The sequence below is a fragment of the Thamnophis sirtalis genome, unplaced genomic scaffold, assembly GCF_051295495.1.
Source record: "Thamnophis sirtalis isolate CommonGarterSnake01/CBP01778 unplaced genomic scaffold, rThaSir2_p1.2 scaffold_10, whole genome shotgun sequence".
Classification (NCBI taxonomy): domain Eukaryota; kingdom Metazoa; phylum Chordata; class Lepidosauria; order Squamata; family Natricidae; genus Thamnophis; species Thamnophis sirtalis.
The window spans coordinates 30,802,897-30,874,985 of NW_028261390.1; the positions used below are offsets into that span (position 1 = coordinate 30,802,897).

General features: G+C 40.7%; 1 long non-coding RNA gene across 2 annotated transcripts; it reads left to right on the forward strand.

Annotated features, from left to right (window-relative positions):
• Positions 1-25,890: 25,890 nt before the first annotated feature.
• Positions 25,891-58,472, forward strand: LOC148043831 (uncharacterized). Of its 2 annotated transcripts, none has more exons than XR_015697885.1 (3): positions 25,891-26,052; positions 26,794-26,908; positions 57,412-58,472. It is a non-coding gene; the product is annotated as an uncharacterized LOC148043831 (long non-coding RNA). The 2 variants fall into 2 exon arrangements; XR_015697886.1 differs by lacking the exon at positions 57,412-58,472 and adding an exon at positions 56,846-56,965.
• Positions 58,473-72,089: the final 13,617 nt, after the last annotated feature.

Consider the following 72,089-nt stretch of genomic DNA (forward strand, 5'->3'; position numbering starts at 1 on the left):
TTTCTAAAAATCAATTGTACATAGTCTGAAGGAAAATATTACACACATATACGTAGAGATAGATGCTGGTTACACGAATCACTGAAATAAATGAATATGGGATTATTTGATTTTTTAATATTGAAGGGCTAAATTATATATTAAATATATAATATGCAGTTGGTTTTTTTCCTTTTTTAACTCTGTCTTTATTATTTTTATGAACAATTGAAAAAGGGGATCATGCTGCTACCTCATCGTATTTTCATACCAACAACCCTGTGAGGTGAATTGAGCTGAGAGAGAATTACAAGCTCAAAGTAACCCAGCTGACTTTCATGCCTAAAACAGAACTAGAATTCATAGTCTCCTGGTTTCTAATCTGGTGATTTCATATTGGATTTTGCACTCATCTCTTTTTCAAAAATCTATACAGGGGAAAGACATTTTGTGAAACAACTGGCAGAGACAGTTTAAATTAATGCCACTCTACCATTTGTGATAGTTCTGATTAAGTTTCCCCCCTCATATGCTAAAATTATTACAATGCATTACTTTGTGTATCATTAATGAAGTTTCAGGATAATGAATGCATTGAGAAATCAGATCTATGACCTGTTAAAATGGAATATTTATATTGGAGCTAAATTTCTCCAAGCTACGAACTGGATGACCTATTGATTTAATTGGAATACTCTTGCAAGTCAGATTTCCTTGCAATATATGGATGGAGATTAGTCAGGGAGGATGGAGAAAGAATAAAAATCAATATAAAACAAAATTGCAAGGGCCTGGGGCCCTTGTTCTCAGCAGCAAAGCAAACTGCCCATCATGAACATCACTTTCCGTTCTACCTAAAGGCACTTTTCAAATTGTCAGTGTGGAATGAGTGCATGGCAGAGAATGTAATTCATTTGATCATTTTCCAAAACACATGAAACTTTTCACTCTAATGACCTGTTTTATATAGCCTCCTCTGATGTAAGCTGTTAAACCTTCACTTCCAACTATAGTATATTAAGCCACATGAAATACAGCTTGGATATAAAAGACCTCAATATTCTGTGTAAAATGCTTGCTTCTCAATTGCTGCCTTGGAGACACCTGATCAGTTTTTTTTTAAAGAAATGGTTATCAGTTTCAAGATAAAAACATGATTGTAGCAATAAATCTAATCAAGTGAAGTGAAACTAGAATAATTTAAAGTAGCTATAGAGTAATATGCTTGTGTGCAAGCATTTCACATTCAATTTTTAGCATTTCCTGAGGGGTTGGAAAAGAAATCCACTTAAAATCATGGAGGGCTATTCTAGGTCAATGATGTTAATTGGTGCCTTCATACAATGCATTAAGCCATATCTCATTTTACACGTAGTTTCCTGAACAAGCATTGCAACTTGCTGCACACATAATGTCAATGTCAAGGTTCCGACGAATGAACCCAAGCAAATCAGAACTCTGAGACTAGAATCCTCCTCAAAAGATCTTCTTTATTGAGTATCGGCATAGTTCTGAAGGAAAACCAACTCTAAATCTTTCCCATGGTTTCAATATACCATAATTAAAATAGGAAATAACCCCATCCCTAAGTGTCACAGGTCACGTTGGCCATTTGGGTTAATTGGCAGCCTCTCCAGGCACTCCTTTCCCTGACCTTATATGTTGTCAATAGCGATGACCTTGGTTCTCATGAGAAAACTTTGTTGTGTCTAGCAAGACATTCCAACCTCCTTCCTCACTTCCCCCTCTGTGTGGCAACTGAGGAACAGAACAATGGCTTCTTCCAGGTTCAGTTTGAAGTTGACAGTCAAGCTGTAAACTATGGTTGAATTAATATAGCATGTCAAACAAAAACAACAACACCAAAACAAAAATCATATTATCTGGGAATCTCAGATGGCAAGATTCATGCAGTTGATCCATTTGCAAGGATTCATTTTGTTACATCTTTTACATTTACGGGCAAAGCAGGATCTACATTGGAAACTATTTTATTATTGAGGGACTTCAGTGTCAATATTTCTTTCCTAACACTGTTCCTCAAAGTGCATATGGTATTTAATATAGCTGAGTAGCCTGTTAGGTTTGTAGCGCAATGAAATGTCATGTTTACAAGACTTGAGATGAAATGTTTGGCAAAGTAGCTAACTTTGAAAGGTTATGTTTGCTGTGTCGTCTGTTTATAATGTGAGCATAAACCACAAACAGGGCTTCATTTGCATCAGTGTTTTCTAACTTTGCTGTGCATATGCACATGTGCAGATTCACAGGAGTGCATTTCATTAGTGCTCACCAGGCTGTCTCCAAGGTTTTTGGATTGACAATCAGAAAGAACAGCCTGCTCTACCCATGTATCCCACAAAGGGCAGGCCAAAATATACCCCTATCGACCGTTCAGTTTTAGAACTAAAATAAAAGCTTGCTTAATTCAGTATTACATATTCAAACATTATGTAAGAATATAAGGCATATGTACCATGTACCTGAGGGGGAAAAGGTGCACAACATTATCCGAATCTTCTTCACCACCATCTAGCAAAACCACCAACACAACACCTGTCTGCAATGCCTTAAAGCACTTGGATGGTTTCTCAGGGAAAAACACAGCTGCTTTGAGGGTTTGTAGAAAGATACTATGTTTTAATTCCCATTCCCTCCAAAGCACTTTGTGGAAATGAAATCCAAGGCACTGTATAACTCTCTTTCATATAACTGCTATGCTCAAGATGCTGCATTATATACTACTGAGCCAAGGTGGCGCAGTGGTTAAATGCAGCACTGCAGCACTGCAGGCTACTGCTAGATCAGCAGGTCAGCGGTTCAAATCTCACCGGCTCAGGGTTGACTCAGCCTTCCATCCTTCCGAGGTGGGTAAAATGAGGACCCAGATTGTTGGGGGCAATATGCTGACTCTCTGTAAACCGCTTAGAGAGGCCTGAAAGGCCTATGAAGCGGTATATAAGTCTACTGCTATTGCTATTGCTACCTACATTTTAAGGGTCATATTATACAGTTAGTCCTCGGCTTACAACCATTTGCTTAGGGACCATTCAAAGTTACAATGACACTGAGAAAAGCGACTTACAGTATGACCGTTTTTCACATGACCATTGCAGCATCCCCATGATCACATGATCAAAATCTGGATGCTTGACAACTTGCATATATTCATGACAGTTGTAGAGTCCTAGGGCAAGTGATCACCTTTTGTGACCTTCTGATAAGAAAAGTCAATAGGGAAGTCAGATTAACTTAAAAACCATAGCAAGGCAGGTTGTAAAAGGGGCCAAAACTCAGTTAACAACTATCTTGCTTAGCAACAGAAATTTGGGTCTCAATTGTGGTTGTGAATGGAGGGCTATTTGTATATTACCTTTGCATTTTTGAAAAGCACAGTTTTGGGTACCAAACAATGATTGCAGTTCCACTTTGGTGTAGGAGAAAATAAATCTTAACGAAGATATAGTTTCTCTTGTTTTTATTCTACTGCCAACTTGGAAGTGGTTGTTTAGGAGAATGGTGGTTTCCACACTTGTTCCATCATTTGTGAATTTAACTATTAAACATAGTCAACTGTTGTTTATTTAACATCATATGTGAGCCTTATTGCCTTACTATAGTCAGTGTGATTGGTGATTTAATTGCTGAATTTTTAAACTGTTAATCTTTAATGATTTTTTAAATTGTACATCATACTGAGTCATGATATTTCAGTTGGGAAGCCATATAAATATGATAAACAATTGCTTATTCTATCAACCATAGTTAAAAGAAATAATTGCTTACAAAAGATATGGAAATATACAATACAATACAATACAATACAATATAATACAATAGCAGAGTTGGAAGGGACCTTGGAGGTCTTCTGGTCCAACCCCCTGCCTAGGCAGGAAACCCTATACCGTTCCAGACAAATGGCTATCCAACATCTTCTTAAAGACTTCCAGTGTTGGGCCATTCACAACTTCTGGAGGCAAGCTGTTCCACTGATTAATTGTTCTAACTGTCAGGAAATTTCTCTTCAGTTCTAAGTTGCTTCTCTCCTTGATTAGTTTCTACCCATTGCTTCTTGTTCTACCCTCAGGTGCCTTGGAGAATAGTTTGACTCCCTCTTCTTTGTGGCAACCCCTGAGATATTGGAACCCTGCTATCATGTCTCCCTTAGTCCTTCTTTTCATTAAACTAGACATACCCAGTTCCTGCAACCATTCTTCATATATTTTAAATATAATCATTGCAAAGTCTACAGACATCATAATCATTGCAAAGTCTGTGGACATCATAACAAATATTTAAAAGTTGTATATGTAGTCTGTGGAAAAGCTTAATACAGAGCAGTGTAATCTGGGGAATGTTTCACATTCATGTGAATGTCAGATGCTTTAAAACTGAGATAAAACATTAACAGGTTTAGCCTAGGATTTATCTCTGAGATTCTTCCAAGTAGATTAATTAGCTATGATCCATGCAATTTATGGTGTATAATCTCTCTAAGAAAGAAAATATTTTTTAAAAAAATTATTTGTATTTGACCTTCAGGAAAAATGCAAATGAATAATTATAAAATATAAATTATAAGACAGATAACCACAAACAAATGGCTTATAGTTACAACATTCATTTTCATTGCTGCATATCAAAATAAGCAAGTGATGTATTCTAAAAATGATTCTCCATAGGAAGAAGCTTAAAATTTGAGGCAGAACTTTGCTGTGGATCTTTGTAGCTAAGAAAAATATAATTCATCAGCTTTAATATCATTCCAAATGAGAATTATAAGAGAAAATATTGGCTCTAACTTTTCGTGAAATTTGTTTGGAAATTTGAGATATGGTCCTTCTTCTCTTCCCAGTCTATCTACTCTTCTCTAATGGTCATGGCCTTCCTTGAGAAGAATGGGAAAGGGAATAAGATGAAACAAGCCACCAAGTAATTAAAGTCATGATGAGAGAATAAGGATAGTGATAGTTAGGATGTTCTCATTCCTTTAACTCTCCAGATATCATTTCCAGCATTACTTACCATTGGCTGTTTAATGGGAGCTGCACTCAAGCAAAATTCAAACAGTGAGAAATTTCTTCTTCCAGTATGTGCGAAAGGCATAGATATGACAAGTGAATATAATCTTCAAGGTGCCTACCAAAACGTTTGGTTAATTCTTTCTAAAGAGTTTGATTTTTTTTATAGATTGGCAGTTTGAAACTTGATTGTTCTAAATTCAACAAAATCTAGGACACTGCTTCAAAAGCATAGATTTTTCTGCATGCAAAAGCAATAATGAAAAATGACACTTTCAAAATGATTGTGATACAGAAATGCATTTATATAGTCAAAAGAGAAAATTTGTTGATTTGTAGACTATAACATCTGCAGAATTTAAAGCATCAGTATTAAAAGAAATTATTAAAGTTTTGAATTTCAGTTCCCAAGGAATTATAAAACAAATCCTATAGAAATCAGGCTGGAACTTTGTCTTAAATTTTCTGGATGTTGTGAATGATATAATTAAGTAAATTAAATATAATAATATAAGGTCAGCCTGGTAGAAAAGCAAAGTAAGTTCTATGGATCCTATTTTAGTTAGGAACTGCATGAAAACTGTCACCAGAAGCTAATTCTAAGACTAGTTCTCACACCCTTAAGGATGTTTGCCAAATCCTGGTACAAAATGGATTTTTGAAAACATACATAAATGTATGTATGTATGTAACATACAATTTTGATTGGGAAGGGATACATCTGTCCTGCATTTTTGAAAGTGAAAAACATCCAGCACATAAACATGTATTCATACTGGAGTAGTGGAGTTTATTTATGAAATGACCATTAGTTATGTCCACTAGCTGTATGGTTAACTAACACTTTTGGGGGGAGGGGAGCTTAAAGTCAGTCTTGAATTCTACTGACTATCTGGACAGGTTCCTACAGTTTACTTGGCAAGATTTCCAAAGTATTTGCCATTGGGTACTTCCTAGGGCTGAAAGTGAATGACAGGCCCAAGGTCATCCAGTTGATTTCATGCCTAAAGCGAGGCTAGAACTCAGATTTCTAGTCTAATGCTATATCAAACTTGCTGTAAATAACACAGGACAACAAAAACTCCTCATGGTACAGGTCTCTAATTACTTGGATAAAGATGGCTGTTTCTATGAAAATTAAAAGAAAAATAGCTAAGTTCTTCTCTGTGACACTTTGCTTTGCCAAGAGAGGATTTGTTAATGGCCAAGCTGTATTTTGAGCAGAGATTTATTATCACCTTCCCAGTCAATTAAAATTCCTGATATTACTAAGGCAGAATTCAATCAAGGTTAATTGGGGCTTCTGAAAACAGCTTTTCCAAAGGGAAATAACTCTGGGATGTACATCCTTGGGGTAGGAGTGATTTGTCAGCTTTAAATAACTTTCAGAACAGCATATTGCTGGCATAAATAGAATCCTTCAGACTTTAAATGCCTGTTGTTTTTGTGTTGAATTTATTTCTATTATAATTTATCACAATTACTTTGTTGTTCTTTTTCTATCTTTTCTATTCTCCTAAAAGGAAGCAAAAACAAAAACAATGACAAAAGACAGAAAAGAAGACACTGAAAAATACTAGGAATTCAGAACATCTGGAGAACATAAATTCCTTCACCCACCTTAGTCAGGCTGTTATAGTGTAGTCACCCACTATATCACCTGGAGCATGTTGACAGGGTTCATGGAAATTATGGTATACTTAAATATCTTTATTATGGTCTTTGATCAGCCTTTATGATAAAAAAGAGAAAAAGTTTGTACAAAAATTCATTATTGGGAAGGTGAAAAAATAGGAAAATAAACAATATTTATAGTTAAAAGTTTTGCAGAGTTGTATGACTAGGTGAAGATATTTAGAGACCTGACATGTGAGTGTGGGGGTTAGCATTCCTCAAAAAGTAATAAATTAAAAATGATCAGTGTGACCCTCATATTTGGAGATGATCAGGGAGATTAGAACAAGTCTTGGGACATCATGAAATGGGAACCATATAAGAACGACAGCAAGAATTTCTACCACTCTGAATCGACAAGGGCAAAATCTGGATATGTAGGGAAGGGACATAGTTAAAGAAGGCAGAGTGCTAACAAGAAAAAAGAAAGAAGGAAAAATGCAAATGGTACGTTATTAAAATGTCACCTAGGTTTGCCACTAATTTTTTTTTCTCGGTGTTAAGGTCCATTGTGACATACTTGAAGGAGCTGTGAAAACATCAGGGACCATATCACAAATTGCAGGCCATGTAAGCCATCCACTCGCAAAGCTGTCTTAAGGAGGGATAAATAATCATCTCAACAGCTTGTTTTGTCAGGATCTGCAAGCCTCTGTTTACTGTGTAGGGACTAATAACCTATTGCCAACAAAGAATTTAAAAAAGAAGAAGATGAAAAACAATAAGGGGAAAACCTGAATTGCTTGAGGGTTCAATTTACTTCTCACAATAGTGGCTATACACACATTGCCAGCTGACAGGACCCCCCCCCCCCCGCCCCATTGCTGCTTTCTGTACTTTTTCAAGGATGAATTTTCTCTTTGCTTTATGTTTGAACTGTGTGCACGTATTTTAAAATTAAAAAAGCACCAAAATCAATATGTATATACGTAGTCTTTGGATGCAAATGCTACAATGCAGGGCAGAAAGGGAGCATGTGAGAGAAAAAAAGAGTGAGAGTGAGTGAGAGACAGAGAAAGATGTTGTTTCCAAAAAGATAGAAGTGAATGTTTAATGCTTAGAACTGACTATGTAATTAAATAATGAAAGTAGAAAGAGTCTTCAGTAGATAATTTCTAATTAATTCTCTGTATCCCTCATGGAAAAGAATCACAGTTGCGAGACAAAAGAAGCTGGCAAGTCTTGAAGGAGAGACTAACTAAGCAGCGATGTCCTATATGAAAGGTGGTGCATGCTGAAAGACAAGCAATTCAATCTGTGGTTTCATTGGGGATACACACATGAATGGGGGCAGGAGAAAGACTGTAGCATTTGAAATCCATTGTGGAAATATGGTTTCAAGAAGCAAGGTTTAGTACTCAGAAAAATGAAAGCAAAGAGAACAGAAAAAGCAAATGCAAATACCAACATTTATTCTTATATTGAACTGGATTCAAGAGGCTTCAGAACTGTGATCCTGTACAACTTTACATGTAAAGCTTTCCTGAGATTCCACATGAATCCTGCTGATTATGTGGAGATATCCAGATAGTTTTCTTGACAATTATACATTATCTCCTGTAATTAAAAAAAAAATTCCTGGGATTTCCAAACAGCCTCATCTGCAAATTAACTATTTTAATTTTATTTTATTAAATATTTTATTGAGTTTTATAAAATAAAGTTAAAATAGGTGCTGCCACTTAGCTGAACTATAGACCCTTACGAAGGATAGGGTAGTTCTGATTGAACATAGTAGAATTTATGTATAGATGAAGATAGTACTGGGGGAAAAACCAGAATGGGCCTTACCTTATTTGTACAACTATGAGAAAGTAAGCACAGTAAGGGTTATTCTAGCTCAGGGGTGTCAAACACAAGGCTCAGGGGCCGGATTTGCCCTGCGGGCTGCTTAGATCTGGCCCACAGGGCCATCCTGGAAAAAGGAAAGGACTGGCCTACGGTGCCTCTGCCACTGAAAACAGAGCTTGGGAGGGCTACATACGCCCCTCCCAAACTCCATTTTCTCTGGCAGAGGGTTGTAAGAGACCATCGCAGCTGAAAATGGAGTTCGGGACAATTTCAATTTTATCAAGGATAGCTAAATGTTGCAGCCCGTTTAGCCAGCAGAGTGCTTGGGCCACCACAGGTGCCGCTGACATGAGTGACGTTGAACTGGCCACACCCAACCCGGCCACAACCACCCTGATTCCCCCGAGGTCAAACACAACCCTGATGCAGCCCTCAATGAAATCGAGTTTGACACCCTTTTCTAGCTGATCAGGAAAGGACTCATGTTCTTATGTACACTGTAAAATTAATGAAAATGATTCCAGATTTCATGTTCACCCGACAACTTGAAAATGCTTTTCTATTTATTTTTTCTCCTTTGAACAGCACCACTCTGAAAGCTTCCATGTGAAAATGATTTTATGGGGCAAAGGCAGTTACATTTGACTTGGTGAATCTATCTAACTATAAAACACAAAATAGGCTTTGTGAATGCTGCACCGCACAGGCACAGCTAGAAAAGAGTAGATAATGTGATAATGGAACCCAAAGTGCAATTCAGAAACCCCAAGATACCCTGCCTTTCTCTTCTCATAGGAACAGGAAGTGCAATAGTAAGTGCTGTCACTGCCATAGCATGTGTTGAAACCCATATGGGGAATATAAGGGAACAAGTAATCTAGAACAAGCTAGGCCTGAAGCAAATTCCCCACCCACCTCTGTCTTATTCTGGAGTTCTGTGCACAGAATTTGCAGTCTGATTTGTTTAGTCCTCAGTAAGAGCAAGTATAGTATTAACTACCTTGTCCCCCCCCCCCCTCCCGATCCTTCCAGTTTCTGATTATTGAAAAACCCAAGACAGAATTCCAGGGAATGTCAAGTTTGGAAAAATAAAAAAACAGGCATATGTTTATAACAAAATATCAATCAACCTTATGTACCACATAGCACAAGGCATACTGGAAAGATTTACATGACCTCTGAAGAGAAACCGGATATACCATAGACTCACATGCGGGACCTTGCTGTTAATGTATTGGATTTCCCAACTGAAATGAGAAAAAAACTGTATCACAGGCTTCTATTTACATATGTTACCATAGGCTTTGGTACCATGCTCAGCTGAGGTCTATACACAATCTACAAGTGTAGATTTCCCCCTCACTTAGTGATTGGATATCAGGTGAGGCTCGATAATTATTCATGGTTTGGGCCTGAGATTGATAATGTGGCTACACTGTTGCTTTAATGCATGGAACTATAATTACCTGATAATACATGAAGGAATTACGGAAGTCTATTATAAATTTTAGAAGAAGAGAAATTTATTCCACAATCAGGCAAACCATTCAGTGGTAGTTTAGGAACAAGCACAGAGAAGTGTAATTACAGATTTCATCACTTCCTCTGCTGTTTGAATGACCAATATCACCACATAAAATAAAACAACGTATTTTAAAAAGAAAAATAAACTATCCCATTTAACTTTAACATACATTGAGCACTGAAGAAAAGATGATACAGAATTGCCCTGAACAAGAGTCATACAAAAGATCATGGAAAAATTGCTTCAGGTAGACCACAAGATAATGTTGGTTTGCTACACATTAAAACACTCTGTGTAAAGAAATAGGAACAGGAATTAGTGTTTATAAATGTGATTCAAAGTTGATGTAAAACCCAATTTCTACATCAAAATAAGACCATAAATCTGGATTTAGCTGAGGTACAACTAAAACATAAATTAAGGATCTACATAACTTATGACTAGAATGACTGCCATTTCTTTTCCCCTAAAATATCAAGCTTCTGAGACAAATTAATTTTCTGCTTCATTTTCTGGATTTCCCTTCTTCTAAACTTTAATTTTGAACTACTGGGATATGCGGTTCCTATGCCTTTCATCCTTAATTCTCAGATTCTTCCTTGGATCCCTCTGGAAGTTTTGCTTTTATCTTTTCAAGGACTCAGACGGAGTATCTCTGAATGTCTAATGATAAATGCTTTGTGGAAATGTTTACTATGTGTCTTAGCCTGTGAAAATGTGTGCTACATCTCTGAAGTGGCAATTTTGCAGATACAGTCACAACAGTTTTCTTTAATTTCAATTAACATTTAATAAGCACAGATAATAGAAACATCTTGTGTATTTAAGACCCCTGGCATGAAAACAAAGAATTCAGCAACAACTTTGAAAAAAAAAAGGATTCAAAGTTTTGTCTGTGAGACTAAGGCTCTACATTGTGCTGTACTGGAACTTACCCTATGTGGAAGTATACATTGAAATGTGGGGATGCATATTAAAAAGTGGTAAACAGCCACACGACTCTTACCTGCTGGCAGTGTAATTATGATTTTGCACACTTAGAAGCTAAAAAAGAGAGTAACTTGCTGGGATTTGCCTTCTTTAAAACAGTAAACAGAAACTCCTCTGAACCTCCATAGAAAAGCAAACTGCCCAATTCCCAAACCATCATTACCATGCAGACACTTGTAAAATTTCCCCTCTGGCGTACTTGCAGTGAATGTGACTAGCAATGATCCTGTCACATCAAAGACAATACCTGTAATTCTTTATAAAGTTATTTTTGAAGTGTTGCAAAGAATTGTCACTAGATGGCACAAAAGGTTTTTGCAAAAATCCTTCCGAACTGATCTGAAATCTGAAGATGTTATTTTCTTGAAGACCTTTGCCGAAGAGAAAGACCTTGATCAATCCCACATGTCCAAATGATTTCATAATGCATTCTGTAGGCAAGGATGTTGCAGTTTCTCCCATTCACCTCCTTCAGGAAGAAAAGCTGACATTTGATAATTAACTTGTGTTGAATATACTGCCTATAAAAAAAATCTATATAAAGTTAAACAGTTGAATTGCAAGGGATTAAAAATACACAAACAGAAGCCTTGGAGTTATGTTTACAAGGCACTGCTTTTTTCCCAACAGAGAAATGTGGAATTGTTGTGATTTCACATTAAGGTCAGAGAAAATGTTCATCAAAGGCTGGTCTCCTTTTGTGAGTTCTTTAATGAGGACATAAACACTATTTTCCTTCTAATGACTGCAGTGTATAAAACAATCTTACAGCTAAACTATTAGAGTGGATGTGCTTTCATTGCTGGCATTTCAATTAAAAAACAACAGGAATGACTCCTAAAAGCATGATTCTCCTATGCAGCAACTATGAATCTGCTTCTTTCTGCTCCTTTTTCTTTGACCTGCCTCTTGATCTTAGTGAAGACAGTAGAGAGTCTCATTTTTTGAAGCATCTATACAGGAGCATCAATGAAATTCAAGATTAATGTGATGTTCTCCAAAATGTTCCATGTTATGTGGGGAATAGTTCAAAAGGGGTAATTCTGCAGCAGATTATTTGCTACAGCAAAAAAACAACCACATTTTCTGGAGTGAGAATCCTTTAGAGGTAGAACATTTTAAAATGAAATACAGAAATACTTGCAGTCTTTCTCATAAGGTCTGTATTTCATTGATAGTAATGTAATTTTCAATGTCTTCTAGATATGGATAGGTTGGATATGTCAATTTATTTTAATGATATTTGCATAATCCTATCTCTGGTGTTAAATAAATGACAGGTATTACTGAGTATCTAAGACTAGTCTATAACTTCTAACTCCATTCTAGATTTGATTTTGCTTCCAGAAGTGGTAACCAGATAATTATGTTCAGCGAGAGGATTCAAAATATCCATTTTTAATAGGGTATATCTGTAACAGACACTGGGACCCTGAATGCAACATGATCTCATATTGTTGTTTGACTTATTATAGTTTATTTCATATATAAAGTCTTTTCCAGTAATGAAACTATTTTTGTCCAATCCAGAAAATGTACAGCAAGTGAATGGCAGCTCAAATCACCGGAGAAACAGCAGATACCTTAATATGCCGTGTAACCCCGTAACAAAGAAGGAACTGTTAAGTGCAAAACTGATTGTAGGGAGATCTGATGCCATGAAGGTTGTTCAAAGCTGAGGAGCTCAAGAAACTTGAAAATTAAAAAGCTGCCGGTGTGTAAAGGCACTGAAGCAAACTCAGCTCTGAAATCAGAAGCTGCATTGAATCACAAAAATCACAAACTTCAAAACATATTTTATTTCTTTATCCATCTAAGTTAATTAGCTGTCCATCTCACAAAGGAAGATGATTCTGAATGGTCTGCAATTAAACTAAAATTCAGGGAATCTTTGATTTGGTACCACAATCCGGCCCAACATTTTTGTTGCTAAGTGAGATGATTGTTAAGTGTGTGTTGCCCCATTTTATGACCTTTCATGCCACCTTTATTAAGTGAATCCCTAGAGTGGAATTAAGAAGAAATTTCCTAACAGTGAGGACAATTAACCACTGGAATAGCTTACCTTCAGAAATCGTGGGTGCTCCACCACTGGAGGTTTTTAAGAAGAAACTAGATAGCCACTTATCTGAAATAGTATAGGTTCTCCTAGACCAGGGATGGCAAACCTATTGCACGCATGCCATAGGTGGCACGGAGAAGCATATTTGGTGACACTCCAGCCGTCAGCTCCAGTGCACATGCTGGCCAGCTGATTTTTCACCCTTCCAGAGGGCCAGGAAAGTACCGTTTTTGGCCTCCCCAGGTTTCAGGAAAGCCTCTGGAGGCTGGGGAGGGTGAAAAATGGTCCCACTGGCCCAACCAGAAATTTGGGAATGAACTTCCTGTTGGCCCGTTGGGGCCTTTTTTCACCCTCCCCAGCCTCCAGAGGCTTTCCTGAAGCCTGGGAGGGGTCGCATGCACAGGGTATCATGTGTGCATGCTCAGGTGGGCGGGGAGATTGAGTGGGCACGTGTAATTTTGGCACGCTGTAAGAAAAAGGTCTGTCATCACTGTCCTATACTATACTGGGATAGAAGGCCTCCAAGGTACCTTCCAGCTCTATTCCGTTCCGTTCCATTCCATTCTGTAAGTTAGTCACATGGTTGTGAAATGAATCCAAAATTCCCCATTGATTTTGCAGGTTAGAAGGTTGTAAAAGGGATCACGTGATCCCGGAAAATTGCAACCGTCATAAGTACATGCCAGTTGCCAAGCCTCTGAAACTTGGGCTCAGTTGTGGTTGCAAGTCCAGGCAGCCGGTGGGTAGGGGTGGGTTGGTGGGCCGAAGGAGCTTCCTCGGCCTTTCAACTGTGCAATTGTTCCTTTTAACCTTTTTTTAAAAAAATCTGTTTGGCTTTTTTCAAAAAAACTTTGTTTTCAACTGTAGCTTTTATATCATTGCAGTGTTTTACCAAAACTACGCGGGACTCCAGCGATGATGGGCAGTGTAGGAATTTGACAAAAAAAATCATATATACAGGTAGTCCTCGAATTATGACTGCAACTGAGCCCAACATTTTTGTTGCTAACTAAGACATTTGTTAAGTGGGTTTTGCATCATTTTATGACCTTGGTTGCCACAGTTGCTCAGTGAATCACTGTAGTTGCTAAATTAGTAACATGGTTGTTAAGTGAATGGGGTTTCTCCTTTGACTTTGCTTGATAGAAGGTTGCAAAATGGGATCATGTGACTCTTGGGACAGCGCAACCATCATAAATGTAAGTTGCCAAACATCTGAATTTTGATCATATGACCATGGAGATGCCGCAATGGTCATAAGGGTGAAAAACAGTCATAAGTCACTTTGTTTAGTGCCATTGTACATTTGAACTGTCACTAAACAAACTGTGGTAAGCCAAGGACTACATGATGTAAAGTAATGTAATGTAATGTCATGTCATGTCACGTCACATATCACATATCACATATCACATATCACATATCACATATCACATAACCCATATCACATATCACATATCTTATGTATTGCATATCACATATCATATAATAAAAAAACCCAAGCTCAGTGGCAGACTTAGCCAGTCAAAGAATAAAGTTGATCAGCCATAATCTTGGTTGGTTCTTTTGAGATCTAGCAGGTGGAGAGTTCACCATCCCATTGGGTCATTCCATAGGAGATCCCTGGCTTTTCTCCACATGATTTGGCGGATGTTATCAAGAGGTTTATCAAGGGGACCCTCCATATCCCGTTCCTATTACCTTGGGAAGTAAGAGGCCCCTTGGGTAATGACATCAGCTGTCCCCCATGAGAACATAAACAATGCTGTGATGTCATGGCGCCCGAGGGTGGACATATAAAGGCAAAATGGAGGAGAGGAGAGCTGCAGAAAGTTGAATTGTGTTGAGTTGAGTGGAGAGGAAATTTTTGCAGAGTGGAGGAGATAAAAGCAGGGTGGAGGAGCTAAGAGTGTAGCTGAGCGGAGCCGGGCTGAGCAGAGCAGAGTGGAGTGGAGGAGATAAGAGCAAAGCTGAGTGGAGGAGATAAGATCGGCACATAGAGGAGTTGAGGAGAGAGAAGAGTGAAGGAGAGGAGAGGAGGATCTTTTTTTAGGAATGTGGAAATCCAACGAGTGAAGGGTAGATGCTTGCAAAGTTTGGAATATCAGAATATCAGGTAAGACTGCACATTGATTCTGCAGGATAGGATGGGAAGGAATGGAATGGATAAGATAGGACAGGACAGGACAAGATAGGATAGAATTCTTTATTGGCCAAGTGTGATTTGTCTACGGTGCATAAGCTTACAGTATATAGGCAAACAACAAAGTGATAGGTCATAGTTCATAAATAATAGTTACAATCATTAATCATAAGATACAACAATTGATAAATCATAAGATACCTAGGGTGCTGGCTATTCCTTTCAGCTTAGTATATCCTCAAATAAGATAAGTTCTCCTTCTATTCCCCTTCTATTCTCTCATCTAAGTCATTTATGAAGAGTACTTGGCCTAAGACGGAACCTTTTGGTGTGCCACTGCTTACTTCCCCTCCATGTAGTCGTTGACTGGTTAAGGACTACTCGGTGAGTACAGTTTGTCAGCCAGTTGCGAATCCATCTGGTTGTGATGCTATCTATCCCACTTGTTTCTAGCTTACCAAGAAGTATGTTGTGGTCTATTTTATTGAATGTCTTGCTGAAGTCTAAGTATATTATGTCCTCAGTATTTCACTGGTCTACTAATTTAGTCACTTGGTCAAAGAGTGAAATAAGATTGGTGTGGCCTGATCTGTTTTTAACAAACCTATGCTATCTTCTAGCTATAACTTTATTTATTTCTAGATGTTGGCAGATTTGTTTTTTTAATGATCTCTTCCAGTATCTTCCCAGGTATTGATGTTAGGCTGATTGATCTGTAGTTTCCTGGGTCCGATCACTCCCCCTTTTTGGGAGATGGGAACCTCATTAGCTCTTTTTCAATCCTATGGTAGTTTTCCAGTATGCCAAGATTTTTTAAAGATGTGGTACAAATGGTTGGTTCTGAGATAACATCTGCCAGCTCCTTCAAAACTCTGGGATGTAATCCATCAGGTCCCGGTGATTTGTATTCATCAAGATCAGACAGGTGTTCTCTTACCATTTTTTTTTTGCTTATTTTAACTTTTATTCCTAGTCTGTCTTTTAGTTATGTTTTTGGTAGTTTGGGCTATAGTTTCTTTTTGCATGATTCAAAGAACGAGTTAAGCAGCTCTGATTTCTCTCTGATGCCTGTTACTTCCTTGCCGTCTTCTCTCTTTAGTGGAGTTTTAGTTTGGTTGTGGTGCCAAACCAGACAGTTGTAGAGGTATAAATGACAATAATTCCTCTGTAGAACTGGATCAGCAGCTCCTTGAGCAGTCTGAGCTTTCTGAGTTGACACAGGAAGAACATGTGATAAATAGATAGATAGGAGATAGATATAGATAGATATAGGTAGATAGAGATAGATATAGCTATAGAGAGATATAGATAAAAGATAGATGGTAGACAGGCAGACAGGCAGACAGACAGAACCACCAAGGACCCCCTTTTTCAACCTGGAGTTACAAACCTTCTCTTTTATTGATAGGATCTGCTTCTAGTTCTAACAGTCACTCCTCACAACAGGATGTCTCATATGCTGAAAAAGTTACCCGTCCTGAAGAAGAAGGACAGCCAGGAGTCCTATCCACAGATCAGTAATAATGACCCACAGTGGTGGGATAACCAGGAAGCCCACCTCTCTGACTCCAACCTGTCCAGTTCCTCAGCCACTCAGTGAGCCTCACAGGTCTTTCCTCTGCTTGTGAAGTCTTCTCTAGCTCCAATGGAGGTCAGGGAGAAGGTTCTGTTTGCAGCGCTGGTGCTGCCCAACTTGACACAGAGAGCAGCTGTGAGGACAACTCCTTAGATGGAAATCAACCATGGCCTGAAAGAGCCCCCTCCCTTGCCAAGGGTGCCCAAGAGGGAAAAGGCTCAGAGGAGCAACCTAGCCCAGGGGAGAAAATGCTCTCTAGACACTGTCCTGTCTTTATATCCAGGTATATAAGCTACAGGGCTGGGCTACCTATGGAACCAGCCTTCTCCTATCACATCAGCCCATCCCACACAATCAATCAATAATCAATCAATCAATCAATCAGAACAGAGCTGGAAGGGATCTTGAAGGTCTTCTAGTCCAATCTCCTGTTCAAGCGGGAGTCCCTTATCAGACAAGTGACTATCCAGTCTCTTCTTAAAAGCCTCCAGTGATGGAGCACCCACAACGTCTGGTGGCAAGCCATTCCACTGGTTGATTGTCCTCACTGTTAGGAACTTTCTCCTTATTTCCAGGTTGCTTCCCTCCTTGATTAGTTCTCATCCATTGTTTCTCTTCCTGCCTTCTGGTGCTTTGGAAAATATGTTGACCCTTTCCTTTTTGTGGCAGCCCCTCAAATACTGGTAGACTGCTCTCATATCTCTCTCTCTCTCTCTCTCTCTCTCTCTCTCTCTCTCTCTCTCTCTCTCTCTCTCTCTCTCTCTCTCTCTCTCTCACACACACACACACACACACACACACACACACACACACACACACTCCTTCTTTTCTCTAGATGCGTGAAAACCAAATCCTACAACCATCCTTCATCAGACAGAGAAGTTATGATGAAGATTCCACCAGACCTTGTGATTTTTTCTACTGCTTTGAAATTTCACAATGTTTTAATATTATTATTTTTTAAAAATTGTCATCCTAAATTAACCTTCATATTTCATGGCTAATTTTATATGCTGCTTTATATGGCGATTGCCCTAGAGTTCAGAGTTCCTCCTCAAGAGGGTTGTCTAAGGACATGAAGATCAGGGACTTGAGGCTTGTGACACATTTGACCCCTCCTTCAGGCTCAGCCTGGCCATCCCCTACACACATCTTTTCTCTCTTCACTTTGAGAAGGCTTGTCCTGTCAAATTGCCCATCAATCTCTGTCTCTTCTTCCCAGAACTCTCTGATGAATGCTTCCAAAATTTGTGGGAGAGCAAGAAGCCGTTAAAAGATAGATCTGTCAAAGAAGTCTTGGACTTGATGGACGAGAGAGAAATATTAGAGACCATCTTGGTCCAACTTCATTCTCTCCAGCTAAGCTGCTTGGTTTGAGTCACATTGGGCCTGGAGGTCCTTTGTGGAGAGTTTGTAGAAGCCAGGGCTGCCTCGGTAGAGATAATTTATTCCCAGAGTAGACAAATGTGGTTTTCAAGAAGTTGCTGAACTATGGGGTCCTTGGTGGGATGATCATGGAATGACCATGGAATGATCGCCTCAACCATTTCAGACTCAACATCAACACAACTGGGTACCTAAAGACTGTTACCAGCCCTGGTGGTTTTGCTGGGCCTGCACATTGGCGACACCAACAAAGAAGTTGGCCAGACATCCACAGAGGCTGCCTACCACCTCCACCACCTCCTCATGAGCAAAATGGGTGCGAAATTTGGACTCCAAGGGCTGACTTGCTGCAAGAAGACCAGAGATGCACAATACCCAGGAGAGCACTTGGTGGCACAGCCTGTGGCATGACCAAGACCCTGGTCATTGGGCTTGTCAAAGATGCCTGGAATTTGCAATTGATATTGGCATCTCTCGGGGCCAGAGGTCCTTTTAAGACTGAGTTTCTCATGTTAAGTGAGTCAGTTAGGGAGGAGGAGAGAGAGAAGGAGCGATGAAGAGAGAGACAGGGAGCAAGGAGGAGGAGAGAGGGAGACAAGGAGGGGGGGAGGAGGAGGGGAGGAGGAGGAAGAGGGCTGGGGAGTCCTTGGTACTTTCTGAACTTGGTGGTTTTCTTGTGGACATTTCATTACCCAACTAGGTAACATCATCAGTACTAGAAGGGAGGAAGCTTTTCTCTGTGTTTCTATAGAAGTGTTTTGCCCTGTCAGTATTGATGGTCATCATCACTGATGATGTTTCCTAGTTGGACAATGAAATGTCTGCAAGGAAACCACCAAGCTCAGGGACCCCTCATGTCAACCCTGAGCTATAGATCTTCTCTTCTACTGTAAGGTGACCAGATTTTCAGTTTGGTAAAGAGGGACACCTTTGACCGGGGGGGGGGGGCAGACCTTGATTAAAAATTTTATACGGAGCAACAAAAATTTTCATACATTGCAAAAATAGTATTGTAATATTTTTTTTTATTTCAACATAACTACAATTTACAAATATAAATTGTAACTGTTGCCAAACATCAAAATTTTGATCACGTGACCATGAGGATGCTGCAACGGTCGCTAAGTGTGAAAATGGTCACTAAGTGTGAAAATGGTCATCAGTCACTTTTTTCAATGCCATTGTAGCTTTGGTCACTAAGCCCATTATACCACCTTTCTAGCCACAGTTCTTAAGTGAATAACTGCAGCTGATAAGTTACTAACATAAGTGAATCTGGTTTCCCCATTTGACTTTGTCAAAAGGCAATTAAAATGACCCCAGGACACTGAAACCATCATAAATACGAATCAGTTGCCAAACATCAAAATTTTGATCGCGTGACCATGAGGATGCTGCAACGGTCGCTAAGTGTGAAAATGGTCGCTAAGTGTGAAAAATGGTCATCAGTCACTTTTTTCAATGCCATTGTAACTTTGGTCACTATATCACCTTTCTTGCCACAGTTCTTAAGTGAATAACTGCAGCTGGTATTTTGTATTTTGGATAGAATCTTTTTTTAAATAGTCTAAGACAATTTAAAAAAAGAATTCACACAGAATAAATTGAAGTAAAACATTTCAAAGTATTGTGCATAGAATTTATTTTGGATAGAATCTTTTTTTAAATAGTCTAAGACAATTTAAAAAAAGAATCCACACAGAATAAATTGAAGTAAAACATTTCAAAGTATTGTGCATAGAATTTATTTTGGATAGAATCTTTTTTTAAATAGTCTAAGACAATTTAAAAAAAGAATCCACACAGAATAAAAATATTTTAAAAAATCCTATGCACAATAAATAAAATATTATTTTAAAATACATTAAAAAAATAAAAGAAAAAAACCCCAGTTCACTTACCAGTAGGCACAAGTGAGTATTCCAAGTCAATCCAGAATGATGTAGATGTTAATATAAAGAACTGAGCAAATTGAAATGGTGAAATTAGTCAGGGAAATATTTTTCAAAGCCACCATTTTGGAGCAGACCTCCAACCTCCGTGCCCCTCCCCTCCGGAAAATCCAGGAAGTAACAGTCACTTCCCTTTCTAGCCACGTGTTTCCTGCAGCTCTATGGTACTGTTTTTATATCTTTGTAAGCCACCTTAAGTCACCATGTGTGAATAGGCGGCAATATAAATCTCCAAAAGCAAATCAATAAATAAAATATCATACGCAGCTGGACAAATTAGGTGTTTTTTTCAAAAATGTAGGGCAAATTTTGACATTGTGGGGGGCCAATTTCCCCACCCCCCCCAATGGGTGGAAGTTACCATCTCTACTGCATCTCCAATGGAGACCAATGCTGGATCTCATCCCTCCGATCTCTGTTTTGCCATAGCTAGCCATGATCTTGAAGGAAATATATCCAGGTCATGGTTGTCCTAAAGGTGCTTTTCCAAAAGGCAACTGGACTTAGAAACAATGTAGAAACTCTGGAAAGAGTGCAGAGAAGAGCAATGCAGATGATTAGGGGACTGGAGACTTAAAACATATGAAGAACGGTTGCAGGAATTGAAGATGTTTAGTTTAATGAAAGGAAGGATTGAGGGGCAGCAGTGTTCTGATATCTGAGGGAATGCCACAAAGAGGAGGGAGCGAAGCTATTCTCCAAAGCACCTGAGGGTAGGACAAGAAGCAATGGGTGGAAACTAATCAAGGAAAGAAGCAACTAAGCAAAACTTTCCTAACAGGAAGTACAATTAACCAGTGGAACAATTTACCTCCTGAAGTTCTGGGTGCTCCATCATTGGAGGTTTTTAAGAAGAGATTAAGAAGAGATTGGACAACCATTTGTTTGAAATGGTATAGGATTTCCTGCCTGAGAAGTGGGTTGGACTAGAAGACCTCCAAGGTCCCTTCCAACTCAGTTCTTCTGTGAAAAGCACCTTTGGGTTAATTTTGTAGACATCTGCTCCTAGAAACATCCGCTCCCATGATCAGTTCTGGGTTACCTGGCACTTCTGGCGGCATAGAGGCCCTCCGTGAGGGATGAACAACTGAACTCTCAGCCACGGAGAGTGTGGTATGGCTTGCTAATTTCTCAGTAGATGTGGCAGAGAAATGGTCAACATTTTCCCTGCCTGAGTTTCCTGTGCTTTGAAAAGCAAATTCGGGAGTGGACCAGGGTTTCCAGCTTCAGAAGGCTTTCATTGCTGCAGATAAAAAACTGCAAGGCCCAGGAGCAAATTAGGCTACATGCCATCAGATCAGTTGGCCACCCTTGTTCCTTCACAGGGAGATAGCAATCTAGAGAAATATATGGGCATCCTCGACTTATGACACAACTGAGTTTTTGAAGCAAGACAGCTGTTAAGTGAATTTTTACCCATTTTACGAGCTTTCTTGCCATGGTTGTTAAGTGAACCACTGCAACTGTTGAGTTAGAAACAGTTTTTGAATTTGGAAGGGACGGAGGGAGGGAGGGAAGAAGGGAGGAATGGAGGAATGAGATAGGGAAGGAGGGAGGGAGGAGGGAGGAGATGGGAATGTACTTTTAAAGATATTTTACGACTTTTTTTGTCACATTTGTTAAGTGAATCACTGCAGTTGTCAAGTTAGAAACATAGTTGTTAACTGAGTCTGGCTTCCCCATTGAATGTGCTTCTTAGAAGTTAGCAAATCTGAACCAGTTGTCCGGGTGTCTTAATTTTGGTCACATGATCATGAGGATACTGGAAAGTGTGAAAACAGCATGTAGCTTTTTTCAATGCCATTGTTCCTTTGACTGGCTACTGGACAAATGGTTGTGAATCGATAACTACCTGTATACATACATACATACATACATACATACATACATACATACATACATACATACATACATACATACATTCTCGCATTAAAGCAGTTCATTTGGCCATCGGTTTTCCAATCCTTTCTTCCATTTGGGGGTTAATCTCTCTGGACTGGCTGTCTCTTCCAAAATGAGGAAAGGATCTGATTTTAATCCCAATCTATTTCCCCCCCTCTGCAGAAGTGCCAGAGAGCTTTGAAGGGTGCTGCCTGCAGACCCTTATGCCAACATCAAGATCATGAAACCCCTCGTGAAAAGGCTGCAGGACCAAGACCCCAGCACCGAAGCTATTGCAAGGAAAAACAGGGTCCATCATGCCCATTGCAGTAAGCCCTCCACCCGCAGATCTCTTTTTGTTTGATCTAGAGGTGGGGCATACCTGAGGGAAAGAGGAAGGGGCTGAGCAGAAGAGTTACCCTTTGGGGGTCTCCCCATCAAGAGCAGCATGCCCTGGTTGGAGAGAGCAGTGGGCAAACTGGCGGCTAAAATTGGAGCAACATTTGGTGTAAGGCCCCCAAGGAATGCCTCAGTGAAGGTAGAGTCTCTGTGGGCTTCCTCACCAGAACAGCTTTGATATCCATCCATCCATCCATCCATCCATCCATCCATCCATCCATCCATCCATCCAATCATATCTATCTATCTATCTATCTATCTATCTATCTATCTATCTATCTATCTATCTATCTATCTATCTATCTATCTATCTATCTATCTATCTATCCACCCATTCATCCGTCCACCCACCCACCCATCCAATCATCCATCCATTCAACCATCCATCCACTCATTCATCCATACATTGTATTGCGCCTCGTATCTTATTTTAAATATTTTTAATCTGTGTTGTTAGTATGTGTTATATTGCTTTATTACGTTGTTGTAACCTTTCCAGTGTCAGTTAGCTTAGATGGCCGGTGTAGAAATTAATTAATTAAGACCAAGAAAAGAGAAGCTTTGTAGTCCAGGGTTGAACTGTAGGGTTCTTGGTGCTCTCTGAGATTGGTGGTTTTCTTGCAGATGTTTCATGACCCAACTAGGTAATATTATCAAGGCTAGAAAGGAGTGAGGTTTGTGGATTGGAGGAGAAGAAGAGGAAGAGGGAGGAGGAGGAGAAGGACTATGAGGTCCTTGGTGCTCTATGAGCTTGACTGCTTTTTTGCAGACATTTCATTACCCAACCAAGTAGTATCAGGAGGAGGAGGAGGACTATGGAGTCCTTGGTGCTTACTGAGTTGGGTGGTTTTCTTGCAGATGTTTTATGACCCAACCAGTTAACATCATCAGTACTAGAAGGGAGAGGTGTCTAAGCCTAAGCCTAAGCCTAACTCTTCTAGCACTGATGATGTTACCTAGTTGGGTCATGAAACATCTGCAGTAAAAAACACACACTCAGACAGCACCAAAGACCCCACAAATAAATAAATAACCTATTAGGTGGAGAGTCAAGAGCCCACTTAGGAATGAAGACAAAAGAGGGATTCAGATTACTGATCTCTTTGTCCCCAATTCTGTCCAACTTGTGCTACTCATTGTCTCTCTTTTGTTCTGTATCTACACCCCACTGTCATCACAAAATCTGGAGGGGGTGTAGAATCGGTGTTTCGGATGTCACACTTTTGCATTGTGTCTCAGACATGGGGCATTCCTGGGTCAGTTTTTATGGACATGAGGATCTTTTTTTTCTCCTGGTTGGCCCACATCAAAGGAGTTCCACTTTGGACTTTGTAAGCTAAGCAATCAAGATGCTGTGAGTTTGATCCTAGGTGGAGACAGATATTTCTCTTTCTGGGCACAATGAGAATGTATTTGCCAAACAAAACTCTGCATTGGCGACAGGAAGGGCATCTGGCCAGTAAATACTCAGCTCCACTCAGTTGCCCAGACTCCCTCCCACAAGGGATTATGGGAACATTAAAAGAAGAAGAAGATGAATCTAAGTAACCTGATGAGCCCAAGGTGACTCTCCTTTCATCCCGTTTCTAGGCCACCAATGCTCTGTGTTTCCTTCTGCCCCTCCCTAACGCTGTTGAGCTTCTCCAAAACAAATTCCTCAACCTGCTCTTTGCACTGGTCACACAGCTGTATTTCCTCCTTGGAGCAAGAAAGAGTAGGTCCAGAAGATCCAGTAGAGTCATTGAGATTTCAGAATAAATCAACCTCTTGGGGGTAAGGAATCTCCTAGGCCCAATCTGGATCCTTTCTCAATTTCTGCAAAGCTCGGTAGATGCTTACAGGTTTTTCCCAAGTCTACTTACGACCGCAATGGAGTCCTAAGTTTCTCTTGCTAAGTAAAAGAGATGTTAAATGAACTTTGTCCCATTTTGCAACCTTTCTTGTCATAGTGGTTAAGTGAATCATTGCGTTGGTTAAGATAGTCCCATGGTTGTTAAGTGAATCTGGCTTCCCTGTTGACTTTGCTTGTCAGAAGGTGGCGAAAATGGATCGCTTGACTCTGAGACGCTGCGACCGTCATAAATATGAGCCAGTTTCTGAGCATCCTAATTCGGATCACGTGACCATAGGGATGCTGCGACAGTTGTAAGTGTGAAAAACAGTCAAATGCCACTTTTTCCCATGGTATTGTAACTTTGAACGGTCACTAAATGAACTGTTATAAGTCATAGTAATCAAGCACAGCCACAATCAAGCTTTGATTGGCCCATAGACATTGCCAACCATCATGGCTTGGTTTAATCATGGTTTTAATAGAATGCTTTTGATCAGAGTAAATGTAAGCCAAAATCACCATCATACTATATGCTGCAATTATGGCTAACCATACGAATCAATGGGTGATATTGGGGCCAATGTGCAGTCCAAGCCCACTTTTATCCCAAGTTCATGTTAGCCTGTGCAAGCCTCTCAGTTACAGGCTGCTTTGCAAACTGATTGATCACTGCCTGCATCTCACCAGCTAGGAAATCCTTGTTGTGTAATCACACACTCTTCAGAATGTGCAACTTTTCCCCCAACATCTTTATTTTGTGGCTGCATTACCTCTTCCTTGGCCAGATGTTTGTGACTGTTGTTGTTGTTGTTGTTGTTATTGTTTATTTCTCCTGGAGTTAAGAAGAAGAAAAAATTGTGGGAAGAAAAATCCAGTCCAGTTCCAAGCTGAGAGAAAGACACTGGAAATAAAATGGAGGCAGGCCGCATAGAAAGATGGTCTCTGCTTATTTGGTTTCCAGAAACTGCAGTGACAGCAGCAATGTTTCTGGAGTGGCTGGCAAAATGGCTGATTAAGTGGGTGCATTTTCATAGGATTCTGGGGTTTTGTGTTTGAGATGCTCTAGGTGGGTTGTACAATGTAGTGAGCCTTGTGTCTTTTGCTATTCTAATGGTGGTGTGTAAATCCTCTTAGGTCCTAAAGGTCATGTCCTGTCCTTAGTGTTTGGATGAGGGTGATGTAAATTCTTAATCCCATCAAGTCCCATCCTGGGGGAGCTGTGGCTGAAGGCCAGTCTTTCTGTAGAGGGATACTGAATGAAATGCTCGTTTTCTCCATAGATGCAAAAATATCTCATTCATAAAATTTAACTGTTGGAGGGATCATCTGGAATGTTTTCATGGAGAGAAGGGAATGATTTGATCCTAGGAAAGCCTGCTCTTCCCTCCCTCTTCCCCCCTCCTGCGCTGATGTCTACAAATTTTAAATTATGCTTCTTGATGATGCAGACCAAGGAACCTTGGAATTAACCAACCACTCTGAGCTCTAATAATCTACATTCCTACTTGAGGGGGAAGAAATGGAGGCTGATTTGTTATTGATTTGCATTGTGTTTTGTAGTTGCTACACAAGCCGTGAAGTGAAACCTGGAGCTATCCTGAACAGCAGTGGGAAGCTGATTGGCATCAGCACAAGCCTGGCCTTTGAAAGGGGGATCGGCTGACTGATTGGCACCAACTCTTGTTCCTTTGTTTGATTTAGTACAGCAGTGCAAGTGATCAAAAATCTGATCCTGTGTGCTGGCTAGCAAGAGGAATACAATGATTTGAGGATACTGCGATGTTAGAAAATGCTGTTGAGTCCTGACAGTTTGTTTGAAGCCATTTTCCACCTGGTCCGGTAAGAAATTAAAAGTCAAAAGAGTTTGGCTACAAGTGGCAGGGGTGAGAGAGGAAGGGGAGGGGAGCGGGAGAGGAAGAAGAGGAGGCAGAGAGAGAGAAAGTAAGGGAGAGGGGGAAGAAGGAGGTAAGAAGGAGGGAAGGAGAGAGGGAAAGAGAGGAAGAGGGAGGGTGAGAGGGAGAGGGGGAAAGAAAGAGAAGGAAGGTGAGATAGAGGAAAGGGAGGCAAGTAGAGAGAAAGAGAAAGAGAGAGGGAGGCAGAGGAATGGGAGAGGGTGAAAGAGAGAGAGGCAGAGGGGGGAAGGAGAGAGAGAAAGAAGGAGAGGGAGGGGGAGAGAGAGGAAAGGAAAAAGAGAAGGGAGGGGGAGAGGGAGAAAAAGGAGAGAGACAGAGGATGAAAGTGAGAGAGAAGGAAGGGGAGAGGGAGGGGGAGGGAAGGGGAGAGAGAGAAAGAGAGCGAGAATGTGATGGATAGAGAAGCGAGAGGGAGAGAGGGAGAGAGGGCGACAGAAAAGGAGAGAGAGAATGAGAGGGAGAGGGAGGAGGTGGGAATGAGAGGGAGAGGTGGGAGAAGGAGAGGAGAGAAAAACAGAAAGAGAGGGAGGGTTAGAAATTCTCCTAATGTAGTAATTCACTGAGTAATTCATTTCTTGATAATTCAGATAATGATTTCTCTAGTTTGGTGATTTTCTTCTCACTAACCAGCAGATCTTGTCTGATCTCTCCATATTTGATCTTTCAGGAAATTGTTCACATTCTCTAAAGTGGAACTCAAGGTGATGTTTAGACAAGCCAACACATACCTGCGACATCCCAATATAAGAGAGAAGACGATTGGGATGGTTTTCTTCTTGGAGGTGAGAAGACATTGTAACGCACCCCAACATTCTGGAACTCAAGGAAAGTTGACCAGGGTTCATGGGGACTCTATGCTTAGAAACTAGAAGTTGTGGGTGTTCCATCACTGGAGATCTTGAAGACGAGACTGGAAAGTCGTTTGTCTGACATAGTAGGACTCCTGCTTGAGCAAGTGGTTGGACTAGAAGACCTCCAAGGTCTTCTGTTATTCTGTTAATTGGTGGAATGGCTTGCATCCAGAAGTTGTGGGAGGGAGGGAGGAAGAGAGAGAAGGAGGGAGGAAGGGAGGAAGAGAGAGAAGGAGGGAGAGAGGGAGAAAGGAAGTGAGGAAGAAAGGAAAGAAGGAAGGAAGACTCAATGACCCCAAATTCCTTTTCCTCTTTGCATTATAGACAGTTTTGTATTCTTACAACTATCATTTACACGACCTTTTGCCATACTGTAGTCCTTGACATATGACCATCACAGAAACTCCAGTGGTCACTTAGTGATCACAGCTAATTAAGCTAATGCCATGGTCATATACTTAGGATAAATGTCATCTTTCAGTGATTTCCTTTTACAGGTTGTCCTTGATTTACGACCACAACTAAGCCCCAAATTTCTGTTACTAAGTGAAACAGTTCTTAAGCATGTTTTGCCTCATTGTATGACCTTCCTTGCCACAGTTGTTAAGTGAATCACTGCAGTTTTTAAGTTAGTCACGCACTTGTTCAGTGAATCTGGTTTCCCCATTGACTTAGCTTATCAAGCCAAAGTCACAAAAGGGATCATGTAACTTCGAAACACTGTGACCATCATAAATATGGACTGACAAGTACCCAAATTTTGATCACGCGACCTTGTTCCTTTTGTCAGTGCTGTTGTGACTTTCCCCAGTCACTAAACGAGGTATGTCTTTTCTTTTTCTCTCCCCGTAATGTCTGAATGTGGCATCTCTTAGTAGAGGCTCTCAGGAAAGTTTCCTTCCTTTGCTTTGCTAATGCTCCGTATCTCAACTCTTGTTCCTCAGCTTCTCTTTCACCCAGATGTTGGAGACTTCTTTATCATGAAAGACATTTTAGATGTTCTCCAAGACTGGATGATACAGGCGTATCCTCTCATCCAAATATTCAATATCCAAGGTAGAGTTCCAATCCATCTATTTCCCCTTTCCATATTCCGGTCTTGCCATTACCAACCACACTCACTTTGTTGTCAGTATCCACAGATTTCTTACTTCTGTGCTCACTTTTTTCTTCCATTTTTCTTCCTCCACATTCTTCATTTGATAAACATCCTCAGTTTTTCCATCAAATTTTTCTGTTTTGTATTCCATATTCTCCAATCTCTTTTCAATTCTCTCTGTCACAACTAATAGATTTTGAATTTCAAACCATATGCAATGTTACAGCTTCTTTTTCCTGCTGCACCATTGTTCCAATTTTGCAGGCACTGCCACTATAGGATTCAAGGTTATTTTAATAAACTTCAAACAGGTTCATTTATTATCTTTCAAGTCAAAATGTTGTCTTCCCTCCAATAGCTAGTAATAGAACTCCCAAAAAGCACCTGTATAAACAACTTGTGCTCTTCCTACTATCACTCTCAGTATACAAACTGAAAGAACCTTGAATCTCAAGTGATCAAAGAGAAAGAAGAAAAAACAATGTATCCAGCCTCCAGCCTCTAAGTGGCAGTGTAACTGCTTTTCCTCCTGTTGTTACAACCCTCTTTATAATCCTTCTTATTAGGTTCTTTATATTCCAAGCTTAAGAAAGAAAAAAACCCTTAAATGGAGATCCAAAACAATCCAATCAAGCATTATTAAAAAAGAAGGAAAATTTTAATCCATAGGTGTAAGCAAAAGTGAAAAAAGAAGAAGAAAAAATTGATCCATTCAGTTTAAAAAATAGGGAGCCTTTGCAAAAATTCCATCCATGAAAAAAATTAGAAACAGGATAACACACTAAGTTTAATGTAGATTAATTTCGCCGCTTACAGTCTTCTATCTTCAATTTTAATTTAACTTAATTTTTTGGGGGTAGTCTCTTTTTCTAATAATAAAATTTCCTCACCAATTCGACACACTTTCTCTTTTCGCTTTCTTCTTGTTCCGGAGCTGTCGCAACTTCAGCAGCTTCATTAGCTGCGTTTCTATCGCTGGAAAAAAGGCTATTCCTGGATCTTTCAGGGACTTTGCGGTGTCCCTGAGATCAGCAGGAGGTACCCTTCTCAATCACTGTCTCTGCGGGACGGTTTAGGTCCGACTGGACCATCCAGCAGCAGAAATATCGACTGCGATCTCGGAGCACCAAGATTGCATGTCGTGCTGTCACGACATCAGCCCTTTTTCCAGATTCCAAGTTCTTTTGTTTTTACATTTAAACTTCATTTTTATCTTATGAGTTTGATGTGATACAACAAAAATATTATGCATTTGGAATCATGGTAAGCTTTCATTTTCTTTATAATGCTAATTAGCTACTTGTGAAAAGAGGATTCTCAATTGGAAATAAACAGGCAGTTTGAAATTCGTGATAAGCCAGGGTTCTTCCAAAAGAGTAACAGACCAACATATAATCCATAATTTCTATAAATCCTCATAATGTTTTAGTAGTCAATGATTCAATGTCTGCCTGACATGTCTTGCCATACATCCCACTGAACTCATTAGAACTAAAAATTTAATATTAGCAGATTTTGTAAAATTAAAATGTACATTTTTATTAAACAAGATATTTTTGTTTTGAAGTGCAAGAATCTAAATTTTTGCCTACTTTTATGGCAGATTCTGATCTTATTTTACTTAGTGTTAGGAACTAAAGAAAGGAAATACCAGTTGATAAATAAATACATTTCCTTTTGTTATGATTTTATACAGATGGTAACTCTGCAATTCCATGGAGTTTATTTCATTCTGTTTACACTGTCATTGTCAAAGTCAGGAATTAAAACATAGGTCTCAATCTATTTTGTATTAGTGTATTACAGTTTGTTGCCCATTTTTAACAAAACCAAGGGAAATCAGGAAGTAGGTCACAAGATGGGGAATTTTATGCATAGAATAATAATACAAATACGTGAACAAACTGAGTAACTCAGTTTTCTGCATGACTGGTAATTCAACTTTCCCATTGTATAATAATTTGTTTGTAAGCATCCATAGAAGAAAGTATAGATAACATAGAATCTTAATGATAGCATTCACACCTTTTTGAGTGCTCTGAAGCCTATTGCATGCTTTTCAAAGTTTGGATTAACAAATGTCAAAGAACTGGATTAAGTTCTGCCGATGATTTCAGAATCATAGCAGTATCATTTTTTTATTTTTTAAAAATAAATAACAGTGAAATTGGTTTCTTTTAACCTCTTTTAAAATAATTTGTTGTTGGTTCGCCATCCCAGTTATAGAGTTATTTGTTGTGTGATAATGAGCACTATAGAGCTCACCTGAAAGTACTGATAAGCACTTGATTGATATAGCTGAACTTCAAAATATACTATACAATTTGAGTAATAGAGCAGATACCATTTGGATTACAGTATAGCAGACTATAATTTCTTCAGCCTAACATACAGATTACTATCCTTCTCCTCTTGTTTCACAGGTGGCCATAATGTAGAAATTACTCAGTGCAAAGCCAGAGTTTATTTTTATTTCAAGCGAGTCCGTGGGTAAGACAGCATTATTATCAGACATGTAGTAATTAGGAAGTTAGGTTAGAGTACTCTTTCTCCTTATCTGTTACTAACTTCATGCAATCATCCATACAGATTATTTAAACATAGTTGTTTTTAGTGAGACACAATTTTCGTTTGACAGAAAGTAAAGCAATCTGTCATTTGGTTTGGGCTCAAATATTCTGCAATAAATATCATACAAATAAAATACATGGGGAATATTGAACATACATAATATTTATGCATCTTTAGTTTATGATTATAAACTAAAATAAATTCCAAAGAATTATTAAGAATTATCATTTTCAAGTAAAATAATATACCTGCAAAGTGGTAACAGAATAATTATACCCATATTATAAAGTCTGCCACATTTTAAACAGTATGGATAAAATCTAACTGATCCTGTGCCTTTTTAAAAATATGAAATAGCTTATTAATTTATTACATTTATGAACGCTCACCAGCCTCATAGAGCAACTTGTTAACTATTTTGTTTTAAACTGTACTCTGTATAAGCATATTGTTATGGTTTTTGTTTTTTACTTTCAAATTTTTCTGGCAGCTACCTGGACAAGTACTTGCTGTTTTCTAGATAATGTTTCTATAATTGGCTTGCCAGTTCTTTCTTCTTACGACTGAGAGAGTAACTAGCCCAAAGTCATCCAGTTGACTTTCCTCCAAGTTCAGCATTTTATCCAATGTTTCTCAACCTTGGCAACTTTAAGAAGTGTGAACTTCAACTCAGAATTCCAATGCTGACTAGAGAATTCAGCTGAAGTTCACACCTTTTAAAATTAAGATTGAGAAATGTTGCCTTACCCATTAGCTCAAACTAAGTATAAGTGGCAACCAGTTTTGTGAATTACCTATGATAATAATCCTGTGGGGTTTTTAGTATAGTGAAATATTTACACAATAAATATAAAAGCCACTTTGCAGGATAAGTTGATTTAGCTCATTATGCAGATTTTCAGTTTTCTCATTCATTCTTAGAGTGATTGAATTATATATTTACAGACTTTATTAGGCCAATGATGTGTGGTTTGACATATCACTTACAACTCACACTATTATTAAGTTTGGACAATATAAGGCATTTAAACCTTTATCATTATTATCTAGGTTTATTTGAGTCCAATGGCGATAGAATTTTAAGTAATTAAGCTGAAATTAAACTGAAATTTATTCAGGATTTTAATCTCTTTTTAGAATATTTTGACCTACATCTATTCCTGTGATCACTTTTCTTATTAATGCTGGTTAAATAATGACAATATTACTTTATTTTTCTAACATTGAATGACATCTGAAAATAGGGAGTGTAATAGCATATAATTTGGAGATTTTTTACAGTCTTGTATGGTGGCCATTTCAAAATGTTTTTTCTTCTCCCATTTTCTTCTGAACATCTTTTGTAGGATCAGTATACTTAGTTATGAAATAAGTACTATTGTCTGTTAAAAAGAAAAAAAAGTTCTGGATGTTGCCTGTACATATTTATCTGGGAATAAATCAAACGAAACATATTAATATAGTTTTGTAAAATATTATTTAAAGTACAGCTATGATCCATCTTGATCCATGAGCCACAGTGGCACAGTGGTTAGAGTGCAGTACTGCAGCCTACTTCTGCTTACTGCTGGCTGCCTGCAGTTTGGCAATCTCACCAGGCTCAAGGTTGACTCAGCTTTCCATCCTTCCAAGGTGGGTAAAATGAGGAGCCAAATTATTGGGGGCAATATGCTGACTCTGTAAACTCTGTAAACCGCTTAGAGAGGGCTGTAAACACTATGAAGCAGTATATAAGTCTAAGTGCTAGTGCTAAGTGCTATCTTTTTCACCTTATTCCTTATTGTTGTATAGACTTCATGAATCAACATGTCTGAAATTAAACAGAATCTGCTGTTGATGAAGATAATATTTGTAGCTCAGGGTTGAACTCTGAGGTCCTTTCTAATCCTAATATTGTTAACTAGTTTGGTAATGAAATCTCTGCCCCTCCCCAAAACCCCGAAGCTCAAGGAGCACCAAGAAATCCACAGAATCTGCTATCTCGAATTCACAAAACCTAAAAACAAAACATTGCTTTGCCCTTCCTTTGTTTTTGTTCAGGAATGCTGCATAACATGCTGTATTTTACTGCAACTACACTGCCTCCACCAATGAATGGTACACATCATTTACCAATATTCAGAGCTTGAAGCTTTGCATTTACAAGAAATAGAATGGATTTCACTGGACTGTCTTTCCATCTCTAAGATTTCCTAAATTCAAAGACTGATTCAAGCTGTTTTTATTTCTATCAGTTCTATTTAGACATGAACATACTAATAATTATTTGGGGTGGGAATCAACTGGACTTCCTGTACAATATAACTAGTAGTCAACATTTGTCTTTTTGGCCAACACCAGAGAACCACCAGTCCTTCAGTGCTTGCTTGTTTCAGCTTCTCAAATCTGTGACAAAATAATAATCTTTCACATTCAGGAAAGGAAGCTGGTGCTGGGAGAAAAAATAGATAGCATTTCTCTGAATTCTTGTGTTTATCTTGGTACAGATATGTACTGTGTCCGTGCTTTCCTAAATCCCTAATGCAAGATTGCAGACAGTTCTGTATTTTGATTCTTACCTTATTCCAGCATGTTGCTATAATAGGACCTGAAAGGTGGGGGTGAGCCCAAAATCCTTTTCAGTGACAATGCAGACTGTCCCTCCAAGCACAAACAGTGAGACTGCTGATTTCGAAGCAACATTTATTGTACCTTCCCATCCACAGATATTACACCGCTGGCATAGGGATATATCAGAATTGTTCATAGTCGCAAGCTTCTGGTTATGTCTCCACCTGATTAATGGTGGTTCATCTTACCTGATACTGAGAGTATCCCTTTGTAAGGAAGAGTTATTCAGGGCTATTCTTTATTGCATTTTATTTTCCTTTAAATACCATAGAAATAAATTTGAAACCCAAAGGTCATTACTTCCAAGTGGTATAGTTTTTAACAAAGAAGAAGGTATCTAGAGAGAAAAAGAGTTTTGTTGTGCAGTTCACCATATACTGCTTAAGAATTCATTTTGCAAAGTCTTCACTAATAAAACAAATGTAAGGTTGCTTCACAGAGGATGGAATCAAGTCTCAGAAGAAGGCATGATTTTTCAGTCACTAAGGATGGATGGACACGGTTGCTCAGTGGCTAAGACACTGAGCTTGTTGATCAGAAAGGTCAGCAGTTCGACAGTTCGAATCCCTAGCACCGTGTAATGGAGTGAGCTCCCGTTACTTGTCCAAGCTTCTGCCAACCTAGCAGTTCGAAAGCTCGTAAAAATGCAAGTAGAAAATAGGAACCACCTTTGGTGGGAAGGTAACAGCGTTCTGTGCACTTTCGGCATTCAGTCATGCCAGCCACATGACCATGGAGACGTCTTCGGACAGCGCTGGCTCTTCGGCTTTGAAACGGAGATGAGCACCGCTCCCTAGAGTTGGGAACAACTAGCATATAGGTGCGAGGGGAACCTTTACCTTTATCTAAGGATGGATAATTACTTTTCAGTGACACTCCTACCTAGAAGAACATCCCAGTCTGTTTGTTTTCATTTGTGTGATGTGTAGTGGATAAGAAGAAAAAAAAATGCATGGTAACACAAACTTGGATAATTGCAGATGATTATGCCATAATAGAACTTGAAAGAAATGCCAGAAAGATTCTTTAAACTTGTAGCACAAAGAACTCTCAAAAACAATGTCTGAGCCAAAGAAATCATTCCACTATGCAATAATTGTATGTGGTCGATGAATGCTGATCGGCCAAGAAGTGCCTCTTCAAGCACAATAAGATGATAATCAATCATTTGACTTGCTTTTGTCTTGGCAAAGTTATTTAGATTTCAGCCAGCTGGTTAATAGCCTTAGGGCCACCTGCTTGACTAAAACACAGAGAATTTCCTTCTTGCTACAAATGAAATCGGAGTATATTGATTTGTGTGATAATTTGGGCTTGGTGGTGATGATTAAATTTGGCCTCTTAGTCTCCAGCTGAAATTCAATTCAGATGAATGGCTGCCCTTTTGAGTCCTACAAAACAACATTGCATGCTGTCATCACTAATGCTCACAGTGTTGATTGTTTTCACACACACACCCTTCCCATTAACAAAGCAAAAAACGTCTGGCTTTTTCTCAGTTTTGTCCTGGCTCTAGGCAATTGAAAGCACGATGATAGAAGTATGCTCACAGTATAATCAGAAAGTACAGAACTAAAGCATTCAAATAGTTCCACGCTCCCCTGCCACTCTACAAGGCAGAATTTATGCTGAGGAGAGAAAAAAGTATTTTCACAACTCCAAAGTCACAATATATTCTTTATGGTGAAGTGCTTTCTCTGGCCTAGGTCCAGGAATTATTCCTAAGATATTATGGAATATTACTGGGTAGACACTGCACAGTCTTGTGATATGAATTATAAGCACATTTCAGACATTCAATTTCCTTCCCATCTTGCTTTGAACTTATAAAAACATTACTAAGTGGGATAATGTTACTGTTTTGTTTGACACTACAATTTAATACAGATTTGTGTAGATAAATTTTGGAAATCTAATTTTTGGAGGATAGCCTGGAGCATCTTAGCCCATTACAACAAATATTATGGGCAACAATTGACAGATATTAACCATGTCAAAGGGCACACAACTTAACCATGTCAAAGGGCACACAACTTTCTAAATCAACCTACCGTATATGAACCTCTACTTCCTTCACCTTGAGGAGATTAAAAATAGTGATAATTATAGAATAAATCAGTAAGGAAATGGTTGGTCACTATTAGCTCTGGAACTTTCTTAATCTTGCATAGTTTTAAAAATTAATATCTGGAAGGGTTTTCTTAGAGAAAGCCAGCAATATTTTGAGCTCAATCAATATTCTCCTTTTTTAAAAAAATGCTTCCTTTACAGTCCAACTCACATTTTGGCTTTGTCTGTTGCCTGAGAGGCACTGCTCGACTAAGAATGACGGATGTCGCTATTTCCTCATCTAAGGGGAAAAAAAACCCCTCTAAGATTCAATCTCAAGATTGTCATGATGAGAGAAGATGAATTTCCTGCCTCCACCTCATCACAATTTGCAGTACCAAAATGAATCAATTTCATACCATGTGGTATTTTTGTTGCAGGCCTTTGTAACAGATCACATCTCAAGTAAAATAATAATATATTGTATCAGATGTCTTTCTAGGGCTACAAAGAAAAGCATTGTACAGTATAGCATATTTACATTAATATGGCAAAATCTCTCTCTCTCTCTCCCCCCTCCAATTATTTTAATTCGTTTGCAAAGGAAATTTTTTGTTTTTACACATACTGAATCAAAATATCTTTGTTTAATCAATACAAATCAAAACCATCACAAATGAAAGTGTTTATTTTTTTCTAGTTTTATTCTAGAATAGACAGCACGGTTCTTTAATTACAATGGTTGTCAATTTGCTCTATTGTCTTATACTGAAAAAAATCTAACTCTTCTAGTCTCACATTTTTGTGAAGATACAAATTGCTGCTAGAATGTGTAAAATGTGACTACCCAGAGATTCAAATTACAGGTACAGTCTTCGATTCACAACAGTTCCGTTAGTGACTGTTCAAAGTTACAACTGAAAAATTGACTTATGAACATTTTTCAGACTTATAACTGTTGTAGTGTCCCCATGGTCACATAATCAAAATTTGAATGCTTGGCAACTGGTTCATATTTCTGATGGTTGCCATGTCCTGGAGTCATATGATCCACTTTTGCAAACTTATGACAAGCAAAGTCAATGGGGAAGCCAGATTCACTTAACAACCATGCTATTAATTCAACAACTGCAATGATTTACTTAACAACTGTGGCAAGAAACTGTAAAATGGGGCAAAACTCATGTAACAAATATCTCACATTGCAACATAAATGTTGGGCCCATATATGTGATTATAAATTGAGGATTACCTGTATGTGCTGAAAACAGTTTCTCCTACGTGACATGATGAGCAGGAAATAAGACTCCTGTCTGTTTTAGTAACTTTGTTTTTTTGTGTTTGAATCTGCCTCATGGCAAATGGTAGTTTTGTACCTTTAAGAGAAAAATCCTTTGGTTAACATATTGTGCCTATGGTTTTGACCATATGTATTTTTAGATATATGTAGTACAGGTAAGCATAAGGTGACCAGACGTCCCGCTTTTGGCGGGACACCCCCGCTTTTTAATGCATTTTCCCGCGTCCCGCCCGCTTTTTTAAAAAGCACGCTTTTTTTGGCGCTCGCAGCTCCCGCCCATCAGCTGCTAGCTTGCTGGGCTGGCTCATCGTTCTGTTCCCTATCCTACCTACCTACAAATTTAAGCCAGCCCAGCCTGCCGCTCACTGATTGGATTGGCCTGGACTCCAGCCAATCAGTGAGCTGGCTGGGATGGAAAACGCGGCATGCTTAAAGTTTTCCATCCCAGCCAGCTCACTGATTGGCTGGAGTCCGCTTAGCATGCCGCATGAGTCCCCCGCCCATCCGTTGCCACTCGCATGGGCGGGGTAGCGTAGCGAGTGAGCGGGGAGCGAGGTCGCCTTTCCAGCTCCACTTCCGGACAAGCTGTGGGAAAACCTCTGCGAAAAGTGCCACCTGGGGCCGCCGCTTCTTCTCCGAACTCAGAGTAAGTGACGGGCGGGGCGAGTGAGGGGTGTGTGTGTGTGTGGCGGGATCGCCGCCCGCTGCACTGCAGCTGACTCACCCCGGGCCGGGCGGGCTGGGAGGCTCTGGGCGTCTGGGCGGGAAGAGCGCACAGAAAGGCAGAGCGGCGCTCGACGTGACTCTGCTATTTCTGCTGGAGGAGTCCCTAGATAGGGAAGGCGGGTGGCGAGGCAGAGCAAGGGAGCGCAAACGGCGGATCCCGGGCTCATATGCAGAGGGAGCTCTCCAGGCACAGGAGCGCTGGAAAAGTGCTCTGCTCATGCACCCACCGGGACTGAGCACGCTCGCTCGCTCGCTCCAGCCCTGCCTGTCAGCACGACTTTGAAGTGTTGGCTTGCCGCTTGCCTTCCACGTCGGCCTGCGCGGAAGGCAATCCAGCCCTTTCAAAGTCATGCCGGCAGTTTAGAACTTGCCCGTCATTCAGCGAAACATATTTCGCTGAATGGCGGCCAAGGGGCACGCTAAAGTGCCGGCATGTTTGAAGGGCTGGCTTGCCGCTTGCCTTCCACGTCGGCCTGCGCGGAAGGCAATCCAGCCCTTTCAAAGTCATGCCGGCAGTTTAGAACTTGCCCGTCATTCAGCGAAACATATTTCGCTGAATGGCGGCCAAGGGGCACGCTAAAGTGCCGGCATAAGTTTGAAGGGCTGGCTTGCCGCTTGCCTTCCACGTCGGCCCGCGCGGAAGGCAATCCAGCCCTTTCAAAGTCATGCCGGCAGTTTAGAACTTGCCCGTCATTCAGTGAAACATATTTAGCTGAATGGCGGCCAAGGGGCACGCTAAAGTGCCGGCATGTTTGAAGGGCTGGCTTGCCGCTTGCCTTCCACGTCGGCCCGCGTGGAAGGCAATCCAGCCCTTTCAAAGTCATGCCGGCAGTTTAGAACTTGCCCGTCATTCAGCGAAACATATTTCGCTGAATGGCGGCCAAGGGGCACGCTAAAGTGCCGGCATAAGTTTGAAGGGCTGGCTTGCCGCTTGCCTTCCACGTCGGCCCGCGCGGAAGGCAATCCAGCCCTTTCAAAGTCATGCCGGCAGTTTAGAACTTGCCCGTCATTCAGCGAAACATATTTCGCTGAATGGCGGCCAAGGGGCACGCTAAAGTGCCGGCATAAGTTTGAAGGGCTGGCTTGCCGCTTGCCTTCCACGTCGGCCCGCGCGGAAGGCAATCCAGCCCTTTCAAAGTCATGCCGGCAGTTTAGAACTTGCCCGTCATTCAGCGAAACATGACTTTGAAGTGCTGGCTTGCTTGCCGCGTTTCCCCGAAGCGCTCGGGCTCCTTCTCTGGGCAGAGTTGGAGCCTATCCTCCACCTCCTCCCAACGGACGGGCGCCCTAAAAAAAAAAAAGAAAGGAGCCAAGCCGTTCCAAAGATGTGAAGGGAAGCAACCAGATCGCAGCGAGGAGAAGGAGGAGGAAGTAAATACAAGTATAATAAATACAAGTATTTATTATGCTTGTATTTATTATACTGTGGATTTGGTCTGCATCAACCTGCCGCCTCCCCTCACCAGGCAAATCGCGGTGAAAACTCTGGGTGAGTCTCCGCGGAGAGCTTGGCGGGCAGCTGGCTGGACTTCTAAGAGGTGGGGGGGAGGAGCGGCAGCTCCTTGAAATGGAAAAAGGCTTGCTTCCTCCCCCTCCCCCAAATGAGACCGGGCTCCCAGCAGCGGCTGTTCGGATTTGCCATTTGAGAGAGAGAGAGAGAGGGAGGGAGGGGGAGAACACGAGTGTGTGTATCCCTCCTTCCTTCAGCCCAACACTCTAGCCCGGCTTGGCTCCCGCTTCGTCTCTCCTGCCTCTTCGCTTCTCTGTTCGATTGTTGAAAGTCTCTTAGCTACGTTCTGCCTTGTGATTGCTGTCTCCAGGCTCTCCTCTCCTATTATCGTGGAAGGTGTCTCATTTGGAGGAGGGGGGCAGGCCTTTCTCCATTCAACAGATCCAATATACAGAGTTTTATTTTTTGGCCCTAAAAATATTGTCACTGAGGATGACAGAAATTTCTTCATCATTGCTATTGGCCTCAAGTAGCAAATAATTAAATATGGTTTTTAGTGTACTTAGTTAGCTATCTGCTTTTTAACATTACATGGTATCAGTTTCAAGAATGCATGCAATCCTGAAAATTTGTAACAAACTTGTTGAAGGGCCTATGAAATATTTTCTAGTTTAGTGTAGAATAAGTATTCTTAATAAAAGAAAAAGTCATTTTTATTTAATCAATTGCATTCCTGTTTATAATGGCATTAATTAACTAAACTGGAAATAAATCTATGTTTTGCTAGAGTTTTAAAATTAAAAAACCTTACATTTTGTTGCTATTATTTTAATCAGAGTTTTGCCAAGTGAAATTATATAATGGTTCCTCATGTCTCTGTAATTTTCTAAATCTCATCCAGAAGTACCACAGAATCTGGCATTTTCAGCAGAATGATGCTGATGCTAATAAAACATCCTGATTTTTGGTGAAAGGATGGAAAGAGGAAGGAAGGAGGAAGAGAGATCTAAAGAGCAGAAAGACAGAAGGCAGATAGGCAAGAGGAGGGAAGGAAGGAGAAAGAATGGAAAGGAAGGAAGGCTAGAAGGAAGAAAGAGGGAGGGAGGGAGGGAGGGAAGGAAGGTGAAAGGAGGAAGGAAGGAAGGGTACTTCCACTTGTAGGCCTGGGACTGAATGCAGGAGGAGTCTCTCCATAGGATCAGCTGCTCCTCTGATCATGGTCTTTGTTTGTTTATTGTTTATATTTATTTATTGGCATATAAATCCCAATAAAACAAACAAAACAATAAACAAACAAAAACATGGTCTATGAAAATGTTACTGCCTGCCTGATGCAAATTTAGACAGATGGTGCTTTGGGCTGCCCCTCAAATCCCCCCTTTACTCCTCCCCCTGTAGAATTCAGCCCCCTGAGTTTTGCCTTTGAGGGGCATGTGTGGTTATGGCGGATGGCAGAGTCAGCTGGAGGTTGAGAGGGGATTGGGGCTTTTGTCCGCCTGTGGAGTTCTCCCCATGGACAGGATGGGATGTTGGCATGAAAGGGATCCGGGCACAATCTCACCTGTTCCAAGTAAAGTTGCCTTTTGCAATTGGCTACCGGTAATCCTCGACTTACGACCAGGATTGATCCCCCAATTTCTGTTGCTAAGGGAGACGTTTGTTAAATGATTTTTGCCTCATTTTGCGACCTTTTATTGCCACGTTAAGTGAATCATGGTGGTTGTTAAGTCAGGAACATGGCTGTTTAGTGACCAAAATTACAATGGCATTGAAAAAAGTGACTGATGACCATTTTTCACACTTAGCGACCATTTTCACACTTAGCGACCGTTGTGGCATCCTCATGGTTACGCGATCAAAATGTTGATGTTTGGCAACGGATTCGTATTTCTGATGATAGTTTGAAATGGTGACAGTATAAATTATTGCTGGTGTAATACTTAACAATGGTTTTTAAGGATTTCTTTTATTTATAGAATACCTTTTTTATTATTTTGGGGGGATTTTTACTTTTAAATTGTTTATAAAATGTATTTACTACAAGAAATGTTCCTTTTTGCAAATGTGATCTTTGCAAATCTTTGTGATGCAATATGTTCAGACCAGGTTTATGTGTCTCAAAGTGGCTGCTATTCTATGGGCAGGCCAGGTTGGTGCAAGGCAGCTTTGCCAGATTTGGTGTGTTTCACCCTCATTGAATTTTATATCGTATAAAGAATGGAAGGAGGAAGGAAGAGAAAAAAGGAGGAAGGGAGTGAGTGAGGAAAGAAGAGGATGGAAGGAGGGAGGAAGGAAGGAAGAGAGGGAAAGAGCAGAAGACAGATAAGGTGAAGGTAGATAAGCAAGAGGAATGAAGGAAGAAGTGAGGAGTCTCGAGGAGGGGGAAAACATTTAGTGACCAAAGTTACAATGGCATTGAAAAAAGTGACTGATGACCATTTTTCACACTTAGCGACCGTTGCGACCATTTTTCACACTTAGCGACCGTTGCAACCATTTTTCACACTTAGCGACCGTTGCAGCATCCTCATGGTCACGTGATCAAAATTTTGTTTGGCAACAGATTCGTATTTATGCTGGTTTCAGTGTCCTGGGGTGACCTTTTGACAAAAATTTTTTTTTTAAATCAAGCCCCCCCCCCCCCCCCCCCCGGTCAAGGGTGTCCCTCTTTTCCAATCTGAAAATCTGGTCACCTTAGGTAAGCAGAGTTTACAAAAGTTACTAGTGACTTTAGAGTAGCCATCTTTGAGGTTTATCATTGACTCCTAGCTTTGGCTGGAGACAAAATGTAGAATGGTCTGATCATTTTTGCCCCCTTCTTACCAGAAGCCTGATTAATTCTTGGGTCATCCCTACTTCTTGTGTAGTGGGAATCCATGTTTTGTTTGTTCACACATTTCAAGAAGTGGTTCTTCTTACCACATTATCTCGATGTTGCAGTGATTGATAACAAATGAATTGGCAGTAAGTTGGTATGGAGATCTTTACTTGCTTTTTGGGAAAGGAAACAGAGCAGAACAACTGAATTTAAAATAAGGCATTATTCTCTTAATCCAAGTAAGTATATACAGATGTTATTCTAACACCATTCTAGGGCAGAGGTGGGTTGCTCCTGGTTTAGCCCAGTTTGGTCGAACCAGTAATGGAATTCAGGCCTGGGTTGCAGAACCAGCAGCGACCCAGGCCTGCTAGGCCCCCGAACCAGTTCCTTCGCAGGTGCTGGGCTGCTGCCATTTTGGCTTTTAGTGACTGCTTGTGTGCAGTCCACTGCGTGTGTGCAGTTCACTGTAAATTGTTCTGAGGATGTGTGAAGAACGATTTACATTGAACAGTGCAAGTACGTGCAGCACATGTCTGGCGCGCGGTGGTTGCGAACTGATAGTAAAACCGGTAGCAACCCACCCCTGTTCTAGGGTAACAATTTTACCTAATCAAAATTACTGTGCAGACATGGATGATTTGCAACAGACTGGACACATTGGTCCTTTAAAATCATTTTGAAGAAATACATGGGTCATTTTATATGTACTGTAGCAGTTGTGATACATATATAACATAAATACTTAAACGTTTACTTGCAAACTTAAAAAAGGAAAAATGTGCAACTGGGTTACATATTTAGGTACAAAGCAGGGGTGGGTTTCAACCGGTAAGGACCGATACAGACATACTGGATGGTGAAATTTAGCATGCCTTCCCCTACCTGTTGGTCAGAAGGCCCTGTATCGGAACGCTCCCTTCCCTCGTTCGCTCTTTCACTCGGCCTGCCCATCCGCACCATGCTGCCAAAAAGTTCTCAAAGGAAGAACCAGAAGAAGAAAGAACTGGTGAGTGGCTGGAGTGAGGGAGTGGGGAGGATGCTGGGGAAGAGGGAAGAGGCAGAGGGGCTGCTGGAAGAGTGTGTGCGTGTGCACAGGCTGTGGGTTTTAAAAACATCTGAGTGAATCCAGGAAGAGGGAAGAGGCAGAGGGGCTGGAAGATACTATAGGAACACACACTTCCAGCCCCTCTGCCTCTTCCTTCTTCCTGGATTCATTCAGATGTTTTAAAACTCACAGCCTGTGCACACGCACACACTTCCAGCCCCTCTGCCTCTTCCCTCTTCTTGGATTCACTCAGACGTTTTTAAAACTCACAGCCTGTGCACACACAAGACGTTTTTAAAACTCACAGCCTGTGCATAGCACACACACTTCCAGCTCTTCTGCTGCCTCCCCCTTCCTGGATTCACTCAGTCGTTTTTAAAACTCTCAACCTGTGCACATGCACACACTCTTCCACTCTTTTAAAAATGTCTGAGTGAATCCAGGAAGAGGGAAGAGGCAAGGGACTGGAAGAGTGTGTACTGTGCACAGGCTGTGAATTTAAAAAATGTCTTGTGTGCACACCGGCGGTGGGTTTTAAAAACGTCTGAGCGAATCCAGGAAGAGGGAAGAGGCAGAGGGGCTGTGCTGTGCACAGGCCGTGAGTTTTAAAAATGTCTGAGTGAATCCAGGAAGAGGGAAGAGGCAGAGGGAATGATATGAAGGATCAAATGAGGTTCCAAGCTGCACTGGAACCAGTGTAAGAAAAGGGTGGAGAGGTTTAACATTTCCTTAGCTAACTGCATTCCTTGGGGCTTACAAGAAGAAAAAGTGTTTGTTTTGTTGGCAATAGTCGAAGTTTGGATTGTTGTCTCTGTGTGTGATCCCCAAGGGTTTGGGAATTTTGGAACAAATAGCAAGTCTTGAGAGAAGAGTTTAATTTTTCCCATGCATGCTTTTCTACTAGTAAAGATCACCCAAGAAAATCAGCCATGTGCAGTGTAAATGAAATAATTACAATAATGCTTAAGTGAAATGCCATACATTTATTTGTTAAAAGATCAGCAAACACCATTTCTTATATACTAGCAGTTCTTTGTTGCAAGATTAATCAAAATAAATGTTTAACTTTAAGAGACTTAAAGTGTCTGGGATGTACAGTATATTGGAACATCTTAATGACTTAATATTGTTTGAGGATTTAAAAATTTCTGGCAAATAAATATCATTTGTTTTTTTTTAATATAAATTTTTATTTTTATTAAACACACACACACACAACAAAAGAAAAACAAAAAACAAAAAAACCCCATCATCACATACAACATGTCGTTTGGTTACAAGTGTTGTTACATTCATATTCTCGAATAACATTTACCATCACAGATTTTTCATCTAGTATAACTAAATACCTCACTTTCATTGTACAGTATATGTTCAATTACAATTAGTATTATTGGTTTTTTTCCCCAATAAACCTAATTCCCTTACATTCTTAATTGTCTATTTGATAACAGTATACCTTTATATAATCACAAATCCCAATATGAAAAAAAATTACCAACCATTTATATTTGTATGTCACTATTTTCAATTATGCATAATTCCACCAATCAACTATCGGGTATGCTTATGTTCATTATTGTCCTTGTACATCATACATTCAAACAGAAATCTTATTCCTTCATTTTTCAACAAAATATTCTAAATAGTCACTACATATATATACCAATTTTTAATTATTCCCTTATTAAAATTATTTATCAACAGCAAGATATCCTTGTAATATATTCTTAGGGTTATACATTATATCACCAATTCTCTATCAAGTATACATAAAATCATTGTTATCCTTATCCATTTTAAAACAAAAAATTCTAAAGTATTCAATTCATAGATGTATCAGTTTTTCATTGTATCGTTGTTAATCTATTTCACAGCATAAATGTGTTATCATTTAACTCCTTCAGTTAAAACATGAGTAAAACATTTTTCATTTCCAAGTTTTACCCCCCAGCCACTGATAAAACAAGTCCCATATCTTATAAAATTGCTCGTCTTCTTGTTCTCTAATTTCAAATGTCAATTTACTCATTTCAGCACAATCCATTATTTTTTGAATAACTTCTTCCTGTTTTGGTATTGTTTCATTTTTCCAGTTTTTTGCAAATACGATTCTGGCTGCTGTTAGCACGTTTAGAATCAGATATTTTAAGTCTTTGTTATAGATTTCTGGTATAATTCCCAATAAAAAGACATCTGGTTTAAAGTCTATTTGTTTGTGTATCATTTTCTCCAACCATGTGTGAATTTTAGTCCAGTATCTTTTAGCTTCAATGCAAGTCCACCACATGTGGTAATATGAGCCCGGTATCTGATGACATTTCCAACATTTTTCTGATTTATTCTTGGACATTCTTGCAATTCTCGTTGGGGGTAGATGCCACCTGTAAAACATCTTATACAAATTTTCTCTATATGCAGTAGACATTGTCATTTTATAGTTTGAGACCACAGTTTATGCCATTTCTCTAAATCAATCCCATACCTAAAATTCCCCCCCCCCCAAGCTATCATAGTTTCTTTAACTTGTTCTTCTCATAGTTTAACCTCCAATAAATATCCATATAGTTTTTAAATTACTTTTTCATCAGTGCCTGTTAAGATTTTATCTAACTCAGTCATTTTATTGTAAAAACCTCATTTGTAAAGACAAAAAATTATGGGAAAAATCCAGTGTAGTTATTTACACATAACTGTCAGGCCTGCAGTTATATTCCTTTTAGGATTTTTGGCCTGCCACACTCTCTATTATTTCATTATGCTGTTTCATTAGTGTAGTAATTGGGAGGGGGAATAGAAATGAGTAGAATTGTGGGATGTGTTTTTGTCATTCTTTTCTAGACGCCAAGGTCATCTTTTGTCTCTGCACCTCTGCATCTGACGGGAACTAGATTGGTGGAAATGCCAGCGTGGCTGAAGAAGATTGGACCATGTGATGGATTTATGGGTGTGGTGATAAGATCATGAACTTTCAACTGGGTGAAATCCCAGAAAGTTTTAGAATTGGGATTTTCCACAGTTCGTTGCCAACATGTCTGTCTTATTAAATTGGAACTTTAAGGATAGCTCTGCCTTAGACTCTGATTTAATTCTGCATGATATTTGGAACGTTGATATTATCCCAATTCTCCTTTTAAAATAAATCACCAGCACTCTGGAGAGGGGGCTGGTGAGGGGGATGCTGATTTCCCAACGCTGACCAGGTCAGTGTAAAATATCAGTGAACAATTAAGAGAAAGCTTTTTGAGATAAGAAGCTGAGATGAGATGCTTCTCTACATCTCTCCAAAGCGGCAAATGAATTTGTGGGAGAGGAAAATTTCAGATAAATAGCGTCTGGGAATATGCAGCTGGAGGGGACTAGGAAAACTAATTCACCACACGGAGGGAGAATGAAAGTCCCAGATCAACTTGAGCAACTAAACGTGAGTGAATGCTCCCCCTCCTTCCCCCCAGCCAAGGCTTGGAAAAAAAAACTGGAGTGGAGATTTTGACTCTTTCCAAACAGCGATAAATGAAATGACCCCTTACCCTGCAACTGAGTTTAAGACAGATTCCCTGTCAAAATGAGAAATTCAACCCAGCCAGCAAGAAGGGATTTGGTCAGCATCTTTCACTTGCCAGCCACCGGAAATTGAACTGCAGCTTGTGAATGAAGCATCACCAAATTGGGCTTTTTTCCCAGAGTATGGATGGAAAAGATGCCAGTGGTCACCTGCTTGGCCATCAGCATGGGAAAATCCTCCAAGCCAGCAGAGGGGGCCTTGGCCCATAAATGCCACCATTGCTGTCAACTTGGCCACAGAACATCAGAGTGCTTGGCTCCAGCCCCAATGCCACAAATGTGCACACCAACTGCCATGGCGGTAAAGAAAAGGCCCCAGATGCCACCAGAAAAGAGTTATCTGGGCCAACAACCTCTGGAAGAGGATCCCCAACCTAAGGTGATGAAAAGTCCTACCAAGGGGGAGGCCTTGGAGGAAGAAAATGCCAAAGAACAAACTTGTGTACCAACCACCACGGCGGTAAAGAGAAGGCCCCAGATGCCATCACAGAAGAGTCATCTGGGCCAACAACCTCTGGAAGAGGACCCCCAACTTAAGGTGACGAAGAGTCCTACCAAGGGGGAGGTCTCGGAGGAGGAAAAGGCAAACAACCTCTGGAAGATGATCCCAAACCTAAGGTGACGAAGCATCCTACCAATGGGGAGGCCTTAGAGGAGGAAAATGCTGAAGATGACGCAATGGTAAATGCACCCATCCACTCCTTTGCCTTCCAAATCAACCTCCAAGTACCTGAGATGGGGGTGGAAGGGGATGTTGAAGCAGTTGTGGACACCGGTTGTACTTGATACTTAATCAGCATGTCGATTGTCAAGCAACTAGGCATACGCACAAGACCTCTAGCCTGCCCCATTCGGGTTGAGCAGGTAGATGGAACGCTAATTGGAGGGGCCCCAGCCACACTAATAACTGAACTGGTGAAGTTACAAGTGGGCCGCCACTATGAACTTCTCAGATTCATTGTGGCTCCAGAGATGCCGGAAAAAAAATCTTGGGGCTTGCATGGCTTGACAAGTGGAAGCCTATGATAAAGTGGGAAGACGGTGGTAGGAAATTGATGATTGTGTTTGGGCCACTACCACCAGTGGAGGAAAAGGGCCAGCCACGGATGATTGAACCCAAGAGCCCAGAACCTGCAGCACTTGCAGTAGAGACAAAAACCCCAAAGGTCCTACAAGTACAAAAAAACTTGTTGGGGGATGTTTTGTTGAGAAAACCGCAGTTAGACAGTAATGGAAGCCAGGATAAGCTGAAGACAGCTATGAGATTGGTGCTCCCAACAGACCAGTGGCTCAACAATAACCAGGAAATCCTAATGATGGAAAATGGATTAGCCTGGAAGAGGTCCAAACTGTACGTCCCCACAGACTTGCGGCTGGAAGTTCTACAGCGAAGCCATGAGGTGGAACTAGGAGGCCACTTTGGGTTGCTAAAAACACTCCTAAAGGAAGATTACGTAAAAAGCTGTGCTACTTGCGCAACAATGAAACCACTGCCAGAGAAGTGGTTGTCGACGATGCAGCAGAAGCCCAGACCATCATAACTCATCGTGGCACTTTTAAATGCCGCTGGTTGCAGTTCAGGGTAAGCATTGCCCCAGGCTTGTTCCAGAGCTTAATGGAGCGGTTGCTCCATGGGCTCAGTGGCGTCATCTTGTACTTTGATGATGTCCTGGTTTCTGCCGCCTGCCATGCAGAACTTATGTCCAGACTTTGTGCAGTTTTACCAAAATTCCAGCAAATGGAACTGAAAGTCAAGCGTGAAAAATGCCAAATTGCTGTACCCCAAGTTGAGTTCCTGGGGTTTCTGATTGATGCCAAGGGCATCCACCCCCACTGCAAAGCAATATTGGAGGCGCCTACACCATCCATGAGAGCCGAACTCCAAGCCTTCCTTGGACTGCTCAATTTCTATGCCGTATTCCTGCCCCATAAGGCATTGATGGCTGAACCGTTCCACCGCCTGCTGGACCTGAAAGCTCCCTGTGTCTGAGGCTGCAGAGAAGCCACCGCTTTCAAGGCGGTAAAACAACTGCTGGTGTCCAACGCTGTGCTCTTGCAATACAACAAACACTTGCCCCTGCTGCTGGCCTATGATGCTTCCCAGTATGGGTTGGCGTGGTCCTTTGCCACCTGCTGCCAAATGGCATGAAAGTGCCCGTGGCATTTTTCTCCAGAACCCTGTCTGCGGCTGAAAGAAACTGTGCTCAAGGAAGCCCTGGCCATTGTGGTCAGGTCTATGGTTGCAGGTTTCAGATTATCACTGATCACAAACCACTTCTCGGGATGCTCACTGGGGACAGGCAGGCTCCGCAGGTGCTGTCTCCTTGCATGACCCGGTGGACAGTGTTCCTTCTCGCTTATGACTATGCCCTTCTGCACTGCCCAGGTAAGCAGATCGCCCATGCTGACGCCCTCAGTAGATGCCCCTATCAGAAGCGCTGGAAGACCCTGCACCCACGTCTGTGCTGTTGGTGGACGACCTTTGCCTGCCGGTGACAGCTGCTGACATCGCCCGGCAGTCCGCAAAGGACAAGGTAATCTCCTGGGTTTTAGATTGGGTCAAATGGGGGTGGCCACAGGACAGCGTAGGGTCAGAATTCCTTCCTTACAAAACTCGCCTGCCGGAGCTCTCTGTCCAAAGCAGCTGCCTGCTATGGGGCCATAGGGTCATTGTACCGCCCCCTCTAAGAGCTGCAGTCCTAATTAAGCTCCACTGCGGCCATCCCGGAATCATACGCATGAAGGTGTTAGGGCATAGTTACCTGTGGTGGCCTAAGCTAGATCAGGACATCACCGCCCATGTCTCAGGGTGCCCTCAATGCCAAGGCTTGCAGGCAGCTCCACCCAGAGCAGAGCCGCAGGAATGGGAACAGCCCAGCTTGCCATGGTCCCACATACATGTTGATTTTGCAGGCCCCATCCAGGGACAGGTCCTTCTCATTGTGGTAGACGCGTTTTCTAAATGGCTGGAGATTGTCAGAATGCCATCCACCACTTCTTGGTTCTTAGTTTGGTTTGGTTTATTGGATTTATATGCCGCCCTTCTCCCAAGGACTCAGGGCGGCGTACAACATTAAAAAAAACATATTACAAAAGTAAAAAAAAATTAGATAGCGTATCCAAAAAACAAACCCAATTAAGATTAACAATAACATTTTAAACAAATTCGATTAAAATTAACAATAATCAATCATTTATTTTATTTTGTTCAGGCCAGGCTGGCTTGCTGGAAAAACCAACTTTTTAGGGCGCGTCGGAAGGACTAGGGGTCGGGGATTATACGAAGCTCCGTGGGCAGCTCATTCCAGAGGGAAGGCGCTCCCAAGGAGAAGTGTCTCCCGCTGGGGGTCACTAGCCAACACTGTCTGGCCAATGGCACCCTGAGGAGGTCAACTCTGTGGGATTGCACTAGATGGTGGGAGGCTACTGGTGGCAGTAGGTGGTCTCGCAAGTATCCTGGGCCTAAGCCATGGAGCGCTTTAAAGATCATAATTAGTACCTTGAATCGCACCCGGAAGACAACAGGCAACCAGTGCAGGCCTCCCAAGAGGGGCGCAACATGGGAGCATCTAGGTGCCCCCATGATAATTCATGCAGCTGCATTCTGGACCAGTTAAAGCCTCCAGGTGCTCTTCAAGGGCAGCCCCATGTAGAGACCATTACAGTAGTCCAGGCGAGAAAGGACGAGGGCATGAGTGACTGTGCACAGAGCATCCTGATCCAGGAAGGGGCGCAACTGACGTACTAGGCGAACCTGGTAAAAGGCCCCCCTGGTCATGGCCATCAGGTGTTCTACTAAACTAAGCCGCATATCCAGGAGGACTCCCAGATTGCGGGCTCTCTCTGAGGGGCTAAAATTTCTCCCCATATCATCAAAGATGGAACAAGATGCACAAATCAGGATGATGGAAACGACAGCCACTCAGTCTTGGAGGGATTGAGCTTGAGCCTGTTCCTCCCCATCCAGATCCACACAGCCTCCAGGCATTGGGACATCACGTCGAGGGCATCGTTTGGGTGGTTTGGGGTAGAGATGAAAAGTTGGGTATCATCAGCATATTGATGATACCATACTCCCAAACCACGGATGATCTCACCCAGTGGTTTCATATATATGTTGAACAGGAGGGGTGAGAGAACCGACCCCTGGGGCACCCCACAAGTGAAGCGCCTAGGGGTCGATCCCTGCCCTCCAGTCAACACAAACTGCGACTGATCCGACAGGTAGGAGGAGAACCACCGTAAAATGGTGCCCCCCACTCCCAACCCCCCAAGTCGTCGCAGTAGGATACCATGGTTGATGGTATCGAAAGCCGCCGAGAGGTCTAATAGGACCAGGACAGAGGAGCAGCCCCTGTCCCGGGCTCGCCAGAGATCATTGACCAACGCAACCAATGCTGTCTCCATGCTGTATCCGAGCCTGAAACCTGACTGAAACGGATCCAGGTAGACAGCTTTATCCAGGTACTGGGGAAGCTGACGTGCTACCGCGCTCTCGACAACCTTCTCTACAAAGCAAATGTTGGAGACCGGATGATAGTTGGGTAAAGAAGCTGGGTCCAGGGAAGGCTTCTTAAGGAGGGGCCTCACCACCGCCTCTTTCAAGGCGGTGGGAAAGAACCCCTCTCTCAACGAAGTGTTGGTAATCGCCTGGAGCCAGCCTCATGTCACCTCCCGGGAAGCCGAGGGATACGGGTCCAGCACACAAGTGGCAGCACTGAGTCTCCCCATAATCCTGTCCATGCCCTCGGGGTCACAGGGTCAAAATCATCCCAGATGGTCTCCACAAGATTCATCCCCATCGACTCACCCGAATCTACCCAGTCAGAGTCCAAGCCTGCCGGATCTGAGCGATTTTATCCTGCACATATTGAACAGATTCTTCAGCCCTATCCTGCAAGGGGTCTTTCCAGTTCCTTGGTTAAGTAAGGAGCGGGTCACCCTAAACAGGGCTGCTGGGCAGTTATCTGCGGATGCGATAAGAGCAGAAAATGTTGCTGCTTTCCCGCTTTTATCGCCACTAAGTAGGATTTAATATGAATTCTTACTAGTGTTCAATCAGATTCGGACAAGCTGGCCCTCCAACCACTCTCTAGGTGTCTTTTCCTAGGCATTTCATCTCCTGGAGCTCCTCGGTAAACCAGGGAGCTACCTGGGATCGACACCGGGTCAGAGGCCACAAAGGCACAACATGATCCAAGGTCCCAGTGGCCGCCCTATCCCAGGCTTCCACTAGGGCTTCGGTCGAGTTGTGAGCAAGGGATTCAGGAAAAGTCCCAAGCTCCATCAGGAACCTTTCAGGGTCCATCAGGCACGTGGGGTGGAACCATCTAGTTGGTTCTGCCTCCCTGCGGTGAGGGGTAGCAGTATGGAAGTCAAGCCTGATGAGGAAATGATCTGACCATGACAAGGGTTGGATAGAAATATCCCCTAAATCTAGATCATTCATCCACTGCCCAGAGACAAAAATCAGGTTGAGTGTGTGTCCCCCATTATGGGTGGGGTCTTGAATTAACTGAGTTAGGTCCATAGCCATCATGGAAGCCATGAATTCCCAAGCTGACTCGGATGTCTCGCCAATGGAAGGCAGATTGAAATCCCACAGGATCATAAGCCTGAGGAAAGCAACCGCCAATCCAGCTAACATATCCAGCAGCTCTGGCAGGGTTGATTAAATGTAGCAGGGAGACAGGTACGTAACAAAAAGGCCCACCTGAACTCCAAGGCCCCATTTCACAAAAAGGGACTCACACCCGCCTATCTGAGGCACAGTGACCTTCTGAGGTCTGAGACTTTCCCTAATAACCACTGCCACCCCCCCGCCCTTGCCCTGGGCTCTCAGCTGGTGAAACGCCCGGAAGCCTGGTGGGCATAATTCAATAAGGGGAACACCCCCCTCATGGACCAACCAGGTCTCTGTAATGCACGCCAGGTCCACTCTACCATCTTGTATGAGGTCGTAAATTAGGGGAGCTTTATGTACCACGGACCTGGCGTTAAGCAACACCAGCCGGAGACCAGGGTCCTGTAATCCCGAGCACCCAGGGGTGTGAGAAGGGTGATGAGGGTCGGAAGGTGCGATCACTTTTAAACAGCAAACCCGTATCCCCCGAACATAATTTGGCCCTCGGCCCCCACCATATCTGCCTCTCCCACAAACAGTAGAGATGGTGAAACCCCCCCCCAATGGAATGGCTTAATGTCTTCCCCAGAATCCCAACTCTTCCCAGCACTCCCGACCCATGCCCATTAGTTAGCTCTGGCCTGTGCTCTGGCAGACTTCCCCACCAATCCTGTCTGAGCCATCTGAATCAACCTCCCCACCCCCCTTAAAATTTGATTAAAAAACCCCTGTAAAAAAAACCTAAGAAATCTCTTCTTCTCATGCCACCTCTCGGGATCCCAAGATCTGTCATTAAGGAAGCGTCTTGATAGGCAAGAAGGCCATCCCTGGGAAAGGGGGAGTTCCCGAAGGGAATAAAGTTCTGTCGCAGTATAACATAGAGGAGAGTGTGGCATCAACCAAACGGGGTGACATCACGGGGAGATGGAACAAGGAGATGACATGTCCATGGTGGGGGGCAGCCGACAGTGTTCAAGGGGGTAGCGGGAAGCTTATGTCCATCATAACAATGGTCGGTGTTAAGAACAATATGTAAGAGTAACGGCCAGATGTCAAAATTGCAGCAGATGATGAATTGCGAGTTGGTGAAGCGGCCAGTAATGAGGACAGTGGTGGCAGCAGCGGCTGCTCAAACTTCAACAATTCCAGCAGCTAAGCTCCATCCACGTCAGCTGCACTCATATCCAGGGCCACACTCTGTTGACTCAGTCCATATTGTCACAAGAGTAGGGGCCAAATGGCCAAATGACACAGTACGGTGTCCCAGGCAACGGCGGTGATACCAGAGTGGGCCACAACAAAGGACCCCACCACCACTCCAACCGCGCCCATGCCAACTACTGAAGTCATCTTCTGCTGGCATCAATATCCATGCCAGCTGCCTCAGCCACTCCCTGCTGATCCAATTTATCATATCCATAAGCAAAGAGGTGAGGGGGAGCAATCGGGATAATACCATGGTGTGGGGAGTGGCAGCTGCAGAGATCCCAAGCCGGGCGTCCCGCCGCTGCTGCCGCTGACCACACCCACACCGGCTGCAGAGATCCCAAGCCGGGCGTCCTGCCGCCGCTGCCGCTGACCACACCCACGCCAGCTGCAGAAACCCCAGGCCGGGCATTCCGCCACCACCGCTGACCACACCCATGCCGGCAGCCTCCGACACTCTTCATTCTCCTTTCACCACCAACCGCCCCGTTTCACTCACGACGTTCTGGCTACAAGGCAGGAAATCGCAGCTCAAGGGTATCCCTGAGGTCCCAGGAAGTTCTCTTAGTTGGACCTGGAACCAACGATGGGATAGCCCCGAGAAAGACAATCATCTCCCCGAAGCTCTCCTCAAACGCGACAGGACACCATCTTGGACATGCTCACTTCTTGGGCCACTGACGCACTGATAGGGGCCCTTAGGAGGTTATTCACCACTCATGGGATCTCGGACATGCTGGTTTCATTAAGGAATAAACTTGTTAGCCTTTATTCCTGTCTCCGCCTCAGTTACTTCGGCCATAACCCACCGGTCCTAGTACACAATACTATTGCTATCTGTATCTGTCTCATTTAATGAACACAAATGATGATGATAATAATGATGATGATGATTATCTCTTTTATTCATTATACATGAAACTCATTCAACTGAACATTTAAAAATGTATCGCAAATATCATTGACTGGAGCTGATGGTTCATACGGGTTGCTGCCAGCATCCTAGGTATCAACCAAATACTTCTTAACATTTGAATTCCTAAGGTCAGATCATTCTAGTTCCTATCACTGAAAAACCATGTTTCCAGGAGTCATCCTCCTCTTACATCCCAGAGTGGGAAACAATCTGATGCTTCTTCTGGCATGAACTGAGTTGTGGGCTTACTATAGTAAGAAGATGTAGTCCTGCAGATAACCCGTTCCCAAACCCTAAATGGCATTGTAGATTAAACTTGGCTCTATAGAGGGGAATATTTGTAACTCAGGGTTGAAATGAGGGGTCCTTGGAGCTCTCTGACCTTGGTTGTTTTCTTGCAATGTTTCATTGCCTAATCTAGGTAACATCATCAATACTGGTAGGGAGTGAGGTTTTACCTAGTTCAGGTAATAAAATGTTTACAAGGAAACAACCAATGTCAGAGAGCACCTCAAAGTGAGCCCTTTACATTGCACCTGGAAATGAACAAGATGACAATACAGGGCCTGTAAATCAGGTGGAATTCATGCTCAATGGTCCACACCCATGACAATGTGGCAGGGATGAGTTGCTGCCAGTGTTGCTGCTGGTTCGCTTTGCGTGCGTGCGCAGTTGACTGTAAAATTGTTTTGCGTATGCGCAGAATATGAAAAAATTACTAAAAAACATTCCCCGGGCGACTGGGGAACCGGTTCAGAGGCGCAGCCAGCTTGGGTCGCTGCTGGTTGTGCAATCCAGGCCAAACTACCACTATTGGTTTGTCCGAACCGGTGTGAACCGGTAGCAACCCACCTCTGCAACGTGGTCTGTGGCAGTTGGTATTAACTAAAGCTTTTGTGGCTTAATGAACAGGGATAAACCACATGTGACTTTAGTTTATTAGGATGCAATTGTCATATGCATGTTATGGTGCAATTTTCCAATAAAAACCTGTCTATAAAATGCAGATATTACTGAAAGCTGTATTCACAAATCGTGCATTAAAGAGAAATATGGGTATATGAGACAAAATAGCTTTCAAGTATTAAATAAATATAATACAATCTTTGTCAACTAAAAATAACTACCGACATAAGGCAGAATAAAGTAGTTAAAAAAGAAGGCTATCATTACTGAAAATGGACTAGATTTATCCATGCATAGTCACTAGAGGAGAAGATAATTATAGACTGATGACACCCCACAAAATTTGTAAATACTTCTAATCATGATTAGTTTTGTTTGTCGCCGTGTTTGCTGTTTACTCTGGTTCATTGCTTTTTATATTTCACCTTTGCTACATCACCAGAAATGAAACCCATCTCAGGGCTATACGATTATCTCAGCCAGAATCCCATTGTTCTAATATAACTGCCAACCTCAGTCTCCTGGCCATTTGGGTCAAAGTCTCTTAGCCAGATTTCTGACAAAAGCAATTTTATATATTGGGTTCTATCATATTTTCCCTTAAGCATCTTCTTTCTACTTTTCTCATTTTGTATATCTCCAAACTTTTGTAATTTTCTTGTTCGGTATACCTGGTGTCCAATGATCTTTTTGCCTTTCTTCATTTCCTTCCAATTTTAGCAAATCTTTTTAAGACAGTTAATCTAATCCTTATATTTGTGTTTAATGAAGATTACTTTCCCCAGTGAACACACATAGACACACATCATGTTATCATCTGACAGTTTATAAATTCCTCTGTTTTCCTAAAAGAACTGCTTTAATTACTGTATGTTATTGTTCTAAGTTTGTTGGCCAATAACTTTAGTCCTTTGTAATCCAAGTTCTATTTTATAGCTAGTATTTCATTGTTTCTAATTCTTTGTCAGAGATCATCGTATGCCATATTGTTGCCTTCTACTCAAGGTTTTTATTTTATTGCAACATACTGTAGCTTTTTATTTCAAAGATTAAAAATGATTTGTATTTTAGGAAACAGTTGTACGGCAAGAGGGAGTAATTTTTTTGAAAGGCATATGGAATATCTGTAATAATGGTGGAATGAGGGCAAGGAAGGTGGGAATCTACAAACTTGGCAATGATTATAGAAATCTTGATTGAATTATTGTATTGATGAAGAGTCTTCAGCTTATTGCTAACCAGAATGGCTGAGTTATAATTTTATGTAGAACTCTGAAAGCTTCACATGAAATGTAGCTGCTTGAAGCTGAAGATACTTGTGTTGCAATGGTTTCTGTTCTCAGTAGGCAGTTTCTACTATGATTGTGGAATAGGAGAGATCAGCCAAACTGAAGCCCCACTGGCATGGCATGGGTTTCAGTCCTGTCTTCTATCCTTTTCAGCATCTACATAAAGTTATTGGGAAAGTTATAAAAACAAATGGAAACTATAATTAGTTCAGAATGCATTGGTCCAGATTTTGGAAAGTAGTTACCAATGTACCTGTGCTTCAGATTCTGCACTGACTTTCTATCAGTTTCCATCTCTGGTTCTGATTTTGCTCTTTACAATTTTACAAGTCTTGGCTTTGAGATAACTCCTGGACTATCTTCTCCATCAATTCTGATCTACCCAGTGCATAATTACCTTGAGAATCTGCTAACAGTTCCTCACCTGTGCGAGTTTAGAAATATGAAAAGCCACAAGATGTTGTTTTTTTAAAATCACAACACAAGTGGGTTTTTTAAATTTAAATTTCAAATATTTTATACAATACTATGTATTGTATAAAATATTATACTATACTGTATTTTATAAAATACTATACTGTACTATACTACAATACTATGTATAGCCAGAGCAGCACAGTATTGAAGATGCTCGCCTCCCACTTGGAAAGTTGATATTGCAATCCTAGGCAATGACAGTTGTTTTTCTATCAGGGCACAAAGAGAAAATATCTATTGCGAACTCTGCATAGACATCAGGAATGGAATCTAGCCAGCTCTCAGTTCTACTCAGTCGCTCCAACTCCACTCCAAAGCAAGGTATTTTACGGTCCTTAAAAGGGAAGAAATGTGCACAGTCCCCTTATAGATGAAAATGCAAAATTCCCCAAACATTACAAAAGAAAACAAACACTTCTAGTGGACTGGACTTTTTTTTTGGGGGGGGGGGGAGGGCTAAGATACACAACCAAACAGCATTTGTTTTTATCCTTTGTCAAATGCACTGTCAAAACGCAATAGGAAATTTGTTGTTTGTGCTTGAAAGGTTATTCATCTGCACTGTTTGAAATGATCCCATATGCAAAAGAAAACTCTCATTTTAAACTGAATAAATGGTTCTTTTTATATTCTGTTAGCATACATTGGTGACCTGAATGCAGAAGGAACAAAAAGGATTGTGGGTTTCAGGCTTTTCTCAGAAAGGTGTTCTGTGATCGATTAATGGAATATCATAAGATATCAGATGAATAAGTATGATAATTGTTCTTATTTATCATTAGGCTAACTCAACTGATTCTTCTGTCAAGCTTTCATTCAAGCCACCCTGTGAGGATTCAACATGTAACAAATGCAGCAAAAGGCCATTTCAAGCCTTTTTAGTCATAATAGCAGAATGATTATCTTTTAATTGAAAAATGTAAAATAGACACACGTGAGGTAATGGAAATGACTCTTCAGTTTGGAATACAATGTATAGGCAGATCATGTCCTTTTCCTAGCGAGAACAACACATGAACAACAAAGCAGACAAAACTCCTTTGTAAAGCACACAGCTATACAGTAGCACACACACACCATATTTTGTTTTAAATAAAAACTTTTTAAAAAAGTTTTTTAGTTTTTTAAAAACAGAGGGAAAAAGAAAATGATGCAGAAACATGGCTTAGTTTCCTGGTTTTCTAAGCCCAACAAAGGTTGATCTGAAGCAGAAAAGGCAAACTTGCATTCCAAGAAACTCAAGTTTATACCATCAAGATGCATTGGCAACGTGATTTTTTTCAGCCTATTTATAAATAAAAGAAAAGATGTAATAGACACATTACCTTTCTGCAGTGATTCATGTAGGCATTGTGCTTTAAGGATCTAATCTGGGTCGGTCACCAGCACCAGAGATTTTGTCTTCTGAGCTTTCGGACTCATGATGCAGGACCCCATCTTCAGGGAGAGAGAAGTTCCCTGAAGAGAGAAGTTCCCTGAAGATGGGCTCCAGCATGAGTCCGAAAGCTCGGAAAACAAAATCTCTGGTCCCGGTGACTGACCCAGATTGGCTCCTGTAACATTATCCTGGAACACATATATTTGCCTTCAGTCATTGTGTTTTAATTCTCACGACAATCCCCCCTAAAACTTAACAGAGGCCAATATTTCTGCTTCTGCCTTCCTTGATGATGTCACTGTTTGAACCTTGGAAAACCTACATGTGATGGATACTTGAAATGGTAGCATCCAATTCTAAAGCACCCCAAATCTCTGATCACCAGATCCTGCAATATACCTGATCTGGAACAATGCTTAAATTAAGCATCTTCAGTGACATATGGTGAGAAATATTTCTATTACCTTCCCCAAATATTTCTTTTCATATAAAAGTTGTTTTTATTATCAACACTGAAGCGAACCTGGCTAAAGTAATCTTGTGCTGCCTCATAGTTGCCATAAAGTCTGAGAGGGGGAAGGGAGGGGGAAGGTAGATAGCCCAGCTAATAGTCAAAACAAAGAATTTTCTTGTGGGAACCAAGGTCATTGTAACAGGTGGCCGTTGAAGGAGGAGAGGAGCTTGCCATTCTCACTGGACCTGGTACCAGGGATTTTACTCTTTTAATTAGGTGAAAACCATGGGAACTGTTAGAGTTGGTTTTCACTAGCTGTGCCAATATGATGTATCCAATAAACATATTCTTTGAGGAATCTACTTGCCTCGGAGTTCTGCTTTCAATGGGTGTGTCACTCGGAACGCTGCCATTTATATTATTATACATGGTTATTCTGTTATGTCTAGCTTGAGAGCTAGAATTCTAGATGAAGATGCTGTTCTGAATTCTTTGCAAGATGACCTTCCTGGTGATTGGTTAATAAGATCTCTGGACATGTGGATTCAGCTTGCCATTCTATAAGTTCTAACAAATAATGAAGGGCGAAAGTTATTTCAAATGATTGTATACCAGCCTTAAAATGGGAAACTAATACTACCTTTAGCTTCAGTTTCTATGATCCTTGAGTGCTATCATAGAAGCACAACTATTGAGAATCAATAGTTTGAAACTAATAGTTTGCTCAAGCATTGATTTGTTGCATTTCTATGTTCTGCTATTAGTCACAAAAGCAAAATGCTTATTGGTTTACTGTTCTCTGCCTGTTTCTACATTTACTAACTACTCTATATACTGTAAATGTGCCCAACCTTGTAGTATTTTAGTGAAAACATTCTGCAAATAATTAGAATAGTTTTGTTGAATTTTAGATAAGCTTTAATATGGTTTTGGAAATATCAGGTATGGAAAGGCTGAATAACTAGAAGTGTCATTTGGGACAGACCCACATTCAAATTCCTGCTCAGCTTTACCTAGAGTGTCAGAGAACTATGAATTCCATTTTCAAATCCTTAGAGGGAGAGTGAAAGTTTAATTTAACAAATGAATATAATAAGGTTCTTAATCTATGTAAACTCATGTATCCATCACATACCCAGAGGAGCTCATTTGATCTTTCCCTTTTTATTAAAAGTAATCTTGATGGACTGAAAACTTCCTTGTCTGCCTCTCTGTGGGCAAAGTTGGCAGATATGGACTTATTGAAAATGACATTTCTTGTCAAATGAATATTTAAAAGCCATAGATATAGACTGCATGTACAAAAATGTAAAACAATAAATAAAAATGAAAGGGGAAAAAATAAAAATAGAGCGACTGTTCTTGTTCTGAAGCAGTCCTTTTGTTTGTTTATTTTTCTTTTTTCATTTCAGGAAAGGCTGCCTCCACCATAACAAATCACTCTCAAACTTTAATCAAAAAGATGTCCAGAACACCCCCAATAGATTTGTACAGTTTTTGTTGTTTCCTCTTGCTTTTAATGAACTGTTGATATGATTCTTATTTCAGTCTTTTATTATCACATTCCTGCTATAGGTGGTACACATTGCATCTGCCTACCTAAACCTGGTGTTGTTCAATAATATTGGACTACAATTTCTGTTAGAGTTGCCTATGCAGGCAAAGCTGCCTGAGGATGATGGAACTTATAGTCCTAGATAGGTATAGATTTTTAGATTGGAGAATGCTGGATTTCAGATACTCTACAAAATCTTGGTTGTTCTCAACTTGCAGCACATTGTTTAAAGAATGAATGAGGTAGGTGCTACTATCCTCTTGGCATGTGTTCCTTTTTTCATTTTCTAAAATGTTTTTCCCAGCGTATTTGATATTTGCACCTATTTGATAACATGTGCTTTTTTCAACTGTCTCATATTTTTTTATCCATCAAATTGAAATTTGGGTTATCATTCAATAGTTTGTTTATTTGATTCATTTGGTTACCTATATTACATATGTGACTCTGCACAATTTACAATAAAATAGATTAAAACAAATATCTGCCCTATGACTGGCTGGGTGGGCGTGACCAGGTGTAACAGGCAGCACTCGGCCTCCTGAACTTCTCTGGGAGCAAAAACAGCCCATGAGGAGGGCGCGTTGCCTCCCATGCCCCATTTTGGGCCTAGTAGGCTTCTTTGCAGCCGCATGGGAGCAAAAAATGGGCCATGGGACAGGGACACACCACACCCCCCGTGCCCCATTTTGGGCCTAGTAGGCCTCCCTGCAGACTTCTGCGAGCAAAAATGGGGCATATGGGGACTCCTGGAAGGGGTGGGACAGGAAGGGGCAGGGCCAGCCAGCAATTTAACAATTGGTTCACCCAAACCGGCTGAATCCTACCACTGGTCCAGGCCCCAAATCAAATTTTAAGATCTTATGTTTTAAACAGAACTTTTTTATTTTTCTTTAAAAAAAAACCAACACAAATATGTCATCATTTGTCAATCATTAAGACATTGAAGTACAATTTTTTTTTGTGTGTGTGTCCCTCCCTCCCTCCACCCCCCCACCCCCCCTCCTCCTTCCCCCCCCGACTTCCCAGAACCCGTACACGGTATGGATTTTTAACTAACACAGTCTAAAATCTATTGAGAAAAAAGAAATAAAGAAATTAATGACATTCTAGATTGACCTTAGCTTCTTCTTACTGAGCTGACTTTTAACAGTTTAAATCATTTCTGATCTTAAGCATAGGCTAACTGGAATTTCTTAGTCCCGTATTTATTTTGTATATAGTCAATCAATTTATTCCAGTCTCGTTTATATATCTCATTTGAATGATCTTTGAGATATGCCGATATTTTAGCCATCTCGGCTAAGTTTGTTACTTTCAATGTCCATTCTTGGATTGTAGGCAAGTCTTCCTTCTTCCAATATTGCGCCACCAACAGTCTTGCTGCAGTTATCAGGTGCAGAATCAAATTGGTCTCTACCACTGTAAAGTCAGTACATATACCTAGTAAAAATAACTGAGGAATAAACTTTATCCTTCTTTTAAAAACATTTTGCATGACCCACCATATTTTTATCCAAAATGCCTTAACCTTTTGGCAGGTCCACCATATATGATAATATGTAGCATCGAGAGAACCACACCTCCAACATTTAGGCTGTACATTCGGATACATAGAAGCCAACTTTTTAGGATCTAAATGCCATCTATAGAACATCTTGTAAAAATTTTCTCTCAGATTTTGAGCTTGTGTAAATTTCACATTTCTTACCCAGATTCTTTCCCATGTATCCAACATTATTGGTTCCTCAATATTTTGAGCCCATTTTATCATACAATCTTTAACTAATTCTGTTTCTGAATCCATCTGTATTAATACATTATTTATCTTTATCTTTATCTCTTTATATGCATTAAGCTTTGATCTCTTATTTGTTTAAACAGATTATCCTCAACTTGGATAAAACCAATTTTTTGATCTATTTTCCACCTAGCCTGTAATTGCCCATACTGGAACCATGTTTGAACTACCTTCTCCTCTTTTAATACCTCTAAAGATTTTAATTGTAATACCCCCCTTTCCGAGGTAAGAAGCTGTCTGTAAGTAATTCTGTCCTGTTTTTGTGCTGTATTCATATTTTCAATTGCGTGTCTAGGAATTGCCCACATGGGTATCTTGTCATTTAATTTATATTGGTATTTCTTCCAAACCCGCAATAAAGCATTTCTTAAAATATGACTTTTAAAATTCTTATCCAATTTTTTGTTGAATAACAGGTAAGCATGCCAACCAAATACCAGATCGTATCCCTCAATATTCAATATTCTATCATTGGTTAAATGAGTCCAATCACTAATTACAGATAATGCCACTGCATCATAATATAGTTTTAAATTAGGTAGTTTCAATCCTCCTCTCTCACGTACATCTTGCATTATTTTCATCTTTACCCTCGGCTTCTTTCCTGCCCACACAAATTTGTTGATACCCTTCTGCCATTCTAAAAGGTTCGCATCTTTTTTAAGTATAGGTAACATTTGGAAAAGAAATAAAAATTTTGGTAAAATGTTCATTTTCACTGCCGCTATCCTACCCAGCAAAGATAAGTGCAATTTCTCCCATTTTTTCATCTCTGTCTGTATGCTATGCCAAAGTGGTTCATAATTATGCTTATATAATTTCCCATTTGAAGTTAAAATGTTAACTCCAAGATATTTGACTTTTTTAACTACCTCACATCCTAGCATCACTCCTAATTCTTCCTTTTGTTTAATATTCATATTTATAGCTAATATTTTGGTTTTTCCTAAGTTTATTTTAAAGCCCGACACTTGACCATATTGATTAATCGTATTCATTAAAACCATACTGGATTCCTGCGGTTGTTCTAATATTATGACCAAATCATCCGCAAAAGCGCGGACTCTATATTCTTGCTGCCTAATCTTGATCCCTTTTAAACCATCCAAGCCCCGTATTTTATTCAACAATACTTCCAAAGTTATAATAAACAATAATGGGGACAAAGGACAGCCCTGTCTTGTACCTTTTCCAATTTGAAAAGAGTCTGTTAAACTTCCATTGACTATGATTTGTGCTGTTTGCTGTTGGTATATTGCTTTAATTGACTGTAAAAAATTATCACCTATCTGCATTTTTTGCAGTATCTTCAGCAGAAATTGCCAGTTAACTCGATCAAAGGCCTTCTCAGCGTCCAAAAATATAAACGCAGCAGGGATCTGGTTGTTCTTTCCCAAATATTCTAATGCATTAATAATTAATCTAACATTACTTTTCATCTGTCTCCCTTGTATAAAACCTGTTTGGTCCGTATGTATCAATTGTTGAATGACCAACATTAACCTATTTGCTAATATTTTAGTAAAAATTTTATAATCTACATTCAGTAATGAAATAGGTCTATAATTTTTGGGTTGAGTAGTATCTTGATCTTCTTTGGGTATCAAAGATATAAACGCTGTCTTCCAAGATGGAGGGACTTTACCTTCCGTTTGAATCATATTAAATAATTCTCTAAGAGGTTCTACCATTTCTAACTGTAAGTTTTTATAGTAAACCGCTGTCAAGCCATCTGTACCTGGTGCTTTCCCTGACTTTAATTGCTTAATTACCTGCAGGATTTCCCCCGAGGTTATTGGTTGATTCAATTTTTGCCCGTGTTCTTCTCTAACTGAAGGTATTTTCTCTTTGTCTAAATATTTGTCTATGTCTAAACCATTAATTTTATCCCCTTTATACAGTTCTGTAAAAAATTCCCAGAAAGCCTTTTGAATCTCTTCCTGTTGAAACACCTCCTTCCCTCTGTAAATCAGTTTAGATATATTTTGAGTTTTCCTTTTTTTCCTAATCTGATAAGCTAACCATCTGCCAGGTTTGTTTGCATTACAAAAAGTATTGTGTTTTGCATATAATAAATTAGTAGCTACCTGGTCAGAGATCAACATGTCAAATTGAGATTTTAATATGTTAATAGCTTCCTTAACCTTTGTATCGCCTGGGTTCATTATTAACTCCAGCTCTTTTCTCTTAATTTCCTCTTCCAGTTCTGTTCGTTTTAACCCTTGCTTATTTCTATGTGTTTTATTTATATTCATCAAAACTCCTCTCATATACGCTTTGCTTGCGTCCCATACAAATTCCATAGATGTACCCTTATTCATATTCAAAACAAAATATTCAGATCTTATGAATATTCAGATCTTATGATCTCTTTAAGATCTTATGAAAGGCTAGCAAGGTCAGGGCTAATCTAATCCTAGGTGGAATGATATCAAAAAATCAAGGAATGGAGAGTAATAAATAAATGCTTTTTAATTGGTTATGCCAATATTTTTTAACATTGGAAACTTGTTCTCCCCAACCCCCCAGTTTGGCTGAATTATTTCCACTTTGAGGTATCTTTCATTCTGAAGTGAATCATCTTTGTAAATGAACTTCACCTCCTTCACTCCTTTCAGTTTGGAACTTAGATTAGAATTATTTCTCAGGAAGGTCCACCAACATTGAAGGGGATTTCTTGGAATTATAGATGTAACTTTCCTTTGATTAGTTTATATAAGAATTACAATAACTGCAGTAGTGAATAGTTTGCTTCACCAACAATAGCTGCAAGTATTTTTGTCTTTTTAGTGACTGTCTGCAAATACAGAAAGTCATAAGTATCAATAAATGAGGAATGAAAATGGATTTAGATTAATCACCCTTTAAAAGTGAAATGAAAAATAGGAAAAGGGAGCCTTAAAACAAACCCTGACTTTTGATTGTTCAGTTGATGATAACATTAATCATTCACAACTAAGCTATATACTCAAATTCTTTGCTGTTGAACTTTGTCTAGGATTAATTTATTTTCCTACAGATTCATTGCATATCAGTATTTTAGCTATATTATTGCCCAAGATTATTGTATGAAAAATTGGTCAAATTTATATTCCCTTAATCATAATTTCTTTGTCAGCATTTTGCCCAATTTTAATGATTACTCCTTGCTTTGTGAATACCAGGTATATCAAAGTATGAATAGGTAGAACACCTGACTTTATCTAATTACTTTGGGTAATCTGCTCTTCAAAGTATTCTGAGGAGAAACTATTGAAATGAAGAAGTTGAATTCTATATTATATTTGAAAATGTAACCTTTTTCATGGATTACTCCTCACAAATGCAAATTGGTGAGGAGTAAATTGCTGAGAAAACGATAGAACAGTGGTGTCAAACTCAAGGCCTGTGGGCCAGATTTGGCCCACAGGGCACTTAGATCTGACCCATGGGTCTTCCCTGAAAACAGCGAAGGACTGGCCTGCAGTGCCTTTGCCAGTGAACATGGAGCATGCAAAGGCCATGGGCAGCCTTCCATAGCTCCCTTTTCACTGGCAGTAGTTTGCAGGAAATTGTCGCAGCCAAAAACAGAGCTTGGGAGCCTGTTTTTGCTGGCAGAGCGTTTTGGCCAACACAGATGCCCCCAACATGACTCGCAGTGACATGCAGTCAGGTGAGGCAAGTGAGGCACAGCCTCTCCACTGTCATCATGAAAAGAAAAAAAATGTAAAAGGAAAAATGCGAGAGCTGAGGTGAGGCTGAGCTAGTTGCTGCCTCACCGTGGATGACTCCCCTTAACTGTTTAAAAAAGCCTCTAAAAAGGGCCCTCTACTATGAGGCAGGAGAACTATGTGCCTCTTCTAGTATGACTTTTTAGGCATTTTATGATCGCTTGAGCAGAGTTAAGCAGAGGCTTAAAAGCCTAAAAATGCCTGACGTAGGTGAGGCACGCAGTTCTCCTGCCTCATAGTAGAGGGCACTCATTTGGGCAGGGGCGGGCGAGGCAAGAGCAGCTGGAAAAGGTATGTGTGGGTCGGAGGAAGGGGGAGGAATTCAAACTTCATCCCCCTGATGCTGTGCGGGGCTTTGGGCAAAGGCTGGAGGGAAGGACCCTGGCTCACTTGTGCTCTCCCTCCCCAAGTGTAGTCTGATTGCAGGCAGAGCCACGTTGCCTTTTCAAACCTGTAATCAGTGAAGCTGGGCTGGATCCTTCTGGGGCTGGGGGAAAGTGTGTGTGTTCCAGTATGGCTCTTTGACTGGCTTCCTGCCTCCTCCTGTGGTCTCCTCGCTGGTGCTCTCCCTCCAGTACAATTGTGTGTGTGTGTGTGTGTGTGTGTATTTGTTTGAGAGAGAGTGAGTGAGAGAGGGAAGGGGGTAAGAGAGATAGTCCAATCCAACTTCTCTGTGTGTGTGTGTGTGTTTGAGATGGGGGGAGGGAGGGAGGAAGGAGGGGAAGGGAGAAGAAAAAGAAAAAGAAAGAAGGAAACGTCTTTCACAAAGGAGAAAAACAGATGGTGTTGCTTTAAATCAGAACTGAGCATGCCTGGCTGTGGAATTCTGGGAGTTGAAGTCCACAAGTCTAAAAATTTTTGAAACCCACCACTGTGCCAGTACCTCACCAGCCATAAACCTCACCACACATCACTGAACATGAGTGATGTTGAGCTGGCCATGCACACCCTGTCGATGCCCCCCACCTCCCTGAAGTCAAACATAACCCTGATACAGTCCTCAATGAAATCGAGTTTGACACCCCTACAAAAGTAGTTTGAGAATTTGGTTGGTGGTGTGTTTATGATGGTGGTAATGATAGTAGAGATATATGCTGCAGAATCAAATATTTTAGCTCAAACTGTCTACCAAAATATTATTAGCATATAATGAATCCAAACAATTAGTTGCTTGAAAAAGGGGTATTTGTAAATGTAAAAAAATCTTTTTGAAACATAGGCATTTAATGTAGAGAGAGAAAAAATATGAAATAAATCAGTGAGATCTCTGATAAGAGGCATTCATGAATCTTTATAAATCAAAATGTAACACTTATTTCATGATGCATACACATAGAAACTTACATGTATTATATGCAATTCAATGAATAACAAATAAATAGAAGGAAAAATCTTTCTGTAATTTTCAATGAACTATATAGCTATATTGTCTTTCAGGATCTCAGACCTAAAATATTTTATACAAACTTGAAGTAAGAGATAAGGAAAAATCAACCAGGCTTCCTATACCAGGATTATCCTGTTTCCATAAATGAATAATTCTTTCTTACTGATTTTCCTAGAAACAATATATTCTGATTGATAAATTCCCTGTTTTGAGATACACTAGCAGGGTAATCTGGGCAATTTAGCACTAACACTAGCACTTAAAGTTATATACTGCTTCACAGTTCTTTACAGGCCTCTCTAAGTGGTTTATAGAGTCAGAATATTTCCCCCCCCAAATATGGGTCCTCGTTTTACTGAGCTCGGAAGGATGGAAGGCTGAGTCAACCTTCAACCGGTGAGACCCAAACAGCCAAACTACTGGCAGCCAGTGATCAGCAGAAGTAGCCTGCAGTACTGCATTCTAACCACTGCGCCACTGCAAACAGTTTGATTTTGTTTTTCACAGACAACGTTTAATCATGGAGGATAGACTAAAGAATACCCTCCAAGACAAGGAGGAGGAGGAGGAGGAGGAAGAGGAGGAAGAAACTTAGGATATTCTGTTCCACATAAAACTAGTCATCCCAAGGGTGCTTTTTCAAGAGACAACTGGACTTCTTTGTTTTTCTTCTTCTCAGATCTCAGAAGCTTCTTGGATGAGAAGAGAAGTGTCTTCAAAGAAAATCAAGAGAGTCCAGTTGTCTCTTGAAAATACATCTTTTGGGGCAATCATTACCTGGATGACTGACAATCTCCATAGGAATAAAAATAGTCATTTTTATATTTATTTCTTCTGATTCTCATAATTGAGAAATTTGTATAATGTTAGTTTTTCTCCTTTGAAATTGTCTAAGGAATTGACAATTTCTTCTACTTCTTCCTCAAATATATAACCAGGCATTTCCTCCAGCAAGCCCTGAAAATTCTGTAGATCTGGGTGAAGGTTAGCAGGCTTAATCCTTTCTCTGTACTTTTTGAGTAATGGATAGGAATGTCGTCAGCTGCCTGCCTTGTGTTCATCATTGTCGCAGTTGGCAGTGTAACAGATAATGGGATGGATTCAAGGCCACTGAGGAACAGAAGTCTGACAGGAACTCATCCATCACTTCCCTTTTAAAGGGTCTCTGTGGAAGAACCAAAATCAAAGAAGTAATTGAGGTTCACAGGGACACATAGGATTTGGGAGGATAGTTCTGCATTGCAAACAAACTTGAGCTGTCAAATATGTTTTGTGAATGAAGTATTTTTTGTCTAAGCAGAAAGTTAATAACTGTCATTTATTTTTCCATAACATATAGCTGTGATTATGACAGGGTTATTTTTCTTTTATGTTGTTTGTAAATGAAAACTAAACATTTAAAATAATTAAAATATGTATTGAACAATTGAGAAGACTCTTGTTTCTAATCAGCATTTTCCCATCTGTTCTACTGATGTCTCCGATAAAGTAATTTGGATCGTTTAAATTCAGTGGGCTGCTGAATGCCTGAAAAAGGTTCTTAGGGGTTTCTTGCCACCAATGAAAATATATTATGCAGATCTCTCTTCCCCCCCTGTTTAATCTGTCTTTGTCTTTTGTTATGATAGTTCTTTATGTTCCACTTTTGTATGGTTCTTGATTGAAGATAATGCTATCTCGTTGTTTTTTTGATTCTTGATAAGAATGAATAAATGATAGGATGTAAAGGGCAGAAGTTAGTCTGAAGCAGCACATCCGAATAGTGTGAAGAGGCTGCTAAATAGTGATAAAAAGAAAAAAGAAGCAAAGAATCCAAGTGAGATCAGACTAGGAAATAATTATTTGCATCAGTAAGAATTGTTAACTCTAGGCTGGAAAGGATTAATGGCATGGAATTGCTGAATTTCTTAAATGGCCTTTGAAATATAAAGGAATGGAACATATACAAAAGATCATTTGTATAATTATTTTCTTAATAAAGGAAATCAGTATCTATTAGACACATAGTGCATACTGCACTTCATAATTGAAGAACTGTATAGCTGAAAAGAGTGTAGAAGCATATCTTGTGTAATTTTCAGCATTGCACAGGAAAACCAATTAAGTCATCCACTATGTTTCTACACTGAACATCCCAAGGTGCTTCAGTCCAAGTCATAGGGCAAATCCTCAAGTTTCTGAATCATCTTTCTTGTCTCCCTTTGAATTCTCTTTAATACAACAACATCTTTCAGGAAGTGTGTTACCCTGAATTGTATGCAGTACTTCAGATGTAGTCCTATCAATGCGAGAGGAATAATGACTTCATATGTCTTTGACACAATGCTCCTTGTAAAGCTGCGCAGAAATGCATTAGTCTTTCTAGCATCTGTCTGATACCACTGACACATGTTCAGCTTGATACCCAAGTCCTTCTAAGAAGTAATGTTTCCAAGCTATGAATCCCTATCTGATGCATATGTCCTAGATTTTCCTCAATTATTTTATTTATGTAATTTTTGTTTATGTAATTCATTCAACCCTCCATCCCAAACTCATACATCATAGCTCTGGACAATTAATAGGATTAAAACGCACACACACACACACACACACACACACACACACACACACACACACAGAGGCAAACATAAAAACCACACAACACAACACAACATAAAACAGCAAAAACCAAGGCAAAAGCAGAAAACATTTTATATCCCAACTCAGGTTGTGGCCCAACAGTGGCTGGCTGAGCTGTTGGTGGAATCTGACAGCGATGAACACTATGGGACTGCCCTGGAGGCTGAGGAAGACTCTGGGGGGTGTTCAGAGTCAGAGCAGGGACTAGAGAGGCCTGTTGGCCACCACGTGGTGTCTGAGTCAGGGAGCAGTGAGGAAGAACAGAGGGAGGCTGTCCCTGATGTACGTATGCATAGGGCTGTGAGGAGGAGGAAGCAGCTTTCGAAAAAGGGTCACAGAAGGAAATAGGAATAGGTGGCTACTGATTGGCCCCTCCCGGAGAGCTTATCGGTGGGGCGATGGGAGGGGAATTTTGTAGGAAACAACAATTTACTGATCCAGCCATAGAGAAAGATTGGGAGAATTTCGTGAGTTCAAGCCTTGTTTCATAGAGATAGCTTTCTGGGCTCCCAGCCAAGGGGTTGCTTATCTCCCTCCTTAGTTGTGGCAGACAGTCAAGTCTGCGTCCATATATATTGTAGAGGCTTGGGACAGAACAACTCATTTAGCAAATAGTCCATCCTATATCTTGGCCCAATGCCTGGTGTGAAAGCCAGCAGTGGTAAGACCATCTGAATCAGAGGTGGAATGCTATGCCAAAGTATAGGCATCACAATAGAGAAGATACATGATCCTTGGATGACATTTTTTTTTCATAGAAGGAACTTGAAGCATGCACACTATTAGATTTCATGGGACAAACAGACACAATTGAAAACAGACATTTCACAAATAGTTAAGGCCTATTGCCATGAAGTGGCAAGGTGTTAATAATAAACACCTTGACCCTTCTAGTACTTTCCATTTTTCTCACAAGAATATTTCCCCTTAAGTCTTTATCTGAGAAAATTACAGCACTATATTCTTTTATCATATGTTAACGTAAGTAAGTAAGATCTTTATTACGGTCAAAGACCAGCAATATACATTTGTTTTTACACTATATTAAAAAATACTAACATTAAAATATAATTAAAAAGTATTGACATTAAAAGTGGATAATAACATTATGGTCCAAAGATTGTTAAAGGTATGTCCAGATAATTGGTACAAGATGGTACTATACTTCTGTAGCCAATTTTTTTCTTATGGACATTGCAGCAGCACAGAACTTTGCCACTGCATATGTGGTAACCCGGTTAGTGTCCTGGAGGAGAAAGATAAAAACTGTCTGCCCTCCCTGGCAATCTCTCTAATAAGGGGAGAATATATGCAGACCTACAAGCTCTGTATAGCTCGCAGTGTAATAGTACATGTGAATTATCTTCCACTTCTCCTTTACCACATATACAAACGCGTTCGGCTATAGGTGTTCTCTTATACCTGCCCTGGAGAAGTGCTGAAGGAAGAATGTTAAATCTGGCTCTGAAGAAAGCTATTCTTTGTTTTGGAGAGATCAGGTCATTTAGATATCTTGCTGATTCCCACACACCCTGTTTATTTTGTCCCTACTGTGGAGAAGCAACCTATTTAGTTCTTCTTGGAACTCCATGTCCCTCATTCTATTAATTACTACTTGCTTTCCTTGCTCAAAGCCTAGGGACATTAAGAATAATGGTGAGAGCCCATAAGAGCCCAGCTTGTGATCAATTGCTTGTTTCCAGGGGGAAGGGAAATTGTCATTCAACACTAGTGGGGACAGACCCTCTGGAAAGAAATGCATTTTAAGCCAATAAATGATCATCACCTTCCAGGTTCTTACTTGAATTTGAGGCATGCCTGTCTCAATTCTTAACTGGGCATTTGGAGTTCCATTGGGAGCAGCTAAGATGGCTCGCAGGAATTTTGTTTGAATGGTTTCTAACAAGTCTCTGTTTGCAAGGATTCCTGTTTGTGCCCTGTAAATAATTTGTGCCAATGTTTTGGCCTCAAAACGTTTTAAGGCAGCAGGTACTAACTGACCTCCACCTGTATAAAAGAAATGTTTGATTGCATTTGAGGACCTAATGGCTACTTGCAATGTGTGATCCAGGTGTGCCTTCCATGTCCCGAGTGGAAAACCACACCAAGGTATCTAAATGTTCTAACCTGTTCCAAACTATATCCTTCCAATTTCCATGAGTATTGGCTTGGTCTTTTAGCAAAAACTAAAATTTTTGATTTATCGAAGTTAAGGACCAGCTTGTTTTGCCTGCAATAGCCAAATGTTGCCCTAATTGCTCTCTTCAGTCCAGGGGTGGGTTTCAACCGGTTCGCGGCGGTCCCTGCGAACCGGTTGGTCGGCGAACCCGGAAGTAAGTAACTTCTGGGAACGGCGAAGGGTCCACCCGCCCGCCCGCACTCCTTACCGGTCTTTGAAGGCTTCTGCGCTTCCACGCAGGCGCATGGCACATACAGCGCCTGCGCGATTCTCCGCGAGCAGCTGGATGGCACATACAGCGCCTGCACGAGTCTCCGCGAGCAGCTGGAGCATCACGCAGGCGCTAAGACGCATGCGTGAACTGCGCGTGTGCA